The 72089-nt window shown below is 40.1% G+C and overlaps 4 non-coding genes across 4 annotated transcripts; all 4 read left to right on the top strand.

Moving 5' to 3' along the window:
- Positions 1-47046: 47046 nt before the first annotated feature.
- On the top strand, positions 47047-47119 carry trnam-cau (transfer RNA methionine (anticodon CAU)). Its single transcript has one exon. It is a non-coding gene; the product is annotated as a tRNA-Met (tRNA).
- A 1356-nt stretch (positions 47120-48475) lies between these two features.
- Positions 48476-48548, top strand: trnam-cau (transfer RNA methionine (anticodon CAU)). The gene has a single exon. It is a non-coding gene; the product is annotated as a tRNA-Met (tRNA).
- A 1342-nt stretch (positions 48549-49890) lies between these two features.
- trnam-cau (transfer RNA methionine (anticodon CAU)) lies at positions 49891-49963 on the top strand. The gene has a single exon. It is a non-coding gene; the product is annotated as a tRNA-Met (tRNA).
- A 1361-nt stretch (positions 49964-51324) lies between these two features.
- Positions 51325-51398, top strand: trnam-cau (transfer RNA methionine (anticodon CAU)). Its single transcript has one exon. It is a non-coding gene; the product is annotated as a tRNA-Met (tRNA).
- The last annotated feature ends 20691 nt before the right edge of the window (positions 51399-72089 follow it).

Raw genomic sequence — 72089 nt, 5'->3', positions numbered from 1 at the left:
GAATTCTAAGTACATACAACAAAATTAAAAGTGCCACTCTATGGTACAAACGTAAAAACACAGGCATTAAACTAAGAACACAGAGCAGAGAATGTGAAGATCGTAGAAGGATTAAAACTAGAGTAAACTAACTAATATAATTTAGTGAACTAGTAAAACAGTTTACTCATATTGCACATTATTACGTATTTTCTTGCCTTTCAATTGGTAATTTGGTGTTTGGCGTAGCGTCATCATTTGCTCTACGCTAACCTGGCAGTCCTTTCACAAACTTGTTCATACTGTGCTAGCTGTGCAGCAGAACCATGCATTATTTATTTATATTTAGTGTCCCCGTGCAATAACTCCAGGCCCTGCCTAGGGGGCATGCCCCCCAAGTTTGGAAACCACTGGGCTAAGATACCTTACTTTCACTAACCCTAATGCAACTCAACAAAATCTTGTGGGAGACTTCTACTGCCTGATACAATGCCCATCAGGGTTATTTTCTCAGCTGTGACAAAGCTCCTCCAGAACACAGGCTGAGTACTCATGATGAATAAACTGAAACTGATCTCCATTTTCCTTTAAATCACTTAAAATACTAGCACTGGCTAATGAAAGCCGGTATAATGTATTTGTAGTGTTGTTCCTCTGTACTTTAACAAATTAGTCTTGGCAGAAGACGCTTAATCTGATTTAAAAGGGTAGCATTGTGCATCAAATTAAATCATTCTTTTTTTCCATCGCAATTGAATGGTTTGGGTTAAAAGCTATTTTTTTTCTATAGTTTTAAAGCACAATTTCTGAGCTGTAATTTATTAGAACCACTTCCATTTGGTGTAAACACATTAGGTCCAAGTATAATATGCTGTTTGTTTTCTCACTGAATTCACTTAAATAAATGCAGAGTGGCATGCAGGTTAGAAATGGTAATGGGAAAGAAATGTTCTCTTTCTTTCACTGGATTTGCACTTCCAACACTGCCTCTGCTTCAATATATTTAAAACAACCTTTTGCTCCAACAAAGCCTCTCATTTGCAAACAACTGTATAAATATGTCTAGTTAAAGGGGCAAAAAGGATAAATGAATATACTTTTTCTTTTATTCTGTGAACCTGCATTTACTTTTGAGGAAGCAGACAAACCAATACATTTCCAGCAGCACATCCACTTTGTTAAAAACACATTCAGACTTAGGACTACTGTATTTTATTATGTTTAATAATATGTAACATCATAAACCAAAAAGGCTGAATGCTTTATATAGGTCACCATCATATAAGAAATAAATGCTAAAATTATGTGAATGGAAATGGATTGACAATGCTGACATCCAATATTTTTTATTTAAGTTCACATTCTTTATTTATCATATGCACAACAATCACAGAGAAGCAGTCATTGGCAATGAAAATCTTAAGTCTCAGGCTCCCTGCAACAATGCTAATTAAATATGTATAAAAAAAAGAAGAAAGATTACGCAAGTCACAACAAAATGAGTGTAAACATAAAATAGTGCAAGTTAATATAAAAAGAAATTATAACGAATAAAATACAAAATAAAGTAATATAAATCAGACAGTAATGGTGAATACACTGAATGTAAACATGAATGTAGTAAATGTATATGCATAATAACTATATATAATGGTGTAAACAGTTTTTAAACAGTAAGTAAAAGTAAAGGGTAAAGTGACAATATAATGGTAAAGCGATGGGACGGTGGAGCCGCGGTATTGAAGTCATATAGCCGCTCGATCAGTTGCGAGTCAGTCACATCAACCCCTCACAGTACTATCATCAAGGGATAGGTGGTAGACTCTGTAGATAACTACAAGTATCTGGGGATTTTCATTGATGGCAAGCTGAATTTCAATTCTAACACTGAGATGCTGTGTAAGGAGGGTCAGCAACGTTTATTCTGCCTTTGGAAGTTATATTGAGTCTGTTTTAACTTTTTCTTTGATCTGTTGGTACGGGAACCTCAGCATCATGGCCAAAAATGCACTATCCAGAATAGTGAAAGTGAGCAGCAAGATCACAGGGCTTTCACCCAGGAGAGACGGGATCACGTCCTGCATGTGGCGTTTATCAACTGTTTTTAAATTTTTTTATTATAAAGCCTTCTCCAATGTTCTTTTTTTACACGTGTTTGATGTTCTCGCGATAGCGCGGCACATTCGTGGCAATGGTGTGTATGTTTACATCCTCTGTATATAGCATAGACATACACGTGGATAGCTCAAAATGCGTACAGATAACACGCCATTTGGCTTTACGAAAGTGCCGTGTATGTTTACGCAAAGTCATGATGCCATGTTGGTACAGCAGAGTATGCTATCTGATCTGTTTAACAGACAAGTAGGAAGGAAGGGTGAAGCCATTCCGTCCGACAGCGCCCACCCTCTTTACTCTGAATTTCAGATTTTGCATTCTGGCTCTAGGTTCAGATTCCCTGCTGTTAAAAGTAACAGGTACAAGCACACCTTCATCCCCACAGCCATTTCACTAGCCAGGGGAGGAGGTAGTAACTCCGAACTCACTTGGCAAAGTGTGTAGTTTAGCACTATGATGTGGTTGGTGTTGCTGATGATGATGATGAGGGTGGTGGTGGTGATCATGATGATGTCTATGCCGCTGATGTGGACAAATTGTTATAATGGAAGTAGTTTCACATTGCCAGACCTTCCTTCACATCGAGAAGGGTTTGGCGAGTCCACTAAGCATTCCGGGATGGAAAACGTGCTCTGGTTTATTGCCATTTCTTTAAACCAATCACAATTTTCTTGGGCGGCACATAGCAACAGTGCCTCTACAAAATAGCCTCAGGAAGGAACTTGTTTTGGTGGAATGTGTACGTTCAAAAGTTGTTTTAGCCGTGCAACAGAAAACTCAGATTGCACAGATAGTCTAGCTAGCTGTATGGATTTTCGGAAGGTAACGGACATCTGGACGAAATGAAAGACATCCTGCGGAATTTCCGGCAGCACCTGAACAATCCCGGAAGTGGAACGTCGTGGATATAGACTATGATGGAAGAGATGTTGATCATGTATTCAACATGTCTGGTCACTTTGCACTGTATTATGGGTATTTGTAGTTATTTCATCATTCTGCTGGTTTTTAGATGTTATTGATGCTGTGCTTTGTACACTGAGAGATGTCGAAGTCGGTGTGAAAGTCGGTCACTAGTGACTATTATTGGTCTTCTAGCCTACTGGTAATTAGGTCCCATCCATCTTCTTCTGTATTGTATGTCTATGTTGTTTTTCATGTATTTTGTGCCTTGCTCTAAAACCAATTGCCCTCCAGGGACAAAACAAAGTTGAAAGTTGAAGTTGTGTTTGTTCCCTTGTTCCTACTTCCCTCTGTTCGCTGATATTCACTTCTAATCTAAGAGGGACGGTTGATTGTGATGGAGAGAAAATGATTAAAAGAGAAAATGAGAGAGAAGCCAATAACACAGTACTCTGTTCCTTGTGGCAAGAAAAATGTGTTTCTATTGATCCATTACTCCCAAATGTCACTGATCTCTTTACCATATCTTTGAAGGTAAGTACAATTTAATTTTCCAGTGTTCCTTGTTAGTAGCTTGCTCAGGAGGTACTAACTAGATTCCAGGGTGTACTGTTTAATTTTTTGACGTTTTGTGCTGTACCATTTCTGCATAGGGTAAAGATCAATCAATCAATCCATTTTATTTGTGACAAGAAATCGTATGAGGTACAATTCCAGTGCAATGTTATCTCATCAGCTCCTTCAAATTGTGCCTGATTCATGACATCATAAAGCAGAATTTGGCCGCCAGATCGGTTACTTGGTTAAATGGCACCGGCACTCCAGGATTCAGCCAAGTCTCTTTTAAAGGATACCCCAGCTCCCCACATCCCGCTGGAAACACAGCTCACCGTCCGACACCTGCACACTGGATAGCAGGATTCTCAGCAGAGAATTTGCAGTTGGTGTTCAATTCCTCCACTCTGATGTAGAGATTAGATGGACGCAGAGATGATCTTGTTTACCCAAATAGTTGGTATCGTAGCCATAGGTTGTAGCTGATAGCCATCCTCACCTTTTTCTCTGTGTTTACTCTGATGTTTACATTTGAACATTTTGAACGGCCAGCTGGCTAGCTAGCCCAGGCTAGCAGAGCCGGCAGGAGATGGCAAGTTGATTTCCCGATCCTGATGAAGGAATCATAGCCACAAGTAATCACCGTCCAATGTCAACAACATAAAACAAAACTAGTAATGGTGATATTAAGCTTCGTAAAGCATTTTCCTTATTTTCTGAGCCCACTAGATGGCGCATTCTGTTCAACAAAGCACACTGAATTGCCAATCAGTTGAGCCTTTTTCTTAAACCAAGAGCGCCAAATGAACAAATTTAAGGAATATCCTGTATAAATGAGTGTAAATGTGAAGTTAATGTGTAATTGTTAGAGTGCTCTTTCTTTGTCTGTGCCTTTTTGTGTGTGTGTGTGTGTGTGTGTGTGTGTGTGTGTGTGTGTGTAGCTCCTACCATCAGGTCTAGCAGATGTTTAGCTGCTGGTGAAGATCACTATCACCCAGCATGATAATAAGGTCACGTCAAGGAGCATGTGGATGCAGATGTCTACAAGATGGTGTCAACCCGAGCTTTGCCAAGTGTAAAAACTGACATTCATGCAGTCCACCGTGCACACCATGCAGACTGTTTCGAGCACACATAAACAGCACTCTCACTCACTCACACACACACACACACACACACACACACACAAATTCACACAGAGATGTCACAACCAGCCTTCAGGGTTGTAGATCCATATGGTAGCGATGGTAGGAGACAATTGTTGAAGGGATTTTGAAGCCTTGTATTCGAATCCCTGTTTGCTTCTCCGCTGTGTAACATATGCTGTACACACACACTCTATTCAGTTAACTGTGAGACACACACAAAAAAGACTCCACTTGTGTTGGAATTTCTACAAAACAAACAAATTGACACAGACAGATATGAAATAAATGAAATCTTCAAAATTGCATTAGCTATTTAGAAAAGTCTGTTAATGGGACTTAAGAGTTGCCACTAGTGATCATATCATTAGAATGCATATCGAAGTTCTGAAAGGCCTTTAAATGTGAAAATTTAAAAGGACAGATTTTATTATAGTGGTGTTACTATTGTCAACATTTTTCCTTTCCCTTCTGTTTTACAGCTGGCAAGCAGTTTCCAGGAACAACATTCCAACAGTTCCAAGAATTAATCTTCCTTTGAGCGACCTCGCAAAATAGTTAATGTGTTTTTGCACTTGAATTCTATGAATGCATTTCAACTGACAGCAATAAGCATGTAGACAATACTATATATATATATATATATATATATAAATATATATATATATATATATATATATACAATAAACATTCAATAAAATACATATATGTTAACATTTTTAAAACTAAGAATTTGGACTTTGTGGCATTTAGGTATGCGTACACATCAAAGGGGGCTTGAGCACCTGTCTTTTTTCCTTGAAGAAAAGTACCCTTTAAAAAAAAAGAAAATGAATATATACACAAACGTTTGGACACACTTTCTCATTCAGAGACGGAGGGTAGTAGGCCTAAAACAAATACCATCTAAATCTGTATTTTGGAAGTTTTCATTCGATAAGAGTAAAAATACAGGGAAGCAAAATTGATTACTACATTACAAAAGTGTGGAATGTGTGGAAAAAAACCCAGATCTCCCACATCAAAGGTATGTGTCATATCCACAACGCCATCACCACCCATCATCTTTTCAATTGTAGGCATCTCATCTAATAACTATCCATATTAGTTTGTTGTATGCTGATAGATCTTTACATGATACAGACAGCCCTGCCTCAAATGTGAAACTAAGTCCTTGTCATCACTAGTGTGTGCGTGTGTGTGTGTGTGTGTGTGTGTGTGTGTGTGTGTGTGTGTGTGTGTGTGTGTGTTTGAGTGCAGGCACGTTTGTGCTTGTATGCGTACTAAGGGTAATAATAATCTATTGCATGAACAAATTTATGTATTCAGGCAATATTCTGTTGCTTGGCTGTGTGAAGCTGAAGGTGAGCTTGCTTGTGAAATAAAAAAGTATTTAATCAATTCATTTTAATCATGCCAGTATAATGCCAGAAAAAGAAAGGACACAGAAAAGGAAGGAGTGCCAGGAAACAGCAAAGAGTAGCAAATTGCATGGTTAAAACCAGGTACCAACACACAAGAGAGAACACATAGGCTAACTCAGATGTTGAAAGTGTTACACCGGAGTAAAGTAGAGATCTCTCAAGCAACTGAAAGACTTTAAGCCTAAGAGGCAACACCTGACACAGGTGACAAAGATGATCACTGCCAGTGTTGAAGAGGAAGAGGCCACAGGAAGGGAAACAGTGGATAGTGTTGAGTTTGAGGAAGCAATAGAAGAGGAAGAAGTGTGAGTAGTTTAGAAGAGGTAATAGCAAAAATTGCATCCTTAAAGTATCTAGGGCTGTGCAATTAATCAAATTTAAATTGTGAATTTGATATCGGCTCCTAATGATCACAAAAACAAAATAATCGAGAACCAATTATTTTGCATGTTACGTTTTGCAAGTAAACTCTAATTTTGTCTTGTTTTCTGAATGGTAAGCACATTTTCGCCCCTTCCCTACTGTTTGTGGTATCTGGTGTGCGAGCATGGACTGTAGTGTGTGAGAGAAGATGGCAGAGGGAGAGAAGGGATATCAAATTCCATTGTCTGGTAAAAGTTTCGGATTTGAGGAATCTGATGGGGAACAGAAACACATCGGGCCCTATCTTGCACCCGGCGCTGCGCAAAGCCCGACGCAAAGCTCAACGTAAGTGTCTTTGCTATTTTAAGACGGTCCAGCGCCCACATTGTTTAAATAGCAAATGCAATTGCGCCCATTTTTGCGCCCATGGGCGGGCTAATCTTACAGGGAGGTGTGTTCAGGTGAATTCTTGGCGTATTGCTATTATAGTAGGTCGAAAAGGCTACATGTTTTTTTTTTTGTTAATACTTGAACCATTCTAACTCATCTTTACACAGACTTATTGAAGCTATTACGCTTCCACGTCAATAGATGGTGCTATGGCGCTGCTGTGGATCCATTAGGGAGCCCGTAGCTCAGAAATAAACAAGCTTTGCCGTGAGCAACACGCAAACATCCGTTCTCTCTATTGATTCACAGGTACTGCAAAACTCACTGAGTAGTTCTCCTTATGAACTTTGCTTTTACAGTGTGGTTTTTCACAGTAGTTTGTAAGTGTAAGTTACTGACATTAGCATCCTGTAACATAAGAAAACGTGTTCTATATTTTGTTCTTGTATTAGCCAGCCAGCAGTGAGAAATACTGTTTAAGCTAGTTTTACATTCCCAGTCATTCAGTAACATGTCAACGCCATATTGTTAATGTATGAGAGAACATGGTGTGTAAGAATGTTGTATCTGTATGGGTGTGTATTATGCTACGGTAAATTTGTGTTAGCAGGATAGCATTGGTTTTATGTGAAAGACTGTAGGTGTCCGAGTCCAGTGAATGTGAAGTGAAGTTATATTATTTTGGCATCTTTTAGTATTTTAAATTAAGCCAAGTCTTGTATGTGTAATATGAGTTAAATCATTTGAATTTATGTGCATTTATTTTCTGTCAGACTATTTCATATTATTTATCATCAGTTTGGTTACACCGTTTATTTAATTTTTAAACGTTTTATTATCATTCTAACCTGCACTTTTATCAGAGAGCTAATAGAGACAATGTGAATGTATGGGAACTGTATGCGCAGCTCAGAAATAAACAAGCTTTGCTGTGAGCAACACGCTAACGTCCGTGCTCTCTATTGATTCACAGAGTCACAGTTTCCAGTTTTAATAGGCTATGCAGTGCTTCCTAGCCTGTGTAACCATTGCTGCCGGTCCAGATTCCCCCTAGGCCTGGTGCCGGTAACGCTATCTTGAGGCAGTGGGAAGTGATTGCGCCATTGACCAACAAAAACCTGGTCTAAAGCCTAGGCTTATGCACAGCGCGCACCCTATGCTTGTTACACACACACACACACACACACACACACACACACACACACACACACACACACACACACACACACACACACACACAGGGAAGCGCAGCAGCACACAAACATGCAAAAAATTACAAATAAAAATATTACGGTGCAAATCCGCCATCATAATAGCAATGCGCCAAGGTACAAACACGCCTGGCTTTTAAAGGGAATGGGAGAGGACACATTTTTGCATGTTACGCCCAAAACACACCTATGAATTAATGAAGACACTAAATACAACCCTTTTGAACCATGCGCCTGGCGCATGGACCCTTTTTTCCACCATCAAACTAGCAAAAACACACCTGCACCATTCGCTTCATGCCGTGCACTTAGATTTGCTACACGGTGGTGTCTGCACCACTTTGTAACACCATAACTCTGTTTTACCACCTGAACCATATGCACAAAGTCACGTATGACCAACTTACGAGAATGAACAAAAAGAGAAGACAAACCCAACGACAATGTCTGCAACGCAGTCTTTTATTAAAGACGCATTTCATTGTGCAACTCATTATCCGTTGAGTTCGGAGAAGCACAAAAAATAACAGACGCCGTTGCATACTTTTTAGCCAAAGACATATTAGCACAGTTGAGAATGACAGCTTTAGGAGGTTGGTGAATACTTTGGACAAGCGATATATATTGCCATCTCGCCACTATTTTACCAGAGTTGCTCTGCCTGCCTTATATGACAAATGCTGTGCAGAGCTTCAACGGGAAAAGTTTAATTATTTTTTAAGTTAAATACATCTTACAGCAACAGTTTTCCAAAAGTCAATGAATTTTAAATAATTGTGATTTCAATATTGACCAAGATAATCGTGATTATTTTTTCCATAATCGAGCAGCCCTAAAATATATCCAACAGCTCCATTCCACAACCAAGTTTTTGATCTCAAGTGCAATGCCATCTATGTGATAATGTGTGTTTATAGAGGGCCATGCCAACCTGTGCGTAGATTTCCCATTTCAAAATACGTGGTATGAAAATAAGCCATGGTTGCTTTAGCTGTCTGCTTTTTCTTAATAAACCAAAGTACAACAAGAGTACGTGGAGACGTAGGTGGCGAGCAGGTTTTCAGTAGCTTGCCAATAGGTTGACAAACTGACACAAAAGAAATGATGATGACAGAAAAATGCACCTCTTCCGACGATGTCCCACTCCCCTCAATAAAGGGTTTTCAAGACGCGTCATCAGACCAGAAGTCGCAATATTGGAGGTACTCCACATCACAACAAAGCACAGGCACTAAAGTAGGCCCTGAACGCCGTCAAGGAAAATGGTTAATTATTGCCGTGTTTTAGTTTGTACCAATAGGTCAGACCGAGAAAAACATTTGGAATATTATCGACTTCCAAAAGTTATTAAAAACCAGGGAGAGGAATGCCTGAAGTTATCAGAGGAAAGGAGGCGCTTGTGGTTGGTAAAGCTCAACCAGGATCTACGAGGGAAAAATCTATCTTGTTTGGTCTTTGAAATGAAAAACAAAAAAACGATTGAGAGTCACTTGGCTACACCTTGAGTATCGCAATGATATCATACAGTTAAGGTTAGGTTGATTAAAGACATTATTGCATTACTTACTTTGGCCTTCACAACACAACGGTCCAAGTCCTTCCCTATATGCCTTTGCATCTTGGACGCGTTTTGATGAGATTTTCTGTTGTTTAGACATAAAGTATTAAAGTATCCAAAGCGCACAATACTCCATTCAGTTGTTTACACTGAGTGCCTCCAATGTGGCTGCGCATCCAGGTTACCGCCCAGAACGTGATGTCGGTGAAAACCCTCTATACATAAAATAAGACCGGCCTATCAGCTGTCAATAGTCCTGTCAGGTTTGTCAACGTCTGAACCTGACCAATCACAGCAACGTAGCAGCAAACTCAAATCTACATGTCGAGTGAGTTATGTTGTACACTAGGTGAGCTAAAGTGATGAGTTTGAGCATATGTAAGCCCATTTTGTCATATTTAAGATGGACAACAAAGGTGTCCACGTCAAGAAAAAGCAGAAAACATACTATTTCCACGTGGAGTGGTATAACAAGTTTTTTTTTTTACGAATGTGTGTGCCTAATTTGCGGGACCAGCGTGACAGTCGGCAAAAGAAGCAACATCCAGCGCCACCACACATTTAAATCCACGGTAACAAACATGATCCCTACTTATAGTACTGTTGGCCAACAGTACTTATAGATGAAACGACTGATGTATCTCATTATGAGTAGCTCTCTTTTGTTGTGCATTATGTGTATCAAATGGAAGTCAAGGAGCGCTTCCTTCAGGTCTGTGTCAAAAACAACAGGTGAGGAGATGGAGAAAACTGTTCTTGACTTTGACGACCTACAGATCCAAAACATGCGTGGTTAAGGCTACAATGGTGCTGACAATATGAGTGGTCAATACAGAGGAATGCAGTCAAGAATTCTACAAAACAAGTATGTACACTGCTAAGACCACTGCTTAAATTTGGTCCTAGTTAAAGCTGCAAAATGAAGCCTCCACTTACCTTTTTCAACCTGGTACAAAAGCTCTAGCTCTACGAAAAGACACACTGCATTTGTGAAATGCCAATAGGCCTTGCACCCTGGAGAGCGTGTAATCAAACTGCAGAAGCTCTCTGACACATGTTGGGCATGCAGAGAAAAAGCCCTAAAGGCCCTCCTTAAAGTGATGAGTACTGTGGTCAAGATCCTCACTGACATTACACAGCAGGAGCACCCAGATACTGCTGCTGGAGATGCCAGGATGCACCTTAAAGCCATAGAGTTTCCGTTTTTGCTTTGTCTTGCGATAGTCACTCCAGTCTTTAAGGTCAATGCACTTGCCTCAGATGCTCTACAGAACTGCGATATTGATCTGTCCACAGCATATTCTGTTGTTGATGGAGTAAGGGACACCTTGTTCAACCTCAGGCCCAGAGCCGGATTAACCATTAGGGCAACTGGTCACTTGCCCAGGGGCACAGGACATCTAAGGGGCCCTGGGCTCCGTCAAATATTATGTTAGATGACATTATAAACACAGTCCTCAATTACCTAATTATATGTTGAAAATTTCTTTATTAGGAGTAACCCCTCGAGATGCAAATCTCGTTTTCGAGGGGGTCCTTAACAATAATTGAATCTACAGTACAATCATAAGTGGACACAACAGTTAACAAAACAGAAACAGACAAGCAAAAAAAAAAAAAACATAATCAGTCAGTCATAATCAAGTTTGTGACCAAGCAAGAATGAAACTGGATACTACTAATAATATTAGAAGAGGTGTTATGGTGTTGTAGAGGATTAAGGACAGGTACAGTTGGTACTGTAATAGGAAAACAGGGCATCTTTAAAGGATGGGAAAGATAAAATGGACCGAATATTTACAGGTAGATTATTCCAATCTGAGGGGGCTTTAAACCTAAAGGCTTTCTTAGCTGTTGAGAAACGTACAGCAGGAACAGAAAAAAAAAGTTGTGTAGAGTGTCTCAAGTGGTAGGTAGAGGGAAAGGGTACCATAAACTGTTTAAGATAGCTAGGGTAATTGCAATGTATACATTTGTAAATAAACAGCAACCAATGCTGATGTCTTCTTATTGAGGGTGATGGAAGAGCAAGTTTTTCATACATAATACAATGATGAGTAGTAAAAGGACATCCAAGAACAAATCTACAGATTCTATTGTAAGCAACATTGAGAGGGAGCAGATTAGTGCTGGGTGCAACCTGATATACAACATCAGCATAGTCCATAATTGGTAAGATAAGTTGTTGCACAAGTTTCTTTCTAACAGTAAGAGAAAAACATTTTCTGGATCGGTAGAGAACACCAATACCAAAATTAATTATTTTTAAGATATAATCAATGTGATACTTAAATGAGAACTCAGAGTCTAGCCAAAGTCCGAGGTATTTGGTGTGTTCAGCTTTTTGCAGTGAACTACCATCAGAACATGTAATTACACGTGTGACCTTTTAATTTGGATTTGATGGTCTGTGGAGTTCCAAAAATCATAATGTGAGATTTGGTTTTGTTAAGTAATAATTTATTTCTTATGAGCCAATGTTGTAGGCTATCAAAGTCAGACTGCAGAGCTGATTCGATTTGTAATAAATTAGTTTTGGAAGTGTATAATACTGTGCCATCTGCATAAAGCTGAACACAACATTCAGAGCAGATTGATGGAAGGTCATTAACAACAATAGAAAAGAGAAGTGGACCAAGAGTTGAACCTTGAGGGACACCTTGTTGCTGAATTAATATATCGGATTTGCATCCTTGTATCATTACACATTGTTTTCTGTTATGGAGATAAGAATTGAACCAGAGTAGTGCGTTGCGTGACAGACCAGCAGAGAACAATTTATCCAAGAGCAAGTAATGATCAACTAAGTTGAATGCTTTTGTTAAATCAATAAAAATTGCACCAGTTAGTTGACTGCTATTAGATGCAGAGAAAATATCATTTGTAAGCTTTAATAGTGCAGTGGTTGTGGAATGATTTGATCGAAAGCCAGATTGAAACGGCGATAAGATATTGCACTTATCTAGATAATGGGACAGTTGATCATAAATAATTATTTCAAAAACTTTTGCAATAGAACAGATGATTGAAATTGGTCGATAATTATTGGGATCAAGAACATCACCGCCTTTATAAAGTGGAGTGATATGGGGACATTTCCATATGGCAGGTATTTCACATGTGGATAAAGACATATTAAAGAGATCACATAGCGGATACATAATGATATGAGCTGATAATCTGAGAAATCTGGTTTCAATGCCATCCAACCCAGGACCACTGCTCATTTTTAGAGCATTGATTGCATTTTGTACCTCCACAGGCGTTATATGTTTGAAAGAGAAAATATGACTGGACAGGATATTGTTTAAATGGCAATCAATAAAGAGATTGGGAGCTGTAGCTGAAGATACCTGAGAGAAATGTTGATTGAATGCTTGTGCAATTAGTAGTGGGTCTTGTAAAATGATTTTATTGACTGTGAGTTTAGTAGGTAAAGATTTATTGGATGTATTAATTATATCTTTAATTGTATTCCAGAACTGTTTAGGATTTTTAAAGTCATGTACAAGGGATTCCTTATAATAGTTAGATTTAGCATTTCTGGACATAGTTTTACTATGATTTCGCAATTGCCTATACCTTTCCCAGTCAGTCGGATCTTTGGTTTTATGAAAGTTAGCCCAGGCATTATCTCTCTGTCTAAATATACTTATAAGGTCAGATGTTATCCATGGAAGAGGTGCACCCTTAACTTTAGTGGTTTTCATGGGAGCGTGTTTATCTACAACGTTAATAAATGCAGAATATAGAAAGTCCCATGCATTATTTACATCTGGAATAAGATGAAACCTATCCCAATTAATTGAAATCAGGTCATTTATAAAATGGTTTATATTTAATTTCTTGTATTGCCTAATTTTAATTAATCTGGGTGGTAATTTTGCCAATGTAATTTTCCAGATGCAATATACAATGGCATGGTCACTGAAACAGTCGGACATAATCCCTGCTTTAATGAATCTGTTTGGATGAGAAACCAATATCCAGTCAAGAAGAGATTGACTCCGGGGGGTTCGTGGGTGTCCGTGGGTTCTCTGATGAGCTGGGTTAGGTTTAAGTTTCCAAAAAGGTTTCTTTCTTTTGAGGATTTATCAGTCCAGTTCTTGTTAAAGTCTCCCAGTAAGATAATTTCATTTCTGCACTTAATTGAATTAATAGTAGATATGATACAATCAAATGATTCCGCTGGTGCAGAGGGAGGTCTATATATGTTACCAATAGTTATGTATTTATTATCATGCAGGGTTATCTTTACAAAAATACACTCAAAGTGAGATGGATCAACATTAGGGACAATTAACTCAGAGACCAAGTGAGAGGACACATATGTGGCTACACCACCACCCCTGGAAGCTCTATCAGCTCTGTAAATGACGTAGTCTTTGAGATCTATTTCATTACTACCTATTTTATCGGTGAGCCAGGTTTCAGATAATGTAATAACATTTGGTTTGTACTGTTCAACCCATGCTTGAAGTAGGTTGATTTTTGGTAGGAGGCTTCTTATATTGACATGAATTCTTTTTAATCCTTTAACACTATCCAGTATGAAGTATAAAATGTAGAGACTGACCAATGACAAGATATGTCAGAGCTAGGAAAATCCAAATAATCAGATTGTAGATTATGAGATAATAATAATCAGTAACATTTATACACATGGATAGAACACACAAACAAATCATAAAAGACAGACATAAAAACACACAAATAAAAAAAATTAAAAATTAAAATAAAATAAAATAAAAAAGACGAGAGAAAACAAACAAACAAACAAATATGAGGATTTTTGCAACCCGTTCAATCAAAATATTATGTTAAATCACGTCAAAAACTGTCTGTAGCTTCCTGCGCAGCAAGCGAGGACGAGCTGTCACAGACCGTGGTAAAGTTGGTTTTATATTGGAAGGTCAAGCTGTATAATAGATTTTTCGAATGTGTCGAATATCCAACATCCAATATAAAATCAACTTTACAACGGTCTGTCACAGTGAGTCTGATGGCGGTGTGGTGGCCCTGCATCCCGGCAAAGACTGGAGCGGCTGAGCTGTACCCCGAGCCTCTGAAAGTGAAGTCAGTTTCCCCAGGTGAAGATAAACACACGTTTAATTTAAAGTTAAATTTGTAATGAATGTAATGTATGCTAAAGGCGAGTCAGCATCAACAGCGCGTCTATTACGTTACAAAGTCAAATCGCTCCCTCGTGATTTGTAAGAGCATTCTGCCCTTTGATTAGTTTTGATTTTTATTAAAGACAAGAAAAGCATAATACAAACTGGCATGTTTGAATTCATAACGTTTACAGAGGGTCGCCATTTCGGTGGCGTTACGTTTCAACACACTACACAGTGCTTGCTGAGACCGATCATTTGTATTCAAATTCTGAGTAGTACACAGAAGTAAGAGAAGGAGGGAAATGAAGAAGGAGAAGGCAGGAAACTGGAGAGAGAAGGCCATAGAAGGAGATGCAGAAATAAGTGAAAGAGAAAAGGGAAAGGAAGACTTGACTGTGAGGGATGAAGAGGAGGCTGCAGATTCAGAGAGAGGGACAGAGGCAGATAGTGATCAGGTCAGGAGGATGAAGATGACAGGGAGGAAGAGGCCAGTTGTAAGGCCCATTTGTTAAAATAAAATAATAAGAATATATAGTAGTGCATCAACATAAAATGCTGATATAGTTGATTGTGAAACAATAAGCATGATCTTGACTTTGAACTGCGTGCAACAGTATAGCCAATGGTTTACTTTTACTCCATACACACTAATTGCCTGCTTCATGATGATTATGTGATAATTTCAGATTTTAGCATTTTAGAAATAATCTCTGGTTAAGTTATAGCTTCCCTAGCTGTCTGCTTTATTTCACTGTTGATGTCAAAAGATAATTGATTGGCTACATATTGAAACATTTAATAATTACTCTGTAGCCACCAAGTTCTGTAAAAGATTCATTATTCAGATTCAGATTCAGTTAGGTTAAACATTTGTGCATCTGTTCTGTCTCCTGAATGCACTTTATGCTGAGGCTATTGTACATACATACATCTGCACTGAGCCATACAGAAGTCTGACTTGTTAGAATAGAAATATAGGCTATATGCTCTTGATGATAGTGACTTTGTGATTGTTGCTTTGGGGCTGGGGGGGGGCCTTGAGTCTTGTTGCCCAGGGCACATGAAATTGTTAATCCGGCCCTGCTCAGACCAGAAGAGCAGTTTGGAAAACTGTGCAAGCTGCCACTCAAAAGGCAGAAGCCGATGGGATCAGCATTCCCGCAGTTGCCCCAGGACAGCAAAGGCAGAGGAGGGTGCCTGCAAAGTATAGCCAAAATACTAGTGCAGCCACAGAGAGCCACTCCTTCCAATCAGTAGAATACTACTATAGAGGGAAGGTGTACTATTCATACATAGATGTTCTTTCTCATGAACTACATATAAGATTTAGAGGAGAGGGCGAGACATAGTCCAGTAAAATAATGAGTGCACTCTGCAGTTTGACAAAGGCCAACAACTGGATAGGCAAAAATGTAGTCTATATCGACGACGATTAATTTACACGATAGTTCCAGTGCCGCCGGAAGTTCCGCTGGATGTCCCTCACTTTCCGCTTTCTAAAACTCCGGTCTGATCGAGCTATGGGATCGTGCAACATGAACACTGTCACTCTACCTTAGTTACATAAGTTAAGTATTTTACATACGTGACACAAGTTAAGTATCTTACGGGAGTTCAAATGCGTAAACGTTGACTTTTGGTTTCACACGGGACACAAACAGCAGTCTGCAGGGTGAAAGTTTGACCTATTCATTCACCCCGACCTCCTACCTATGCAGACTTTGTCACTCTTTATACTACGTCACCTGACCTCCTTGGCTCCCGTTATAATTATTACGGTCACTAGAGACAGCCCTGCAATGCAGTTTGACGCCTAGGGCCACTGACTAAGCTGCCGTATTTGATGAGTTGGGAGTGACAACGGGTTGGGCAAGTCATAAGTCACAAAAAAGGATATTTCAGGATTGCTTATGCTTTAGTCCCACCCCAGTGCATTGCCATTAAATAGTCAATCTCACCCATCCGGGCCCCTAAAAGTCTGAAATCAAATTGTCCCAGCTCCAGTTTTTGGAGGTAGATTGAGATGTAATGGTCTAAATTAATTCTAACACATAATTTCAAGGAAAATCCAGGAAAACAGACAACACACAAGACTGCAAACCCTTTTCAACTGATTGTCATACACATATGAGAATTAATCTGCTTTTAAAAAAACAACACTTTCATTACAGGGTCATGAAAAGTCACATTAATTGGAAAGTAATGCACTAATGGTTCAACAGTCAGTTGCTATCATTAATATCTCATTAGGCTTCTTATTAGTGTTTGACATTATGTTTTGCAGCATCTTAATAATGAATATATTGATTAATTATTCCAAATATTGGAATATAAATTGGAAGTTTTTATTTTAATGAACCACTTAGCCATTTTAATTTAAAATGACAGATTGTTGTTAATGCTCTTACACCCAACTGTACTTGTGTGTGTGTGTGTGTGTGTGTGTGTGTGTGTGTGTGTGTGTGTGTGTGTATGTGTGTGTGTGTGTGCTCTGTACATTGTCACCACCAATCTCAGTAATATCCCTTTGAATGCTACTGAAGCACTCAAGCCTTGGAGTTCAATAACAAGTCTTAAATTAATATATCACACATATCATACCACACCACACACACACACACACACACACACACACAGGGCTGAACATGAGCATGTACATACACACACTTGAATACCTTTGATTGAATCCATACGAAGATATCAATTAGTTACTAACACCTCTCAGTGGACCGCATGCAGCAATTATCACCGAGCACACTTCAGTGAGCCTCCACATGAAGACATCAATTAACCTTAAACTCTTTGTAGTAATGCTTGTCAATGACAGTTAGTGGGAAAAGTTATCCAAACCACATACCATGATTGTGGAGGCCAAAGTTACTGCATTCACCTGAGATGAAGTTGGCCTTTTTTCAGAAAGTTAAGCATTCCACCCACAAACAATAATGTATTTAATAAAATTTGTGAGTGCCAATGCAAAACCAGATTTCTTGGTGACCCAGTTTCAGCACGTTAGCAGCGATTGGAAGTTTAGCAAAATGTGTTTGGTGTGTGTTTGGAGTGTTTGGAACATGCTGAGTGTATCGAGGTACTGTGGAGAAGTAGATTAAGCAGCTGTAATGGTTTGAAAAGTTTGTACGGACATTTTAACATCTTTTTTTTTAAGGGAAACTGGGTCACTGTTTGAATCCTTTGTAACCATCTTGAATCCAAGCTAACTACAAATTTTTTAGCCCTCTTTGATGCCGATATATGGAACGCCAAAACCGACAAAAGGCAGTGTATCAGGTGAGTCAAAAATATAAGGTATTACATCATTATATAAACTGTTGTGTAGTGTAAAAACAAAAATAATGATGTATACTTTTCCTATAACCTTCTGAGTAGCCAACTTGCTACTTAGCTTGCTGGCTAAAATGCTATATGATGCTTCTCTCTGTTATGCTGTTATTGCGCAACACCCCCAGCACAAAGGCCGCCTGCAGTGCTCCAAAATAACAACCAGATATAAAAAACACAACAATACAACGACTTTATAAACAATTTAACAAGCTCCAGACTAGTATTGCAATATTATAGAAAAATAAAACTTATTGAGATTATTATTTGTTTTGTTTTTGGTATAGTTTAAATACATCTTATTTATTAAAAATAGTGGAACGCTATCCCTACTAATATTAGTGTATTAACTGCGTAAAACTGCCTATATTTGAAATCTACACAGTTGATTTTTTTTCCACCTAAAAAATTCTCAGGAGGGAATTTAGTTATGAATTAAATAACGGAAACTGTTAAAATCGTCCTGTTATTGGTCTGTCTATGTACCTGAAACCCGACCCTCGTTGAATGCCAAAATGAATGTTGGGATACAGATGCTCAGTTCATCAGTTCATACGTTACATTCATAAGTTAAAACCATCCTCGGTAAAATGGGTGCGTCAAAATCCTGATCCTGACTGTTCTTGGCAAATTGCGAGCTTGTGTATTGGGACAGTACTTTGTTCACAGAAGATGATGTACCACAAGAACACAAGTCCGTACAAGAACGCAGATTGAGAAAGGCCCAGAGTCTGTGCAGTAGCTGTCTCGCATTGCCAGACCTATCTACACACCGCTGTGGAGTAAGGTCTGGTTTCTCCACACATACATTACAGGATTGGAGAAAAAAATGCTCTGGGTTGTTTGCATTTTTTTTAAACCAATCACAATCGTCTTCGGCGGCGCTGCCGCAGAGATGGTGGCTCTGCAAACTACCATATTGGTCAGTAAGACAACCCTGATTATAAGAGTTCAAGTTGTGAGAACACCGCTACAAGGCAACAGCAACATTAAAGCCACCGCTAGCGAGCGGATAACGTAATGTTGGTAAATAATTAATTGTGTGCCAAGACGGGAAAAAAAGAAATACTGAGGAGTTTAAAAATAAACTATTTAATTTAATAAACTATTGAAAATATAGTTTGTTGCCAACTGATCGGAGGTTAACGGACAAATATGAAGCCCTATATGTTTTAATGTATTTATTTATGCATTCAGTTATATTTTATGACTTTTCTGATAACCTTTTGCTACCTTTGGTCAGTTTCAAGGCTCCATACATACCAACCCAGTCTCAGGGCAGTTTGTGTACACGGAGACATTTATCCCATTTTTTTGAGTCAGTTTATTGAACTAATGTATTTCAATGGAAGCATCTTTCGTGTTCACAGCATGATTCTTTCTGCCAGTTGGGCTGCAGCAGAGGGGCCGTATGGATTTGTTATTATTGGTATTTTTTTTTTATTATAACATCTAAATAAATGTTGATTAATGTAGCGTTATGGTTTTAAAAATATCAATAAACAACAAAACAGTCCAGATTCCCCGGTAATAAGACCGAAATAATAACATAAAAAAAAAAATGTAAACCATGATAACATCTCGTGAATAAATGTTGATTAAAATAGCGGTTATAGGGCTAAAAATACCAATAATAGCAAAGCCATACAGCTTCTCTGCAGCAGCCAGACTGGCAGAAAGAATCGTGCTGTGAACACGAAAGATGCTTCCAATTGAAATACATTAGTTTAAAAAAACGTGTACACTAATCAACAGATTAAATTACGTGACCATTTCACAAACTGCCATGAATGGGTTGTACATACACAAGGTGAGTGTTTGACATTCAAAACATAGCATCCTTGAAGATTGGATTTAACAACAACACACTTTATTTTATGAGCATTTCTGCAATGACTGTACTTTTTGATGGAAGTTTTATGCACTTGTCTCTCTGCTGGTGTCCACATTTATTCTCTCATTTGAGAGAAACAGTTGCTCAAAGCATTGAATATACAGCATAACGAGTTGTGCGACATGCTGTTTGATGTCATAATCTAACACACTGTGTAAATGGTTCCTCTACATGTAGGATTTCCATTAATGTATCTGTCTAATGACTATACTTAGATTTGTCCATGTGCATTTTCTATAGCTGCTATGATGTGCTCTGCATTTGCATTTTCCATTATTTCCTCTGTCTGATGCTTTTAAAGTGTTACTTACTAGTCCACCATTTAAATTGCTAAAGCGCCCCAGATGGAAGCCCAAAGCAGATCACTGCTAGTGTTGCTAGTCATGTTTTTGACTGCTATAAAATGTAGCCAGACATAGCTGCTGATAGGAAAATGAAAACCATTACAAGTTTTTTCAGTGGATTTCAAGGTACGACTCGCTGTGCCTCTGTGGATGTCTTTGGACTTAATTTTTTAATATTACAAGAGCCGAACCAGTCAGCTGAATTGAAAAGTAATTTTGTATCCCTGCTAAATTTAGTTTCTCGAGTGTTAAGATTGCTACATCAGGGGCGCCCAGATAGCTCAGTTGGTAGAGCAGGCGCCCATATATGGAGGTTTACTCCTCTCCCCTTTCATGTCTTCAGCTGTCCTGTCAAATAAAGACCTAAAAATGCCAAAAAATAATCTTAAAAAAATATATATGTAAAACATCACATTTCATACAAGTAGACATAAGAAAATCCCTACACATTTGACTTTCAAAGTATTAGAATGTTTTGTGTGTGGAGCATAGTATGTTGCGTATGTTCAACATACTCATTTTACATGGAACTTAACTGCTGTGGATTTGACTTGGTGACACTGTTACTAAAAAACAGCTGGCGGTGATCACATGCCAAGAAGTGCAGCAGCAAAGGTAAGGAAGAAGACGCTATCTTTCATGGCTAGGGATTGAAATTAACAAGCATCCAACAGAAAGATGAGGATGATTTAAAGAAAAGTAAAAAGAAGACATTTTAAATTCCAAAAGTGGAAGACACCGACAAGGTTCCTGAGTAGTGGATTTACGACAATGGTACAAAATCAGTCCAAAAACATACCAGTTAGATAGTAAATATACATATTCTTTGTAAATCTTTACAATCATTCACCAAAAGAACCAAGCAGTTCTGCCTTATTGTACAATCCAAATTCTTAAAACTTGCCATTTTCAGTGTGTATCTTACTAGCTCGAAAGTTGTTGTAGTTTCCCGTAGCGTAGGGATTTTGAGAACAGCAACACAGAGAGCAGAAGGTGAGGTGCAATGTTAAACTGTCCTGGAAATGTACTTCTGTTGATCCAGACTAATTTATAGTAAAACACTCAGAAAATCTGTTGTTTAAATGTTTACTAGACATTTAAGAGTTATGCTGCCATATGCAGGCTGTCATGCTATTGCTACTATTAGGCGTGTCAGGAAACAAATGATTTGATGCTTTTTGAGAATGTCGTTTGTCTTTCTGGTTCGGCTAACTCTGAGACAAAAATCCTACGTCTGTCATGCAAGTTTTGAGAATTGCAAAGAAGCTTATTTTGCATTTCCAGGGCCGGTGCAGATATATGGTGTACTTACATGATTTTATTGCCAAATAAATTCTGGACAGCGGGATAACAGAGTCAGTGATTCAGCTCTATGAGAGCAGTGCTTTGAGCTCCTTAACAGCCATATTGACTTGGACGTAAAGTAACCATAAATCCATAGGCATTTAATAATGAGCCTATGTCATCAGCTGACAGAGGCATCTGTCTTCTTCTACGACTCAGAGAAACAAATAGGCCAGGTGATGGTAAATACAATCAAAAGTATTAGGACAGTGAGCTTAAAGGAACACGCGACTTATTGGAACTTTAGCTTATTCACCATATCCCCCAGAGTTAGATAAGTCCATACATACCCTTCTCATCTCCGTGCGTGTTGTAACTCTGTCTGATGCCCCCACTGCTAGCTTGGTTAGCACAGATCCTGAAGGTAACCGGTTCCAACTAGCCTACTGCTCCCAATAAGTGACAAAATAACGCCAGCATTTACCTATTTACATGTTGTGATTTGTATAGTCACAGGGTGTACAAATAACAATGTCACATGAGACACAACCATCTTCTAACCTTATACAAACTGGGAACTATATTCTCAGAAAGACGAAGCAGCTGCTACTTCTGCTACTTGGGCGGAGTGATTTGCTGGGCTTCTCGGGTGCTGCAAGCAAATCACTAGCGGTGGGGGCGTCAGCAAACGGAGATGAGAAGGGTAAGTATGGACTTATCTAACTCTGGGGGATACGGTGAATAAGCTAAAGTCCCAATAAGTCGGCGTGTTCCTTTAAAGGGCTTTTCACACGGGGAGCGATAGTCACGCCTCGTAGCCTAATTCATTTCCAATGAGAGGCGAGCGGGCAGGTAGGGAGGCGTGGGCAGTTTGACAGACAACGCGACAAGCAGGCGCAATCCCATGAAACTGTCGCATTCGGGCTTGTCACACGCACACACACGTCCGCTGCAAGGGTTGAATTGTGTTTAACTTTTACCAATGTGAGTGACGCGCAGTGCAAATCAATGAACGAGAGATGGATTCTTGCTTGTTTGTGCGTTCCCTAAAATATAAAACTGTTTTCAGTTTTGTATTTTGTAGTTTTGTCATTAAAACATAGACAGCAGGGCTTTTGCTTGTCACAGCATTGGCACAAGACTGGATTTATCAGGTAACGTTAATAATTATGACTATGCGAATTTAGCTAACTTTAGCTATCAACAATAACAGTCTGTGGTTAGGAAAGACTAGGATTACCACCATTTGTTATACATCGACCTGCAATTAGGGATACAATATATGATTCCACAGTCAGCTAATCTCATTCAGTTGTACGGCAGGGATACAGTAGTGCACAGAATCCCCATGGTTACCACACATTGATCGCCTGGCGACTACGCAGGCGAAGTGTCGCTCCCCGTGTGAAGTGATTCTGCTGTGATGCTGACAGTGATAAATGGAACTTTAAATCGTAAATGTGAAGCAAAAGACCTGTCAGCATTTAATCAGCTCACAGTCCACAACACACTAAACTTTACTTTGTGTAGAAGATTTAAGAAACTTTTTTTGCAGTTTACAGCCAGCACAGGGTGCACTAATCAAAACATTCCCTTGTTTCAGCTCACTGTGTTCCATTCCATTTTCTGAAATTTATTTTATAAATGTATAAAAGTTCACAAAGCTAATGCACTTATTATATGCCTTGCTCAGAACCCAATCATTTAATGAAAGCGCTAAATTGTAAAAAGAAAATGGCATAGAGCATAGGCAGGCAACACAGCATGGCTTGTTGATTGAAAAGTCAGCAATATGGGAAGTGTCATTGCATTTACAGAGGAGCCAAAAAGAGAAAAATAGTGTTCTTGGTAACTTATTATTCAACACGTTTCCGCTTGTCACAGCTTTTGGAATCACATAGGACAAAACTACACTTAGTCTTCTTCAAGGAAATACATAGAGTCTAGATGTTGTTTGAGTGTATGATGGAGGGATCTGACAAAAGCCACATCCTTATTTTGTTATTCTAATTAATTAACACTGTTTACATGTATTCCAATATCTGCTGATAATGACCATGTCATACAACCACATACCACATGGCCACCATAAGTTACTGAACATGATTTTATATTTCTGGGTTATAATGTCTTTGTCCACAAAAGGACAAAGGAGAAATCCAAAAACTACTACGCACCCAAACACATGAAGGGCAGCCGTATGTCTTGTCCTCTAGTTGAGGGTAGGTTTGTGGTCAGAGTAACAAAGAGAGCTTTCACACCTACCTCGTTTGTCAGACCTGTCCTGGGGAACGGCCAAAAGAGGTAGTCTTGGTCCGGATCAAACCAAACCATGGTCCAGTTCGTTTCAAGCGTGAAAGCATTTTTGTGGATGGTTCGGACTGTCGGCACGTCCACATGATACAAGCCTTCCGTGATCGCGCACAGCCCCCACCCCCTCCTCCACGCAGTTGCTAGTAGCCAAGGAAGACACGGAGGATTAAAATAACATGAACAACTCTTCAGAAGAGATAATTATCTTCACTTGAGTTTATGCATGCGAAAGTCGCTGGACGACCTACTTCTGAACATAGCCATACTGAGAAATACAGAGAGAGTTGTGTGGAGCTGATAGTCTTAATTAGCTTTGTAGCAAGTCATTTGGCAGTGGCTTGAATGTAACGGACGCTCATTATTATAAAAAAGTTCCGCACTAAAGCTTTAAGGAATAGCTCAGTGCTTAGTGTGTACGTAGTGAGAGAGAGTGACGGTGAATGCGCTCAGAGCAGACAGTTGTCGGCTATCGGAGCAGAGAATGAATAGGCAGTTTACTTGTTATGTGGTAGTAAATGTACAGTGTAGCTTTCAGTTTTCTCTGAATAAATAGTGCAGCTCTTCAAAACCCATTTAAAGTTCCTGTGTCTTGCTTCTCAACTACGCAACAAAACAAAACGAGCCGCGGTAGCACAGGAAGAGCGGGTGTCAGTAGAAAAACTCTGACACCAGAGAGAGGATAGGAGAGGACTGGGAAACCCGTCTACAAACAAATCAAAGTTGTGGCTCACATACGTGATGACGGCAGGACGTAGTTATGTCATGTTCATAGTTCTTTAGTGCACTTGCATAACTGCTGTGTGAAACCAAAACTAACTGGATCAAATGTATACAATGTAACAAAAACATTAACCTTTTTTTAGATTGTTACAGCCCAAAATGCCTGATTTTGCAGGAGCTTTTGTAAAAAACATTTGAATAAAAGTTGCAATGTCTTTTGTATTTTTGTTGCAATGAAGTTGCGAGGGACAGTGAAAGTTTTTTGTATAGTTCTTTAAAAATAAAAAGGAAACTTGTTTTGGGGAGAATAAAATTACTCTGGGCGGAGTTTTCCTAGTAACCTTACCAAAAAGGCTCAGGATGCTGCAGATGTTGCTATACTATGAAAATGGCTGGAGGATTTAAGACAAAAAAATAATAATTTATTGAATGAATCAAACTTGAACATATGTGTCAGTGCTTATTGAGCTGTACATTGTTAGTTCATTTCCTGTCCTGGCCTGGACATTTGATAAAGTACTTATTGGACTTTAAAGGATACTTCAACGATTTAGCATTAAGCGTTGTATCAGTAGAAACCTGGTAGTATTTTCGAATGACCGTGCTTCCCTCCCTCATGTCCCCCTGAGACTAGATTTCTCTGTATTGTGGGTCTGGAAAAAAAGCCTCTGATTACGCAAAAATCGCCATTTAGCATCATCAGAGGCATTTTTGCCCAGAGGCTATGGACTACAGCCAGCTACTGTAGTTCCGCATGTTTTCAACCCGCCCATAGGGGGTAGGACTGTCACTATCCGATGCGAGACGAGTGTCAGCCATCTTGAAGCTAAGCTAAACAGGCTCTCTCTTTTCAGCAGCAAACTTTTACAACAATTATGTGCATTCAAACTAACGCACATGTGTACCACCGGGATACATTGGTACAGGTCGGAGAATATGCAGGAAACTTTATTACAGACGGAATACTCGACACACTACGCGAGCTTCACCTGCTACGGAGACCAGCACCTCAGCCTGCGGTGTCGCTCAATGCTGCAAGCCTGGTAAGGGGACATTGAAAGCGGTGTGTGTGAAAGTGGTGTGTGTGAAAGCAGAAACGCGGATCGAGGGCAGGAGTTCAAGCTAGGTGGAAAGATAAGATAAGCTGTCACATTCATCCTGCTTCCAAGTGTCCGCTCATTAGACAACAAACTGGACTACATCCAACTTCAACGAAACTCCCAACGCGAGTTCAGAGACTGCTTTGTTTTTGTTTTGTGGAAGCATGGCTGAACAACAGTGTAACGGACTCTGCTATCCAGCTACCAGGCCTGCTAGCCTTCCGAGCAGATAGATGCTGCTCTGTCGGGTAAGACTCGTGGAGGTGGGCTGTGTTAACACAGACATGGACTGGTGCAGAAATGGGGTGCTTTTATCCAACTACTGCTAACTGCTGGTGGAGTTTGTGACTGTTAAATGCAGACCATTCTACATTACATGCAAATTCACGGCTGTGTTTATACTCTGTATTTACATCACACCAAGCGCTAATGCTACCAATGCGTTAGCTGAACTTTACGGAGCATATAATGTGTGTGCACTAAATGTAGTTTTTATGTAATGTCCTTTTTATATAATGTTTTTATATATTTTAAATGTGTAACACCACTTGAGCCACGGTGTAACGTTTCGTGTATATGGTTGAAATGACAATAAAACACATTTGAGTTGACTTGACTGCCTCACTATCTATGTCTGTAACTGGTAGGCGTGGCTTGGGAGTGGACTCGTAGGGAAGCGAAGCAAGTGCTTTCTGGGAGTTGATGTCTTTCATCCACATGAGCCAAAAATAAATTTTCTAGCTTTTCTCGGTCTAGAAGGCACCAACTTCGAAAATAATTTCACATTTCTACAACATAAATGACCCAATTTAATACATATTCATCTTTCCAGCGGTGAAATATCCCTTTAACTTATCATTTCACTTACAATAAAGAGCGTAGCTGTCCTAAATCTCCGTTTTTTTCTGCATCTGCCGTGTGTGTTTTTGTGTGTGCGCATGACAGTCACGGGGGAACTGAGCAGCAGCCCCGCCCGCTGCAGAGAGCCGACAGGATTGAAACAGCAGTCAGCTTTCAGCGACTTTAGAGTGAAAAATCGTTACAGCGTACATTGATGTTGAAATGTATACAGGTTGGCAGGACGTTCTGAAATGTTTTGTACGGTTTTTCGCTGTACGTTTTGTTGGGAAATGTGAGATCTTTGAGTCACACACGTCTCGTCTTCATAACAGAAACAAGGAAATTAATTTAGCGACGTCACATACTGATACAAAGTCTGGTACGTGGGACTGCTGGGATTGGTTGAAGTCGCGGGAAACTCCGGTTATTGGTCAAATTTGCGGAAAAGTTACGGTGATTGGCCAAAATTGCAAGTCGCACCAAATTCACGGTGATTGGTTGAATTTGCGTGAATTGTTGTGATCGCGACATCGCAAAATCCTGGACGGACTGGCTATGTTTTGGACTTTTGAAAAGGCCTTAAAAGTAGCAAAAACAATTCTTCTAAACAGTTTCCTGGCAGAGTTAAACGTAGAATAAATACATATACTCTTACAACTTCTACCACTACACCTCCACCTGCTTATTCTGTGCTGTTTTCACTGTCAAACTACTGTTGATTATCTCAGTCATGTGAGGACTGCTTCAAACAAAAGGCTGAGTGAATGTGTAGCAGGCCTGCAGAGAAATGCTCGGATGTGCAAGTTTCTCTGAGGGATTTGTGAGAAAGCAAATTATGTATCCGACAGCTGATGTGATTTTACATGCTTTGGAAAAATCAAATCCTTTAATATTAACATGTGAATATCAAATAATGAACAACGTGTGACAACACAGAAATTGTGAAATTAAGGTAAAAGTGTTGAAGATGGCCTTTTTCTTCCTGATTGATGTCAAGATTCAAAGGCGCATCTTTTGTCCATATAACCCACCAACTAACTTAATCATTCGGCCGGGCTTTTTATTTCTTTTGACAATGACGGTTATCCAATGCTTAAAAAAGCAGGCATTTATTTCAGAAGACAGCTGGCTGCCTCGCATGGTACATATAATAATACCTTTAGACTCTGCATTTTTTGGAGCTCAAACATTTGCTGGATCTGCCAAAACATGACATCTCCCTCGTGATTATAAGAGACACGCTACTATTTGATACTCTGCCTTTAATGGAAGTTTAATGGTACACCATTTCTTACTCCTGTTATATTGCAACACAAAATACACATTGGAGCAGGCAGGCTGGTTGTCCAAAGAAGCTAGTGGACAAGTGATGGTCTGGACAGTTTAAGTAGCCAAGTCTTTAGATAGTCGACTACAAACTACAAATTAAAAACTAAGAGGATTTTGTATTTGATCTGTTTCTGTATATGCCACAAACTAATTGCTTTAAATATCAGATCATCAGAGCAGCAGCATAAAGAGAAACAACCATATCAGGCTAAGGGGGAGAGTATTCCTAAGGGAAAGTGAGAGTCGGCTGGTCATAGGTCCAGTGGATTTGACCCTGCCTGACCCAAAAACTATTGCTTGCTTCTGAACACACCTGATGGGATGGCATGTAACTTTTGCCACAAACACCACAAATAAGATGGAAGCGTTGACACAAATAAATTAGAAAATGTTGTCTATTGAACAAGTCAAGCAATGTGGCCCTATATGTCAATATAAAAAGTCAATGCATTTATTATTTTATTTTATGGTGCATGATAAACTGCACAGGAAGTTTCAAGTGTTCCAGAGGAGGAACCTGTTCTTTTCTCAAGTTGTGCAGGAGAGGAGGATAATGTTAAATCAATGTAACAAGTTGAGTAGTACGTCACTATCACACATTACAAATTATGTGGAGTATCTAAATACATGTATTTTAGGTGACAGCACTGTTCTGCTCTCTGAGAAATCCAAGGACACAGGCCGTGGCGAAGTGGGAGAGCAGGCTAGCTGATGGATTGGGCTGGCAGCCTATGCTAGATGAGGTCCCAGCCTACTTCACAGACAGTGTCTGGGACCGCTTCTCTGGCAATGTATTTTCTTAAGCTCTAAACAGATAGAATAGATCGATGGAGTGGATGACCCTGAGCTTATTATTTCTTTTTGATTATTTTTTTTTCATCATGCTGGTCAAGAATGTTGAGTCGCTTTCCCAACTTGTGTATCCTAGGGGACTTTTGGGGCTTCCAAAAAAAATAATCAAGATGGATCTGGACATCAGTTGTGGCCAGCAGGAGATGCAGTCCCTAGCAAGACACTTCCACAGGCTGAAAGAGCAGCTCTTGCTAGTAGAGTGGGAAGCATTTCAGGACCAGCAATAGAGCTCAACAGTGACCGCCTATAGCCAAGGCTTCTGATAGTTGACTAAAAATGACATACTACAGATTAATAACAGAGGATTTTGTAACAAGCTTAATATCATACAGACTTCTGGCTTCTACAGGGGCATAAAACCTTCGTTTCATAATAAAGTTGCTAGTGGTAAGTCTCCCTCAGATAGTTTAGACATTATGGCTAATAATCAAAATCCTTATGGAGAAAATTAATGGGATTCTTACTTCCAGAACCACACTGTTGAGTTATATGCTCCTGGACATCTCTGTTTGTCTGAGCCTTCAAGAGTGTGGGATGTGGTTGAGCTCAGAGGACTTGGTTTTACAATCCCGTATTGTAATGGAAATCATTCTTTGAGTCTGGGTAAGGGGTGGTAACCACCAGCAGCCCAGTGGTTGACATGGAAAGGGAGTGGATATTGGTAACAGATTTTGTGTGTTCTTGTGTTCTTTTTTCAGTCAAGAACTCTGGAGGAGTCTTTGCTGTGGCTGGTAACCCCTCACTTTCAGGAACTCTACCCCCAGCTCACTCAGGCAACAGCTGTTGCCCTCACCGCCCCTGTTCAGACTGTCAACGTTGAAAGGCTGTTCTCAGCCCTCAAGTTGGTGAGGAATTGTATAGGAAAAAATTCAGATGTTTATTTTGAAGTTAATTTCATTTTTACACTAAGACCCTGCTGAGAAAGTGCCTGAAAGATGGTCATATATGGACCTGAAGCCTGACACTTTTGACATCCGAAAATTCGTCCAAAGATTTTACAGGGCAAACATTGTTCAGATGTAGGCTGTGATACATGTACATAATAAAATAATTATTTAACTAGAGCAATTTACCTTTGAAATTAATATGCAATTAATTTTTATGTGCAAATCCCCAATGCATTAACAATTGAAGATGTTGGTTTTGCTATCAGAGAAGCAGAGGATAGCCTGAACATTGCAGGTGCACTCAATTTTCCCATTAGATATCTGGTGTACAGAGACCAACTGGTGGCCCTGACTGTCAGATTGTATTTGGAGTGGAGGAGGGGTGAGTACTTTACATATGCAATGTCATAGGTATTGCTGAAAAAAAGATAAAGAGGCAGACAAACGTACATGTGTGAGGTGTGGTAGGGCGATCCCAAGTAACCTTACCAAACAGACATGTAATAAAAGGACACAAACAAACATACAGTGTGTGACAGTATCCTTGGGTGAAAATTGGGGCTGGTGGCCAACTGCTTCAGCCCACAGAGTCGGAAGATTAGCCTAGTTTTCTCTCAAACAAAAGGACGAGGGAGAGACAAGGGAAAGACTGAAGATGGATGGCTGTAAAGGATGGACGTTTTGAGAGGCAGATTTAGTATTACTTGCTTCATTTACCTAACTTTGGTTCTGAATGGTTCTTATATTGGCTAACATTGTGATTTTGTGACTCACAGTACTTTAGTATAACTAGTTTTCTCTTTGGAAGAAAAAAACGGGGGAGAAGAAGAGCAGGAAGGGGAGAAGTTTGTAGAGAAAATAAAGTGTACTTGTGAGTTACTTTTTTAAATCCTGAGATTACAGTGACAGACACAGAATACATTGTCAATTTCAACATGTCCTCAAGTCAAGTCTTTTTTGGGAACACATAGATGAGTTGGTAATGCAATAATTCCTGAAAAGACAATATGTAATTGGTCATAAACCTTATTGAAAGATGAGTCAAAAGGCTTAACATCCACACCGACATCCTCTCCATATTTACTACAAGGCACTATTAAACTTATTATAGGAAAGCATCAAAGGGAACCTGTGGTTCAGGTTATATTTTCTTTTAAGTTATCCTCCTCCTATTATCAAGATTTGAATTGAGATTCATCAGGAGCAAAAAAAAATAGCTTTTTGACTTTGAACAAGGAATGTTAATAGGCTCTGGCTCAGGCCACCTGGTCTGGTGAACCCCTGGGCCTGTGTCTGGTATACCCTTTTGGGTTCGTCCATGCTTGTAAAGGCCCAGAAACAAAACAACTGTGGAACAACTAGCATGACCATCAGGACAATTTGAAAACTTAGAAATGGACTGAGAGTTGAAAATGTGCAATACTGAAATAAGTTAAAATGGCAGTTAAAAATTGAATGCTTGCACTGAACCAGTTTAAAAGAATTAATGTGCAAACTTTGACTTGCCTGATGAAATCATATTTCTGCTTAAAGCTCAAACTCAACACAAGAGCAGACAAGCTGGTTTGCTAATGTGGCCCCCTCCTCACCCCCATTTATATATTTATTTTCTAGGTTGCAAAGTAAACACATACAAAAATCATTACGTACTGTATAATCGTTTTAAAATAAATGAAAAATCACCACCTAGAAAAGATATTGCACAACCCCAAGTAATTGGCTATAAAATGTTATTGGATGTGGCAATAACAACCTTATCACTCTTCATTATCACCAACTTACACATCCATTTAACAATTTATTGTCGTTCCTGGAACGTAAAGGCCATAAAAATTGCTAAATTATTATACACAAGCCATCTTACAGTATGTTCCTTATATACAGTATATAGAAGAAATGGAAGACGAAGAGCAACATAGGGACACAGATATGGAGCCACAGGGCATGTGGCAGCCCTTGTCAGTTCGTTATTAGGTTCATGTGGTTTAAGATAATTGCTTTTTACATCAGGAGGTATGCAGTCTAATTCACCTGAGGCGAAGAGCTCGGAGGGGCTTTAATGTTCAAACAAATTAAAAAGCAAAAATAAAGCAGAATTACCTGGATATTTCCATGTCATTTACATAGGTGGGAGAGTGCTTATGGATTTGACTTCCAGATGTACTTGGATTCTGTTATGCATGTGAATGTGTTATACTTTAGTTTAAAATCAACATGGCTGATTGACATTAAATGAATAGAATAGTCATTTTAATTATATGACAGCTTTTCACAGGACAGGGTATATGTAGGAATACTGAAGTTAAATGTAATACCGTTTTTAAGACCCTTTCCATACATTTTAAGACCTCATTACCACTTTAAGAATGGCATACCCTCCGTTGTCAGACCAGGTGAGTGTTGATGAAATTCACAACTTTGAGCCAAAACAGCACAAAATATGAGCTGGCAACATTGTTTGAACCCAACGTGTCGAAAAAGAAGCTTACAAGGGGGATGGATTATTCGACAGAACTGGTTTTAGAGCTGCTGAGATTTGCATCCCCTGTTATTGCAGCCAGGAATACTGTCACATATATGAAATTCACACTGTTGGGCCATAACAGCCTAAATATGTGCTGGTAAAACTTTTTGACTACTAGTTATTTTAAAGTTAAAAGGGAATTTCAGTATTTTTCAACATGGACCCTATTTTCCCATGCGTAAGTGGCCAAATTGGTCCAGTATTGACGCTGTGACCAGCAGCTGCAATGTAATCCTATAGGGCAAATGCATGCTGTCAATTTCTGTCCACTAAAACTGCTTGTTTTCAGATTGTTGTTATATATATTATATATAGTGTTCGCACTCACTGGACCAATCAAAGATTTTTGTTTAATTTGGTCACTTAGACAGAAATACGGGAAAACAGGATCCAGGTAGGAAAAATACCAAAATTCCCCTTGAAGGGGTGAATGCAGTATTTGGTAGAGAGTGTTTTTTTTACCTGCCGAGAAATGCATGCCCTCGTTTTAGTCCAGGTGAGTGTAAAAATATCAGCATAAAATTCCCACTGACAAGTAAAAGTTGCCTAAAATATGTGTCGTTGGAATCATTTGCAATTGCAAAGAACTGTGACCGCGCAGTCACGGGCTAACTTATTCTACATCTATGGTCAATGTAGTGCTGAGAGTCATCATGAAGCTTAATTTGGCAAGCACTACCGAAAACTTCCCAAACATTTCCCAATTAGCTACGTAACACCCATGTGTAAAGGAACCTTCACGCAATTTTATGAAGCAGCACAATGCGCCCACACAATGATTACATTCACGACAACTGTAGCATACAACCTCTTAACAAATATACATTTTGAAAACAAGCTACAAGATGTAATACCTTGGAAAATATCATTTAAGACTTTTTAATCATTTTTAAGGGCCTTAGTTTTAGCTAAATTGATTTTTATTTTTTTTAAACCCTGCGGACACCTTGAGACCAAGGTGTCTCAATCACGTATACGACAGCATTTGGCTTGTGATACTGACTGCAATACTGGCACATTAAGATCGAATCAAAAATAAAATCCAGTGTTCTTGTTCAATTGTATTTGTCTTTTTTGTATGTTTAAAAATATAAAACCAATAGAAAATTGATCTTAAAAAAAAATGACATCCAGTCAAATAAAACTGTAATTAATTTTAGCCCTGTGAATGAAGAAATATTTCTCCTCTTCTCTAATAGAATGACCTCGGCTATCCTTGAAGGTGCCTGCGTCAGATCCACTTTGTTAGTTTAATCATTATAAATCTAATCCATTTTGAGGGCCGTGGTACAGTAAGATAAGATGGCAGTCTATACATGCTCTACGTGGTCTACTTTCATAATATCAACCTCCTGCAAAAACAAAACCTATCCCCAGTGTAATCATTTCTGGGATTTGGACCATGTGACAACTGGTCTTGTTCCCTGTGTGTGGAAAATATTTCAGTACTGTAAGATGTACTGTAATGTTATGACATTAGTACTTAACCATAACTGTTCCTGCTATGACTAAATTCAGCGTTTTTCCATTGACTTCTTGGCTTTGTGGATATAGAATATTTCTCCATTCTTCTATGATATTACGAAAATTGCCTTTGAACAATATCACTATATAGTAGGATATTTTGATAATAACAAAATTCAATAAAATACGAGTATTTATTTTGAACTGCTGCAACAAAGAAGCACGTCTGTGGTCAATGCATAGTTGTCTGCAGATAGTGTAGCTGCTATCTTATTATGACATTTATCAAAAACATGTCGAGGAGTGCCAACTTGAGCAAATTTGGGCATTTTATATTGCCCTCCTTTCTTAACGTATTTAACATAAGGCCAGGGATTGCTGCAAACTGAGTTGGTGGCTTTCCATGACCAAAAGAATATAACTGATAGCAGAAACGCTTGACTTTTATAATGACATTGACACAGAAACTACACTGTGTTCCAAATTATTATGCAAATTATATTTTTCACAGATTTTCCTATCAGTATAATTTTCAAGTCACCAACCGAACAAACCACCCAATGAAAACAGTACTTTTTTTTTTTATTATTTAAAAATAAAAAACTCAAAATGCACTGTTCCAAATTATTATGCACAACAGAGTTTCAAAGCATTTTATAGGTTGTAAAGAACTGAAAATGGTCATTTGCTGAATTTGCAGCATTAGGTCATATTTACTGAAATCAAAAGCTATTTCAATCAAACACATCTTAACAGGGCCAGTTCCATGTTAACATAGGACCCCTTCTTTGATATCACCTTCATAACTTGAAAATTATACTGACTGTCATTTGCATCGACTATTTAGGAAATTCAGTGAAAAATATAATTTGCATAATAACACAGTGTGATGTGGATCGCTCCAGCAGATTGGATCAGTACATCACTAGCTGTACACCTAGTCATGATGTATGCAATACCATGATATGACAATTTCAAATTTTTAATCACGTACAAATTATACAGGTATTATCATAAATGATTTGTAGGGGTGTGATGAGACACTCAGCTCACAAGACGAGACACGACATTGGGTTCACAAGATGAAGATGAGATTTTAACACTTTAAAAAAAATCTTCAATGAAGAAATACGAACACTGAAAGGTTTTGCCACAAACTCAAATGACTGGCTTCTCTCCTGTATAACTAACAGTTACACCGTTACTTATTCCATATGTATGGAGGAGAGAGAGTCTCTTCACTCCAAGGTTACAACATAACTAAACGTTTTCTGGCAGTAGTTGAGACCAGTTGTTTTGTACTTGAATTTGTCACTGTACAGTTGACAGAGAGAAATAAAGCTTATTTTACTATTGTTTCACAGTGATTACGTTCTAAAGCACAAATAAATTACCATCAAACACTTAACAGATGATTTTTGTAAAGACAGATGCTCTTTTCTCCTCTGCATTGTATTCATTGCAGCAGTAAACAAGGAAGTTGGCTACTCTAGTATCAATTTATGACCATTATAGGATGAACAGAAAACATTTCTCTTTGTTTAATATCATTAAAAGTTTTGCTGTTACTCATTTTAAAAAGGACAGAGAAATAGAGAGGTCTGTGTGAGACAGCACCACAGTGAACTGCACGCTGCAGACGTGTGTGTCTCGGCCAAGAGAGAGGAAGAGAGAGAGAGAGAGAGAGAGAGAGAGAGAGAGAGAGAGAGAGCGACGGTACTCTCTAACGTTCTAACGCTGGTTTTTACAGGCAGCTTTTTTCTTCTGCTATCGCTCTGCAAAAGTTAACTCAGAGTCAACTTTGGAGAACGGACGGGGGAGATCTTCTATGCTAATATCGAGGTCAAAGTCAGACTCCGTCATGCTGGCTGATGCTCTGCACTTGTGTACTGATATCATGAGACACTATTTAATTCAATTCAATTTTATTTATAGTATCAAACATAACAAGAGTTATCTCGAGACACTTTACAGATAGAGTAGGTCTAGACCACACTCTATAATTTATAAAGTCCCAACAATTCTAGTAATTCCAGTAATTCCCCCAAGAGAAATCTTGTCACGTTTTGATCTCGTGGGACGAGATCTCATCACACCTCTAATGTTTTGTAATCATAACCCACTACTTAATCTCTAAACAGATATCTGCATATGAATGCAGGATCTGTTGGCAACGAGACAAGATGTTGGTATCGGTGTGGAGAGCATTGGTCGAAATGCAATCTTGGAACCCATCAACTATGCTACATATGCAGATACAGTATCTGATGTAGCGACGTTGTCTCTTAACTCCAAATCCATTTTCGTGTCTCAAGCAAGTGGCTGTGACTGCCAGATTGTCTGTATCAGAAAGTTACATAGTTTGTCAAATCGAACAAAGCACTTTGTTTGATGCATACTTAAGACATTTTGTGATGCAAAATATGATTAATCAGAACATGGAGGTGCCCAGTTGGCAAAGGTCTATTGGTTTACCTTTTGCACTAAAATTATAAGAGCTGGCCTTTCATGTCATTTTCTCCAGGATTCAAACCTATTTTATTTCAGCTGACATGAGTTTTTGTCCGTGCTTTCTGTTTAACAATAGAAAAGGACAAGGTCCCAAATTTAATAAGAAAAATAAAAGCCTGAATCTGTGTTAAGGAGTGAATAGAACACAACACTTACCTGCCCTTTTTTATTATTCAAAGAGAAGAGGCTGTTAGGCTTTTGACACTTGACACTTTTTTTTGTCTATTTAATGGTTTAATAGGATGAGACACAGTCACTGCCTGGAGCTCATTCTCTCCGAGCCAGTTCATGAAAGCATTCATAGGGGGATAACTGATGTCTTGCCTAATGGCAAAGAATACGAAAAAATAAGTCGTAACTACATTCAACAAGTTTACCAGGACATCTCTTGTCAAGGTCCTACACCAAAAAGCATTTCATGTTGAATAGCTGCTGATACAATGGCTTGAGCCAACAATGACAAGCCTTTAACCCTTGTGTTGTCATCCCGTCAACCTTGAAAAAAAACACTTTTTTTTCTCGACGTTTTTTACAACTTTTTTTCACAGTTTGTTTTTGCTTTTTCCAACGTTTTAAATTGTAACATTTTTCTTCTACACATTTTCAGCGCTTATTTCTATGTCCCATTTTTTAAAATGTTTCAATTAAAAACGGGCCAATGTGACCCGAAGTCAACACAAGGGTGAAGTCAACACATTTAATTAAATTGGGAGCTATTGTATATGTCCTTCCTGAAAGTAGTTTAGAAAAGGTTTTTTTTAACAGGTTGGAACAAGAAGTGTTCTTAAAATCTATTTTATGAATGCTTGTGCCTGTGCAGTTGCTGTCGCTTCCATTATGGAGACCGAGGTCATGTCTTCTTGTTTCTATGAATTTTAAGGTTTTAAAGACTTGGAAGAGTTTACATTCCACACCTACACAGACAATCCGATAGTGTTTTTCTTTAAAGCTGATGATGATTTTTTTAGACTATTTATATTTGTCTGGTTAGTGGCAAAAAATAAAATAAGGTAATTTAGCATTTTTCGAACAGAAATATATTCTTGGCAGTGTGGAAGTCTTTGAGACAGGATGTTGACCATCATGCAGGGAGGTACACTTAACAGAAAATATGACTGGATGGTTACAGTACTAACAAAATTTGAAGGGCTTACAAAAATGATTTTTAGATTAGATAAATATGACCTCAGTATTCCTAAAATCACAGCTACAGTCCTGTGCATGCAAACTCATCATTAAAGGCAGAGCAATTTCACTTATCAAAACTACTTAATTTTACATAGAATGATTCATTTTACATACAACTACACAATTTACTTGGTTTTTCATTTGTATCTATACCCAGGAGGAATTAATGGTACAAAGTACCCTTTGTTTTTATATTTTGTTTGAATAAGGCCCAGGGCTGTTAACACTGACAGGCTCGAAAATAGCCTATAGCTTGCAATGGCGTGATAGTGGGAAAGCAGCTAATGGGCCTTGTAACTCTCTGCAAAACCACATTGTTGTTTCTACATTTTGTATTATGTATGCATTCAACAAACAAGATATAACGTGGTAATTAGCAGTGATGTCCAAATGAAGCTTCATGAACCATTAGTTGTATTTGTTGACGCAACTAGATGGTGCTCTTGGATTAAATAAAAAGGCTCAAGGAATGTCAATTCAGTGTGCTTTCCACCCTTTGTTGAACAGAGAGCACCATCTGTTGGGCTCAGAAAATAAAGAAAATGCTTCATGAAGCTTAATTTGGACATCACTAGTAATTGTTTAATTAATGTGCTTCAGAGGTGTTTAAGGCAGATTTATTTACCTTTGGCCAAATATTTAGGATTCCTTATTAGGATTTATCCTCTGTGCACCTGTATCTGTATGTCTTGCCAATCCATCCATAGTTGTCAAGACATGTCACTAAATACCACAAATTTCAACCTCATAGTGGTGCTAGTGAAAAACCAAGGGAATCACCAAAGTCATCAGGATTCATCCTATGGGCACCATGTCCATACAACATTCTTAAGCCAGACTAGACTGAAAAACTGCTGCATGGTGTCTTAGTGATACAGAGTTGCAAAATGACATTTATCATGTGAAAATTCTATGTAATATGTAATATAATTATTACTTGAAAGAATGTTCAATGCAAAGAAAGCAACTTGTGCACTCGTTTGCTACTGCATTGGAACATTTTGTCGTTTAACTGGGGTGAGGTACAACTGCTCCCTGCAGCTCGTGTTTGTCTTAGTCGCTTTACGATCACATTCGTTAGAGGGGTAAATTGATTTTTGCAGGGAATGTTTTTTCTGTAGGTAATTATGGAAATGGTGGTGTTTCCTGCACATCTGCTCAACCAGTCTGTTCTCTTTGGGTCCTGACAAATTACTCGACAGGAAATGCTGAAATAACTGCAGGGATGCATGCATGCATCCGGATATGTGAATGCATTGTACATGGGTTTGTGCAGACACACACACACACACGTCAAACACACAAATCTACCAAGTAAATGTCACTTCTCTGAGTTTTCTCATTGTGTACTTAAAGGGGAATTTCTGTATTTTTCAACCTTGACCCTAATCTTTGAAATTTGGAATAGTATTGAGCGAGAATGCTGTGACCGCCAGCCATGAATGCAATGTAATTCTATGGGGCAGATGTGCACCTTCAATTTTCATCCACTAAAAGTGCTTTTTTTTGCCAGTGAAAGGCTCAAATTGTTATTATAATGTCTGATTACATTATGGAAAGATGTCAAAGTCTTGTTCTAAACGTTATCTTTGGATACGGACAAGCTAAAGTTGTGGCTAGTGCTACAGCTACAAATGGATCCTAACACTCCGGTCCATACACTACGCCTTGCACACCATCGGGTCTGCAGTGACCGTTTGGAGTGCGGCATACTACAGCCAGTCAAAGAGAAGAAACCTATACCATAGCACATTTTCCTGAAGAAAAATGCTGTTCCAAGAGTGGAGAGCTCTAGACAGAGCTCAGGTAAATTAATGCTATTAGGGACCGTTCGGTATTTATGGAATGGACCACCGGAGGAAAATAGGGGAGGGTCATGTCTTTTTATTCTTTGTTGAGGGGAGGGTCACCCAACATTTTTTAGTCTGGGGGGTCACCCAACTTTTGTATTGATGAAAACAGCAAAATTTCACTGCCCCCCTGGTGGCTGAAACGGGTAATTGCATTGTTTAAAAAATGAGTGGAATAATTACGTCTGGCATGACCAGATATTTTATAAATATCTTAAATAACACAAAACAACTAAATAGTGGTAGGTAATACATCAGATTTCATATACTGCTTTAGTAAAAAAAATATTACCTGGCTGACGATGGGAGCAGCAGGAGGCAAAAAATGAAAATCTGGACATCTTGCCGTGCCAACCTTGCAATAAAGGTTTCCTAAATGCCATGTATATAATAATATAATAAAATTTGATGTCAACTTACTAATTGATTGCGGGTTTTGTGTAGATCTGGACTTTTATACATTTTGTTTAAACAGAAACAAAAAGGAGGTGGAGAAACAAAAAGGAGGTGGAGAGGCCTCGTTCACCTGTTTGGAGCTGGCTGGTGAATGTGACGCGCGTAGGCCTTGCTGGATACACCGTGACCCTTTTTGTGGATCTACTTATTCACTGTGGATTACTTTTTTTTGTGTCATTGGATTACTGCAAAATACGGATCTTTTTTCTCAACGTGTCTTAACGTTTTATGGTGCGACTGCACTTTGTTTCTGCGTTTGGAGAGGCATCTCAACAAACTGTAGGTCGAACACTGATTGTTCACTGTTACATTTAAGTGTCGGGGCATTCCGCCACCGTCTATCTATTGCGTTCCAAGACAGCCGTGCCGCGATTGGATTTCATAAGGGCGAATTGTTAAATTTAAAATCTGCTTTAAAAATAAACATATATCTTTTTGGAATATAATGTTCAGATTCGGCAGATTTACCTATGTGCTAAAATATACAATGACTGAGGAAGCCTAGTGACAAGTCCATAGCAAACAGTGTTGAATTTGTTATTTCCCAGTGTCCTTTGCTGAATGGTCTCACTGTTTTATTGTTTTATTTCATGTGAATACTAGTTTACTAGAGGAGTAACTTAGTATTTGAAGTAATGCAGTAATGCAGGAAGTGTGCATTTAGTTTCCATGCTTATGGTGTTTCCACAACAATGTTAGTGAGTAAATCTACTGAAAAGGCCACCACACCATAACAGAGGAGTGTGATGTGTAAGCTCAGAAAGCAGAGGTTAACTCAGCTATGTCATGGCTTTAAAAAATCAAAGGGTATCTGTACATCTTTACTAAGCGCAAACTAGCACAGAAGGCATCAATTAATTGCTGGGGAGGGTCATGCCTCTTTTTCAAATCATTTTGGAGGGTCATAGAAAAATTGTTACTGGCAAGGAGAGGGTAAAGTCTTTTTAGCCTGAAGGTCCTGAAACTCCTCCCTGAAATAAATAACAGTCCCTTACCTAAAGTTACTTAGTTGACCTGGCATCCGTAAGTTACACACAAAAGCATGGTAGGCAGGCTGTGGTAGGCAGTTTATTTTTGGTGTTGTTTGGCAAAAAATTCCATAATAATATTTCAGCATATTGTTATTCAAGTAGTCTGAAAGAAAACTAGACTTCTGGAACTCCTACTTGGCTCTGTATTCAGGCTTTAGTAAATCTAGCTGTGACGGGAGACTTTAGCTCAAGGCTGCTGATAATTCAAGTTCATGTTTATGTAGCTAACTAGAGCCTCAATTCACAGTATGTCATCTCGAACGGGATGTTTATTCTCATAGAATTGCCACTATATAACTGTCACACCACCACCTCATGCAAAGGCCGAGTGGTGGGGCACCAGAAACTTTTACACAGGGACTTTAAAGAAGTCGGACAGGAAGCTGGAGAAGTGAAAAAAACGGTGGTGTTTACTAACAAAAAAAACATACTCAAACAAATGGCACAAAATGAAACCCGGGGTATGAAACAAAAACAAAAAACTAAGATAACTAACTAAGATAAACTGAGGCAAAATAACATCAAACAGGGTAAGCTAAACTGAAAAAAGCTACATTAAATCACTCTGGATCTGGAAAATAACTTTACATTTACATTGATAAGTTACTGCTGACATTACTATTTACATATATGGGTACCCGTAAGCACCTCCAATATTATAAAAATGTCAATCACTGCAGAACTATCTTACCTATTCTTCTACACCTTAGGAGTGCCCAGCCCCTCAGTGCTGAAAGGACCTAATCAGGCAAACCTGTATGTTCTCTCCTTGATCGAATTGGTAAGCAGCTGATCTCCCCCCACATCAAAAGACAGAACCATAACTAAAATACTATGAACCCACAACCACCTAAACAGGCCTATGTCATTTTATACACATTAAATGATAATTTATCAAATAATCTAAAACATACTTAAATTAAGGATTAAGCAGACACAAAACACTGTTCATTTTGGGAACAGGGCCTAGTAAAAAGGGAGAAAGGCAGCCTTTTTACAATAACATCATGCCATCTGGATGAAATGAATGATTGGTACTGCTGCATATCTGTGCTCGCCTGATGGGAGGGACTAGAAAGAGAGGGGAGAGGGAGAGCTGCAGAAAGAGGTCTCACTCTACTTCAAATTCTGGCATTATTTAAATTGTTACCTCCTGCAGCTTTAATGGATGTACATTGACCGTCAATATTGCCCCCACAGCATTGCATTGCAGTCTGTTTTACGGCGTTCTTTTCCTATCTCACACACACACACACACACAAATGTATCTGCGCAAATGCACATGCACTCATGCACCACCACTAATCTAAAACCCAGTGTCTCGTATTTTTGAGAATGTAATGAGTTTTAAACTGAAGAGCCCTTTTAATCCCATACAAACCCACACACCGACACAGGACACATTAGCACACCTCCTATGCAGCATTTCTTGGAGCACAAGCCCTGATGCTATTGACAATGCTGCACATTCCTAACAAAATTGTCACTTTTGATAATTATTATTATTATTATTATTATTATTATTATTATTATTATTATTATTATATATTATGGTATTGACCAAATTAAATCAATTTATTGTTAATTAGAATGTTGTAAAAATAGTAAAAAAAGGGCCCAAGGTGACACTTAAAATTGCAACCTTAAGTGTTTTTATTTGAAGAGAATACAATACAAACATCCCCTTCCATTTTCTATTCTTTTACAGTAAACAGTGTGACCCACAACAAACTAATAGAAACAAACAAATGTACATTGTTCACAAATACAGTGTGGCTATTTTGAACATGTGTTTCAAATCATAAAAGGCCAAATGTCCACAGGGAACGTGCAACATAATACTGGCCTGTATTGTCCTGCATAACATTGTTACCAGGCGCAATGTCCCTCTCTGTGATGATGTTTATGTTGCACCTGGACCTGTTGAAGACACAAACCAACATCCCGCGTTCTCTCAGAATGACGGACTGACTGGACGTGCAATACAGAATACAATTGTTCATCACTACCTTCCAGTGGATAAAATGTGATGCAGTGTCATATAGGCTGCCCTATATGCTAGAAAACACTGGTGCTGATGCAGCTGGTGGCCCTTGTTTTGCCCCTGCCCCTCAGAAAGCCTGAGTCCACCACTGACACTAGGCCATCCACTTAGAGGCGTAATGACTAAAGGAGCATTTCTTTCTAGTCTCCAAATTTACACTAATAAAAACTAACAATCAATTTAATAATCACCTTGACATGATTTTTGACTGTCAAAACAGCATTACGAATTGTGATTTCAGTTAGATTTTATTAATGAATTATCCCATTTGTTCATTTAATGTTGAACAACTAAATACATTTCTTTATCTTTTTTGCACTATTTTGCAATAAAGTCAGAAAAATGCAGGGCAGAGGGAAAACTGCAACACTGCTTACATGACTCATCATCAATATGTCCGTTATGAACTGCCAAATCACAGCAAAATCAAAACTTCTAAAAAGCTGATGGAAATCATTCAAAGCCATCAGCCATACTTGGCTGAATTGTCTGCAGACATGAACATATATGGAATATATATACATATGGATGTGTTTGCATAGACACACATTTCACAGCCTACAATGGTATCTGCACACACCCACAGACCAATGATGACTCACAGCTCTTCACTATAGAAAACTGCAGCACAAATCATTTGCTCTTACAATCTGACTTAAGTGCTGATGATGATGTTTTCAGACAAACTGTCAACTACGATATTTGCTCATGGAAAGCACGGCAATGATGTGTGTTGATAAGACCTGAAATAGACCTAATCAGTGAGGAAGCGCCAGACAATCAGGTCAATCTATGGAAATGAAAGCAAATGGTAGCACGCAGCTACAGGCTGATGGGAGTAAAAAACTGTAAAATCACAACATAAATACTGACTAACGGAGATCATTCACACTAAATGAGTCATTTCCACTCTAACATTCAGTGACTTAGCTAGATGCCCTCCTATATATTCATGCAAATTTGTTGATTGAAGTGGGTCTATGCAGCGTGTTATTCAAAATCATAATCGTGGCTTAAACCTGCGCTAATAATCCCTGACAATTTCATAGAAATAAATGTCACTCCATCATAGACTGATAGAACAACAGTGATTAAACATTTGGCCACTTCATGACTGCTGTGGTGTCTGGTAAGCCTTTCCTAGGATAACCTAAATATGAGTCAAGTAGGAGGCTGGCATATTTAGCCTGTTAAAGGGATAGTTTGGACATTTTACTTATCAGTATTACCTACAGTAAGCGAATCCAGAGCTACTATCAACAGCATCCGCACAGACCGAGGTATCTCAACAAATCCTAAGGATATCAGCGCCACTTTTCAATCCTTTTACTCAAAGTTGTATGAGTCCTCCTGCAACCCAGATCAGACACAGTGCCAGAAGTTCCTAAAAGAACTAAACCTGCCTCTTCTTAACCCAGAACAGGCAGAAGAACTGGGTCAACCGATAACCTTAGAAGAACTTAAATCAGCATTAAAAACAGTTAAAAAAGGGAAATGGAATGGAATTCCATCAGAACTTTTTCAGAACTTTTTATTAGGACCTACGATTTTACAAGCTTTAACTTCAGTTCAGTTTGGTTTTGGGGCCAAATTCATTGACATGGTGCGTACTTTATATGCAAATCCCACGACCATAGTCTCAACCAATGGATTGCACTCTCAGCCGTTTCCCATTAAGCGGGGCTTGCGACAGGGATGCCCGCTTTCCCCCATGCTATTTGCAATCTCTCTTGAACTGTTAGCCCAAGCCATAAGGCAAAATAAAATCCGTAATATCCAGATTAAATCCAGTAGCAGCTCAATATCATTATTTGCAGACAATATTTTGTTGTACATTGCTGATCTTGAGGACTCTATCCCAAAAATTCTTAATTGGAATAAATCTAACCTTCTTTTATTGAACAACAGGCATGTGGCATCAACAATTAGTGTTACAATATCAACCCAAAGCAAAATTACATATTTGGGCATCACCATACACGCATCCCTACAGCGAGTTGTCCAGGACAACTATGAAACTATATTAAGTAGTGTTCAAAGGGATCTGGCCAATTGGTCTGCGCTGCCAGCATCACTACGCTCCAGGATTGCTGTTGTTAAAATGAACATAGTTCCTTGTGTGAATTTCTTAAGTACAATGATCCCCTTAACCCCACCGATAAATTTCTGGAAGAAACTTGATACCTTAATTCGGCAATATATTTGGAATAATAAACAACAACAAACTAGGCTAAAATACTCTACCCTGCAACGTAACTCAAACACGGGAGGCTTGGCCCGCCCTAACCTTAAAGTGTATCACAGAGCCTTTCAGCTACGGGCCCTCAGAGTGTGGATAGACCCCTCATCTACAGTCCCATAGAGAGAAACAGAGCAAAACCTCACTGGAAGTCTAAGACTGCAAGACCTGGCCTTTGCAGGTGTGTGTCCAAATAAGTGTATGCTAGCCTATGGCCCTATTATCACCTTTTTATCACCACTTTGACTAACTTTAAACAGGTGGAGGAGCAACTATGCTACACCAACAAACGGCATCTGGACACCCCAATTTGGCACAATATGCACTTAATGTCTGGTACCAAACCCTTTGCTTGTAAGCAGTGGAGTGACAGAGGCATTTATACTGTAAACCAGCTATTAAATGAGAAAGGTATGTTGAGTTTTGAAGACCTAAGCGCTAGTTTTGAGGTCCCCAGGACATCCTTCTTCTTATATCTGCGCTTAAGAGTGGTCCTTAAATGTTACGGAGCGCCATGGGAAAACAGTCTTGAGACGCACCCAGTTATTAAATAGTTTGTTGATTTTCCTGTGAGAGGATTAGCGTCCAAGATCTATGCTAAACTGATGCAAGTATCCATAGGAGAACTCCCAATAGCAAGGAAATGGGAGCAAGAGCTGAGCACTGAGGGGAACGCAATTAATTGGGAGACAGTTTGGGACAACATTTTCCATTGTTCCAAGAACCCAAATCATTAGCAGATCCATTTCAACATATGTCATAGGACATACTGGACTCTTCAGAAGAGATACATCTTTAAAGTCATTCCCACTCCCTATTGCACGTTCTGTCAACCTGAACAAACTGGAACTTTCCTGCACATGGTCTGGGAGTGTGAACAGGGAACACAGTCTCACTCCCTACTCGTCAAATGTATGACGCATGGTCAAGGACCCCTGGCGTTCATTTTCATGCCAGGGAGGTACCCGTTGCGTTATTATTTGGTATTTTTAGCCCAATAACCGCTGTTTTAATCAACATTTTTCAAGAGATATTATCATGGTTTATATGTATTTCTTTTAATGTTATTATTTTGGTCTATTTCGGCCAGAGAAGCTGGGTCGAAAAATAACGCAACGGGTACCTTGACCATGCGTCATACATTTGACGAGTAGGGAGTGAGACTCTGTTGGAACAGGTGCATGAGTTCTGGAATAAAACAACATTAATAATATCTGATGTGATAGGATGTTGAATTCCTACTGACCCGATTGTCTTGTTACTTAATGACGACTCTAAATTACACCTGCTTGGGAGACAGAAGAAAGTTTGGCTAGCCGGCTCAACCGTAACTAAGAAAATGATAGCTCAACGCTGGCTCTCCCCCCCCCCCCACTCGCTTTGTATAAAACAGTGGTTGGCGTACTTTCTGGACATAGTTATGCTTGAGCTCTCTACAGCAAGAATTAACAAAGCCAAATCATCACTCATCCATGCATACACATTCACCACTGACTAAACTGACTACCACCGTCACTAAATTATCATTTCTTGTGTTGTAGTCATATTCTTAGTCTTGCATTTCCTTCAGCCTTTGCTTCCCATCTTCTGTCATGGCTTTTGCGTGGGGACATGACAAAGCATCTACGGTTGATTTTAGTCTTTGAGTGAGTATTTGGGTTAATGCCGACCACCATCTACAGTAGGTAATTCACTGGCTATGGAGGAGTACCTCATACCTTTTACCAGGTTTAGGTGGTTAATAGTGATGGCCAAATTAAGCTTTTTGAACCATTTTCTTTATTTTCTGAGCAAATTCACTAAGTAGTGTTTCATTATTGGTTGTGCATCTGTTATTGCCATGGAGGTGCTCTCAGTCCAGCACCTCTCCCGCTCATCTTTGTTTGTTTTACGCTGTCCAGTGTAAATCTCTGACACCATACCTCACACTCATCCATGCATACACAGTCACCATTGACTAAACAAAACTTTGTGTGAGTATTTGGGTTTGCAGATACATTGTTTTTATTGAGTTTAAAGACCGCATTGTTAGTCTTTCCGTAATTTTTTCTCGATAATTGGGAGAGCGTCCATGGCCTCGTTGGCGCAGTAGGCAGCGCGTCAGTCTCATAATCTGAAGGTCGTGAGTTCAAGCCTCACACGGGGCATGAGTTTTAAAATCAACGGGGAATACGGGTATACACACTCTTAAAAAGTAGACTTCCTGAAGATTTGCATAACGAAAAAAGCACAAATGATGCTTAAAAATAAAGCAGGTGGTCGAAAGCTCTGGAACGAGCATATGAGTGGACGTTGTGATAAGATTGTGCTGTCAATCGTTGTTTCCGAGACCAACGGTGCCTTGCGAAATTGAGTAGTTATTTCTTACCCTGTTATATTTGAGAAGAGCTCTCGTTGGCACTGTAGGCAGACATTTTAGAAAATGAAGTTACTTCACGCTTTCAACTGTGACATCTCCTCCGAATCACCATGTGCACATTTTCAAGCCTCGTTGGCATGCCGACCTAGCCTGACGTCGTCATACTCCGATTCTAGTCAGAATATTCATCTGATACTGCTCCATTGGGCTGTGATTATGGGGCGTGTTTCAACCGAACCAGGAAAGAAAATGCCTGTGCACTCAACTGGATAGACTTACAACCAATCAGAGCAACGGAGACAGACGTCAAAGAAGCTGCAAGTCAAAGGCAGGCTTCGACAGAGCAAAGGCAGAGGCGGCAGTTTCCGTGTCGTGCGGACGGGTGTGGCAATGTGTATACATACGTGATTGCGGTTCGATGTTCCTCTTTTAAAATGAATGCGCTGTCGATATCTTCTATAACAGACGCAACGGCGGAATCTACACTTCTCAGTTCTCCAGCGGCAGCCGTCTTTGTTGTAAACAAATTCAACCCAAGCGCTCTTTGGTGACGTGGTTGATTACGTCACTGTTGATCATCTGTCCATCATCGTATAAAGATTGCCCTGACAATTTGATTGGTCCGAACAGCTCTGGTTCGAGCATAGTTGCTCCACAACGGATCAAATCCAGACCGAACTTCCCAACCTCAAATGCTATGGGCTGGGCTAAGTTTGGCTGGCATCCAGGCTAATGCCGACCACCATCTACAGAAGGGAAATTCACTGGCTATGGAGGAGTACCTCATACCTTTTACCAGGTTTAGGTGGTTAATAGTGATGGCCAAATTAAGCTTTTTGAACCATTTTCTTTATTTTCTGAGCAAATTCACTAAGTAGTGTTTCATTATTGGTTGTGCATCTGTTATTGCCATGGAGGTGCTCTCAGTCCAGCACCTCTCCCGCTCATCTTTGTTTGTTTTACGCTGTCCAGTGTAAATCTCTGACACCATACCTCACACTCATCCATGCATACACAGTCACCATTGACTAAACAAAACTTTGTGTGAGTATTTGGGTTTGCAGATACATTGTTTTTATTGAGTTAAAAGACCACATTGTTAGTCTTTCCGTAATTTTTCTCGATAATTGGGAGAGCGTCCATGGCCTCGTTGGCGCAGTAGGCAGCGCGTCAGTCTCATAATCTGAAGGTCGTGAGTTCAAGCCTCACACGGGGCATGAGTTTTAAAATCAACTGGGAATACGGGTATACACACTCTTAAAAAGTAGACTTCCTGAAGATTTGCATAACGAAAAAAGCACAAATGATGCTTAAAAATGAAGCAGGTGGTCGAAAGCTCTGGAACGAGCATATGAGTGGACGTTGTGATAAGATTGTGTTGTCAATCGTTGTTTCCGAGACCAACGGTGCCTTGCGAAATTGAGTAGTTATTTCTTACCCTGTTATATTTGAGAAGAGCTCTCGTTGGCACTGTAGGCAGACATTTTAGAAAATGAAGTTACTTCACGCTTTCAACTGTGACATCTCCTCCGAATCACCATGTGCACATTTTCAAGCCTCGTTGGCATGCCGACCTAGCCTGACGTCGTCATACTCCGATTCTAGTCAGAATATTCGTCTGATACTGCTCCATTGGGCTGTGATTATGGGGCGTGTTTCAACCGAACCAGGAAAGAAAATGCCTGTGCACTCAACTGGATAGACTTACAACCAATCAGAGCAACGGAGACAGACGTCAAAGAAGCTGCAAGTCAAAGGCAGGCTTCGACAGAGCAAAGGCAGAGGCAGCAGTTTCCGTGTCGTGTGGCAATGTGTATACATACGTGATTGCGGTTCTATGTTCCTCTTTTAAAATGAATGCGCTGTCGATATCTTCTATAACAGACGCAACGGCGGAATCTACACTTCTCAGTTCTCCAGCGGCAGCCGTCTTTGTTGTAAACAAATTCAACCCAAGCGCTCTTTGGTGACGTGGTTGATTACGTCACTGTTGATCATCTGTCCATCATCGTATAAAGATTGCCCTGACAATTTGATTGGTCCGAACAGCTCTGGTTCGAGCATAGTTGCTCCACAACGGATCAAATCCAGACCAAACTTCCCGATCTCAAATTCTATGGGCTGGGCTAAGTTTGGCTGGCATCCAGGCTAATGCCGACCACCATCTACAGTAGGTAAATCACTGGCTATGGAGGAGTACCTCATACCTTTTACCAGGTTTAGGTGGTTAATAGTGATGCCCAAATTAAGCTTTTTGAACCATTTTCTTTATTTTCTGCAAATTCACTAAGTAGTGTTTCATTATTGGTTGTGCATCTGTTATTGCCATGGAGGTGCTCTCAGTCCAGCACCTCTCCCGCTCATCTTTGTTTGTTTTACGCTGTCCAGTGTAAATCTCTGACACCATACCTCACACTCATCCATGCATACACAGTCACCATTGACTAAACAAAACTTTGTGTGAGTATTTGGGTTTGCAGATACATTGTTTTTATTGAGTTTAAAGACCGCATTGTTAGTCTTTCCGTAATTTTTCTCGATAATTGGAGAGTGTACATGGCCTCGTTGGCGCAGTAGGCAGCGCGTCAGTCTCATAATCTGAAGGTCGAGAGTTCAAGCCTCACAGGGGGCGTGAGTTTTAAAATCAACGGGGAATACGGGTATACACACTCTTAAAAAGTAGACTTCCTGAAGATTTGCATAACGAAAAAAGCACAAATGATGCTTAAAAATAAAGCAGGTGGTCGAAAGCTCTGGAACGAGCATATGAGTGGACGTTGTGATAAGATTGTGCTGTCAATCGTTGTTTCCGAGACCAACGGTGACTTGCGAAGTTGAGTAGTTATTTCTTACCCTGTTATATTTGAGAAGAGCTCTCGTTGGCACTGTAGGCAGACATTTTAGAAAATGAAGTTACTTCACGCTTTCAACTGTGACATCTCCGACGAATCACCATGTGCACATTTTCAAGCCTCGTTGGCATGCCGACCTAGCCTGACGTCGTCATACTCCGATTCTAGTCAGAATATTCGTCTGATACTGCTCCATTGGGCTGTGATTATGGGGCGTGTTTCAACCGAACCAGGAAAGAAAATGCCTGTGCACTCAACTGGATAGACTTACAACCAATCAGAGCAACGGAGACAGACGTCAAAGAAGCTGCAAGTCAAAGGCAGGCTTCGACAGAGCAAAGGCAGAGGCGGCAGTTTCAGTGTCGTGTCGGACGGACGGGTGTGGCAATGTGTATACATACGTGATTGCGGTTCTATGTTCCTCTTTTAAAATGAATGCGCTGTCGATATCTTCTATAACAGGCGCTTAATGGCGGAATCTACACTTCTCAGTTCTCCAGCGGCAGCCGTCTTTGTTGTAAACAAATTCAACCCAAGCGCTCTTTGGTGACGTGGTTGATTACGTCACTGTTGATCATCTGTCCATCATCGTATAAAGATTGCCCTGACAATTTGATTGGTCGAACAGCTCTGGTTCGAGCATAGTTGCTCCACAACGGATCAAATCCAGACCGAACTTCCCGACCTCAAATGCTATGGGCTGGGCTAAGTTTGGCTGGCATCCAGGCTAATGCCGACCACCATCTACAGTAGGTAATTCACTTGCTATGGAGGAGTACCTCATACCTTTTACCAGGTTTAGGTGGTTAATAGTGATGGCCAAATTAAGCTTTTTGAACCATTTTCTTTATTTTCTGAGCAAATTCACTAAGTAGTGTTTCATTATTGGTTGTGCATCTGTTATTGCCATGGAGGTGCTCTCAGTCCAGCACCTCTCCCGCTCATCTTTGTTTGTTTTACGCTGTCCAGTGTAAATCTCTGACACCATACCTCACACTCATCCATGCATACACAGTCACCATTGACTAAACAAAACTTTGTGTGAGTATTTGGGTTTGCAGATACATTGTTTTTATTGAGTTAAAAGACCGCATTGTTAGTCTTTCCGTAATTTTTCTCGATAATTGGGAGTGCGTCCATGGCCTTGTTGGCGCAGTAGGCAGCGCGTCAGTCTCATAATCTGAAGGTCGTGAGTTCAAGCCTCACCGCGGGGCATGAGTTTTAAAATCAGCGGGAATACGGGTATACACACTCTTAAAAAAGTAGACTTCCTGAAGATTTGCATAACGAAAAAAGCACAAATGATGCTTAAAAATAAAGCAGGTGGTCGAAAGCTCTGGAACGAGCATATGAGTGGACGTTGTGATAAGATTGTGTTGTCAATAGTTGTTTCCGAGACCAACGGTGACTTGCGAAGTGGAGTAGTTATTTCTTACACTGTTATATTTGAGAAGAGCTCTCGTTGGCACTGTAGGCAGACATTTTAGAAAATGAAGTTACTTCACGCTTTCAACTGTGACATCTCCTCCGAATCACCATGTGCACATTTTCAAGCCTCGTTGGCATGCCGACCTAGCCTGACGTCGTCATACTCCGATTCTAGTCAGAATATTCGTCTGATACTGCTCCATTGGGCTGTGATTATGGGGCGTGTTTCAACCGAACCAGGAAAGAAAATGCCTGTGCACTCAACTGGATAGACTTACACCCAATCAGAGCAACGAAGACAGACGTCAAAGAAGCTGCAAGTCAAAGGCAGGCTTCGACAGAGCAAAGGCAGAGGCGGCAGTTTCCGTGTCGTGCGAACGGGTGTGGTATACGTGATTGCCGTTCTATGTTCCTCTTTTAAAATGAACGCGCTGTCGATATCTTCTATAACAGACGCAATGGCGGAATCTACACTTCTCAGTTCTCCAGCGGCAGCCGTCTTTGTTGTAAACAAATTCAACCCAAGCGCTCTTTGGTGACGTGGTTGATTACGTCACTGTTGATCATCTGTCCATCATCGTATAAAGATTGCCCTGACAATTTGATTGGTCCGAACAGCTCTGGTTCGAGCATAGTTGCTCCACAACGGATCAAATCCAGACCGAACTTCCCGACCTCAAATGCTATGGGCTGGGCTAAGTTTGGCTGGCATCCAGACTAATGCCGACCACCATCTACAGTAGGTAATTCACTGGCTATGGATGAGTACCCCACAGGCTGTCATGCCACAGCCAGCATCCCAGAATCCGCTTTTTCTACATCCTCCTGCTCTACAGCCTGTCACCGCTGCCCACAGGCTGTCATGTAGTTTCAAGCCTACTAGGAGTTCAAGCCTCACACAGGGCATGTTTTCAATGGGGAACACAGGAATACGTACTTTTAAAAAGTACACTTCCAGAAGATTTGCATGACAAAAAAAGCACAACTGATGCTTAACAATAAAGTAGGAGCTCTTGGTTTAAAGGGGTGATAGAATGATTATACAGGGTATTTCACACTGTTCCTTAAGGTCTCCGAATAGTGTATGTATCATTGGTTGGGCTGAAAATGGCCCGGGTGCTGTTCTATGCGCCCTAATGCAACCCTGTGAAATAGCCCTGAATGAAATCAGAGGTTTTCCCCTTATATGGTACGCTCATGAATATTTAGATGAGTTGCGTGCTGGTTGGTTTACAACGAGCCAAGCTGCACACACACACACACACACACACACACACACACACACACACACAGACACATCGCTGCTGACACACCGCTGCCCCTGGCACACACACACACACACACATACACACACACACACACACACACACCGCTGCACACGCAGACACACACACACACACACACACACACACACACACACACACACACATACAGACACACCGCTGCCCGCGCTGCACAGACACACACAGACACACCCTGCTGCCTGCGAGGCACAGACACACACACACACACACGTTTTTGTCGGTGTTCCAGTTTGTTCTGTGTTTCCTGGACTTTTGTAACCTCAGTGTTTTTTTGGAAACATATTTTGCATGTTGCTTCAGGCCACTTATTGTTGTACCTTTTGATTAAATTAAATAAAACGCTACTCTTCTCTCACCTTCACTGCATTTGTGTCCAAGGGCCATTTGGGTCCAAAGGCCATCACCTGCAGTGAATATCTTCAGGAACACTAAATATAGGGAAAAGGATGTCACAGTACTCTTTAAAAAATAGTGTGTGAAAATACCACAACAATGAATAATTTAAGAAAATGTTGGCAAAAATAAAATTAAAGAGGATTTGACATTCTAGTGCCTCTGATTTAATGAGCCAGGGGCTCTGGTGGTAAATAAAACTGTGGGTACACCATGACCTTCACTCTGTGACCATCAGAAAGCAAACTGAGATATAAGAAAACATTTTCTGAATGACAATTTCTGCCTTTTACACCCTAATTTTACTGGTGCTGATTTATTATTCTGTATACTTTATTCATAAAGATTTATTCCAGCCTGGTGGGTGCTCTCTTCTCTGTATTCTGTAAAATAAAAGGTAAACCACCCACCTGTTTACCCCACTTGAATCTCCAAACCCCTTGTGAATTCCACTCAACGTAAGTAACAGCCTTTGCATGTTGGTGGTGATGCAAATCATTCCCAAGAACAAAAGAATAGATGAGTCACTGCTAATTATGCTAGTTATTAAATACAATCAACCCATCCTGTGTTAGTTAATGCTAAAGCTTAGGCACTTTAAGTAAAGACAACTGGCTTTCAGTTTGTACGTCCACACACCTCACAGAGAGACACACATACACTCAGGGTAATATAGCCTAGTCATTAACTTTTCGAATAAGCACTGCCTATTTATTTCTCTCTCTGTTGTGTGTGCGTGTGTCACATCATATCACAGGGCTCTTGAGAGTCGTGCCATATCCATGTTGTTCTTTCATTACCGTGGGCTTATGCAGATTTACATGGATATTGAGGTTGGTTGGGGCCTTAAACCATAAGGGCTTAGGCAATCAGGCAGTTGACTGCGGTGTGTGTGTGTGTGTGTATGTGTGCTTGTGGGGGAGGGGGGGATCGTTCACTTGATGAAAAAAGCATATGACATGAAAGCCTGTCAGCTCAAATAAGCTATCTCACTCTCTTCATCTCCCTCAGTCTCAAGTGACACACTACATTTGCATTGCCAACTTAACTTTATTTCACCCATGTGACACAGAGACAGCTGATCATGTGTTTGGCACTCTATGTGAACCATAAATCCTAAATGTATCAATGACAATTTAAAAGTGATGAAAAGACAGCTTAAATCATGGGTTGTGCAAGCACAGAACAAAAGAAACATGATTTGGGAAATCCAGCTTTCAAAAAGCTTCACTTGTGAGGCTGTATAAAGGTTGGATTTTTTCATTCCTGATCACATTCTTCCTCTGGATTCTTAATCAGTGTAACTGCTGTAATAATCTTAAGGCAGTGCAGGTCTGTGTTCTACATTGTGGATTACTTTGCTAAAGTGTTTGCTGTCTTTTCTAGTTTTCCAGGTTTACCATTTTGCCAGTACCAAGACGTATACCTAAACCTGTGCTCACAAACGTTTTGTGGCTGTTGTTTGTCAAGAAATAGTTATAGCACGTAAATTTCCCTAAAAACATGAATTTCCTAGCCTGCTGCCACAATTACCTGGATAAGCATCAGAAAACGGATAAATAATAATAATAACGTGTACAGTACACTATACACATTTCAAGAGAATTTCACCAACATGGACTTTGGTTCTAAAATGAATTCTGTGACTGACACTGACACAATAGCAGCTTAACTTTTGTATTTTGATGATGGAAACCTGATCAGCCCTCGCTTGTCTCTTAAAGGACAATTCCAGCGCAAAACGAACCTAGGGGTTATTAACAGATGTGTACCTACTCTGTCGCTCTCTGGGACATGTTTTCATGCTAATCGAATGAGTTTGGAGCTTGAAAGACGCTAGCGCGGACCACTGATTAGCTTACAACGCTAGTATTCGGGGCACAGGGAACGTAAAAACAAATCGCTATGTTGTATCACTAAAAATGCATCAAAATATCACATACACTTCAACTGCAGCATAATGAGGGTCCCTAAATGTTAACTGAAGCATTGAGAACTTTGTAAGTGTGCAGACAGCTTTATTAAGATAGATTGATAAAACATCTGTGCGTTTATGTTTCAAATGCCGCCGCCGTCTTGAAACCAGTCATGACTTACAGCTGACGATGCAAACTAAAATCAAACGCAATTTGCTCAATATATCTGAAATAATCGCACTCTGCATAACTTGTCTAGTGTACTTACTCAGTGGATAACTGTCCATCTGGTCCCTCCGGTCTGGTTCGCCGAAAAAGTTTCAAGTTTATCAGAGAGGGGAAATCTTCAGACTGTACAGAACACTGTCTCTTGGGCATCGCGACGCAACAGGTCCCACTCCTTGCAACACAGACGCTCCTGTTCGGTGGCCATAACTTCACAATGTCCGCAGGTACACCACCAGTTTCCCGAAGTACGAGGCTGTGTTGCGGCATTGACTACCGGCCAGTAGCTCTCTCTCTCTCGTAGCCCTTTCACGGAGCTCCCGCAGCTCTTCGTTCAATAAACTGTCTGTACACTTACAACGTTCTCAATGCTTCGGTTAACATGTTGGGACCCTCATTATGTTACCGTTGAAGTTTGGTGATATTTTGAGCCTTTTTAGTGGTATAAATAGCGATTTGTTTTTACGTTCCCTGTGCTAATACTAGCATTTTAAGCTAATCAGCGGTCTTGGGCTTGCGGCTAGCGTCTTTCAAGCTCCAAACTCATTCGATTAGCATGAAAACATGTCCCAGAGAGCGACAGAGTGGGTACACATCTGTTAATAACCCCTAGGTTCATTTTGCGTCCTTTAAGCCTGATCATCTATTGTCCTTTGTGCCATACAGGGACAATACATGCGACTGCAGCTGTGGATACATTAAAGTACACACTTTAAAATGCAACATTGCAACGATTACCATTTGGATCTTATGGGATAAAGGAATAATGTGAATGGTATTATGGAGCTGTGCCATATGTTGCTGTGATGTTGATGCATAATGTTGATTGCGTTATCTTACGGAATTTCCGCCCCTGCATTGCTGGTAATTTACAATGATATGGCCATTATATATATACAGATACATTGCTTTCAGCAAGTGGGGTTTTGAAGCTGCTATAACGGCATTACAGAATGCCTTCATTGGTGTTATATCAATATACAGCTCATACACAACAATTATCAAAGCATATGTGCTATGTTAAAGGTTTTCACCAAAACTGTTTCCTGCTTTAGTTTAGTGTACAACAGCGAGGAGCATTGAAGCTACAGTTGTAACTTTCATAAAAAATAACTTTTTGTCACATTTGCTCAAACTGTCCATGGAAATCCAGAGTTCTCGCAAGAGCACAATTTGAATTTGCTCAGTGAGTCACTCTGGCATTGAGTAATGATGCTCATACAGTGTAAGATTTCCTAGAAACATAAGGTTAATCTAAATAATTAGTTGTATATAATGTTATTGTATATAATCCACTTTCCACTCTGTTCTGTGCCTCTTGTGTTGCCTATTTACTACTAACAGCATGTTCCACGTTTTTTCAACTGATCACTTCAGGTTCATGAAGCTTCATTAAGCTTCATGAAGCTTCAGTTGGCCATCACTACAAAGCACTGGTACCCTGCAGTTTATGTTCAATTGTATTTCCACTGCTGCCACTGCTTTAGTCGTCTTTTAGGTGTGTTACCATTTCATTCAGACTTTGGAGGTCAAATTCAGGCTGCTTTTAGGCATTTTTTAACATACTATGTGATGTTTCCAGGTGGAACATTACCATTATACATCATATCAGGAGTCACTTGTTTTTTTGACGCACACTGTTGCAAACAACAGGGAGTCACTCATTTCAGCTTATGACTGGTTCCTTAGTGTGTGTGGCTTAGGGCTCCTAAAGGACACTTTATGTGTGTTGCGTGGGAGCATATTCTGTGAATACGTGTCTGAAAAGACATTCAGTGACTCCTTGTTATAGACGTATTTACCAGACAGGTTGTAATCAAGCCAACAATTTAGCCAGATAATTGGAAACACTTTATTTGGAGGTAAAAACTGAAAGCAATGTTGGAAATGATCTCATGAAGTCAAAATTGGAAGAGACTTTGAGTCTGTAAACTGTGATGGATGTTTACAATAGATATATAGGTTTGTACAGTCTACCGTTTACCTTTGTTTTCTCTTGCAAGTAAGTTTAGCTATCCTGATCTGACTGCTCTGGCTTCTTGTGCAAAAATAGAGGCCAGCGTTGTTAAAACTCATTTGTAAGTACGTAACATTTCCAGCACCACTTAAACCTTAATGTTCTCAGTATTTCACATTTTCTCTAAAGTGCTTATTTCACTGCTTCAATAAAATTCTTTATTTCTTATTTTGTATTGCTGCATCATTACATTGAATATAAATGACAACTGTTTTTTTAAATAAGTCATGAGACTAATGATTGACCTGTCAAAAGGTCTATGGGTTGAGATCACCTGAATATTGAACGAACAATGGTGATAATAAACACAGGACAAATACTACTATATTGTCCAAAGTGAAATCCAGAGAGATGATGACTAAAGGTATGTGTCCGCTGGCAGACAGCCCCAAGTGAAGCATTTATGCAATCAGGTGCAGCCATCGCAGTTGTGAAGAGTGTAGCCTGTTTTCTTTGCTTGTCAATGGTGATTGAAGATAATTTGATAACTGCTGGTATCAAGCCAACTAGCGTGCAATGCTGGGAAGTGGGCAATCCCTGTCATCAAAAAAACACTAAAGTGGACACGTAACCATAAGAAAGCTGACCCAAGGAAAAATGATTTATTCATAAAAGCAAGAATACAACTGGCAAATATAGAACTTGAACTACAGTACCAGCTGCTGGCTGTGTTCTTGCTTTTATGAATTCATTTTTATGACCAACATTTGTTAAAATGTATGTGGTACTTGGTATTCTAACCATAAACACAGCAGATTTGCATATACGCATGATAAAGATAGCATGCTGTCTTTATGATAATCAGCTGGTCTTTTAGGAAACACTAATGCACATCTATAATTTCTCAGCTCAGTCTATTCTGGTGATGTGAAAGCCAAATGATTAACCTTGAAAGTAATAATCTATAGTTCACAAACAGAGTGTAACCTGTGCTGATGCAAGCCATTACTGTGTTTACTTCTAGCGTTGTGGCACTTTGCATAGTGTTTCTACTAATGGAATTATATAAGCCTCACCACATGGTGATGAGTCTTTTCTGTAGGTTCTGCTGTTTAGTGATCACTGCCCAATGTTTTGTAGATGTTACCTGACTATATGCTGTCTGTGACAAGTCCAATCCAATAGCATTTTTTATTCATATTTGTTATCTTTTACTATGGATGGACAAATGAAGCTTCATGAAGCTTTGTGAACCATTTTCTTTATTTTCTGTGCCCAGTAGATGGCGCTCTTGGTTTAAAGAAAAAGCTCAAGGAATGGTAAATCAGTGTGCTTTTAAAATGGTTCACGAAGCTTCATTAAGCTTCATTTGGCATCGTCATCCAGTAAGCCACTGGGTGAAATACCCGCAAGTTTAACTTGAGTGGCATAGTTCTAATGTTTACTTTCGGTCGTCGAAATGTTAGGTAGCCTTACCTGCAGTTTGTGTTCAACTGTATTGCCACTGCTGCCACTGCTTTAGTCGTCTTTTAGGTGTGTTACCATTTCATTCAGACTGTGGAGGTCAAATTCAGGCTGCTTTTAGGCATTTTTTAACATACTATGTGATGTTTCCAGAGCGGAACATTACCATTATACATCATATCAGGAGTCACTTGTTTTTTTGACGCACACTGTTGCAAACAACAGGGAGTCACTCATTTCAGCTTATGACTGGTTCCTTAGTGTGTGTGGCTTAGGGCTCCTAAAGGACACTTTATGAGTGTTGCGTGGGAGCATATTCTGTTAATACGTGTCTGAAAAGACATTCAGTGACTCCTTGTTATAGGGACGTATTTGCCAAATCTTAAAATATTACTTAATGAAATAAAGTGCAAGGGACAAAACAAATGTGCTTTTGTCTTATGAAAGTCTTAAAGCCTGCCTTTGCTAGTCAACCCACTATGTTTTTACAACTAATGACCTTGTGCTTTTTTTCCCAGTGTAGCAAGATAGAAAGCATGGGTGCCTGTTAGATGTTAAACGAGGAGAATTAGCTGAAAACATGATTTCTTATGACTGCCCAGATACAGTTCTAATACAATTCTAATGTGTCAAGCAAATGACAAACCTATGTTGGATATATTGTTAACCAAGTAAACCCTAAACTGCATTTTGACTTTTCTTCTGAATCTCATGCCTATGGAAGTATTACTTGCACTGAAGCAAGCATAGCACTGCACAGAATAATTTTCTATAATTTTGTTCTTGCAGTAATGTGTATGCAACATGTTATCTCTTTGATGGACTCGCTCCATAGCCCTGATCCTGACAGTAGCACTAATAGAATTCACACCTCTTCTGTAGGTCTTTTATTTCCATACTAATGTGTTGCCATGTCTCATACTGTTTCATGGGTGATACTGACATTACCAAACAGCCCTGACTCACAAAGGGAAAAAAAACAGTCTTGAAATTCTAAATAGTTTTTAAAAATGGAGTCACATGACAACATCTTCATGTTTTTGTGAAACCTTTAAAGGAATTTTATACTGACATTTCTCACTGTTTGGGCTATTGTGAAGCATAAGCTGGTCCCATGATGAACATCTTGTAGATATGAGTGTAGCTCAGCAGGTTAATACAATACTAAAAGATGTAAAAAGAAGCAGAGGGAGTGATAGAACGATTCAGAGGGAGAAACAGAGGAGGAACACATAGAGAGGGGGGAAAAGGAGTTTGGGGAGGTGAAAATGACATGTCTTAATCCATCCAGATTTAAGAGATCTTTTTTTCTTAATCCATCTTTCCAGGTTGATATAGTATTGTGGCCCTTTCACATTTTAATGAATTCTACAAGCCACCAACAGACAGTTTTAACAGGGCTAGATGGCCATTCTCGGTTATCAAAACGTGGCTTTTGTTTTTGTAGCTTTGGCCATTTTTTATATCAGTTATGAGAATATTGTACTCACCAATTTTGTTGCTGGGATCTTAATTTACGGGTCAAGAAACACAAGGAGCCAAACCACCAGACAGGTTGTAATCAAGCCAACAATTTAGCCAGATAATTGGAAACACTTTATTTGGAGGTAAAAACTGAAAGCAATGTTGGAAATGATCTCATGAAGTCAAAATTGGAAGAGACTTTGAGTCTGTAAACTGTGATGGATGTTTACAATAGATATATAGGTTTGTACAGTCTACCGTTTACCTTTGTTTTCTCTTGCAAGTAAGTTTAGCTATCCTGATCTGACTGCTCTGGCTTCTTGTGCAAAAATAGAGGCCAGCATTGTTAAAACTCATTTGTAAGTATGTAACATTTCCAGCACCACTTAAACCTTAATGTTCTCAGTATTTCACATTTTCTCTAAAGTGCTTATTTCACTGCTTCAATAAAATTCTTTATTTCTTATTTTGTATTGCTGCATCATTACATTGAATATAAATGACAACTGTTTTTTTAAATAAGTCATGAGACTAATGATTGACCTGTCAAAAGGTCTATGGGTTGAGATCACCTGAATATTGAACGAACAATGGTGATAATAAACACAGGACAAATACTACTATATTGTCCAAAGTGAAATCCAGAGAGATGATGACTAAAGGTATGTGTCTGCTGGCAGACAGCCCCAAGTGAAGCATTTATGCAATCAGGTGCAACCATCGCAGTTGTGAAGAGTGTAGCCTGTTTTCTTTGCTTGTCAATGGTGATTGAAGATAATTTGATAACTGCTGGTATCAAGCCAACTAGCGTGCAATGCTGGGAAGTGGGCAATCCCTGTCATCAAAAAAACACTAAAGTGGACACGTAACCATAAGAAAGCTGACCCAAGGAAAAATGATTTATTCATAAAAGCAAGAATACAACTGGCAAATACAGAACTTGAACTACAGTACCAGCTGCTGGCTGTGTTCTTGCTTTTATGAATTCATTTTTATGACCAACATTTGTTAAAATGTATGTGGTACTTGGTATTCTAACCATAAACACAGCAGATTTGCATATACGCATGATAAAGATAGCATGCTGTCTTTATGATAATCAGCTGGTCTTTTAGGAAACACTAATGCACATCTATAATTTCTCAGCTCAGTCTATTCTGGTGATGTGAAAGCCAAATGATTAACCTTGAAAGTAATAATCTATAGTTCACAAACAGAGTGTAACCTGTGCTGATGCAAGCCATTACTGTGTTTACTTCTAGCTTTGTGGCACTTTGCATAGTGTTTCTACTAATGGAATTATACAAGCCTCACCACATGGTGATGAGTCTTTTCTGTAGGTTCTGCTGTTTAGTGATCACTGCCCAATGTTTTGTAGATGTTACCTGACTATATGCTGTCTGTGACAAGTTGTTTTTTAAAATAATAAACCAAGTCCAATCCAATAGCATTTTCTATTCACATTTGTTATCTTTTACTATGGATGGACAAATGAAGCTTCATGAAGCTTTGTGAACCATTTTCTTTATTTTCTGTGCCCAGTAGATGGCTTCTTGGTTTAAAGAAAAAGCTCAAGGAATGGTAAATCAGTGTGCTTTTAAAATGGTTCACGAAGCTTCATTAAGCTTCATTTGGCATCGTCATCCAGTAAGCCACTGGGTGAAATACCCACAAGTTTAACTTGAGTGGCATAGTTCTAATGTTTACTTTCGGTCGTCGAGAGAAGATTAAATGTCTGTTGCCTTGGTAACATTACAGAGTTGAAAATTCATGTCTCATAGTATCACAAACTGCTCTTTTGCAGTGTTTTGGCATCTAATAAGCTGGCAAACTAATATATAAATATATACAACTCAAATTGTTTTCCGGATTGTTTGGCATTGTCATTCTGGTACCTGGGCTAACACCAACACCCCACTATTCAAAAAAGACAATGGTAAACAAAAAGGCCAATACTGACGTTTTTCCTGGGATTGTCAGATTTTCTTAAAGTTAAAAAGAAATTCCATTATTAATAATTTGAATTGTCACTTACAAAAACATACACACAGTGGCTTTGACTTAAACATCGATCACATCTTCTCAGTATGTTACCGTTCCTACATTGCATCCAGTACAGATGCTACAATCCAGGCCATTACATTAACTCTGTCCACATAGCAGTATGTAGGGGTGTGTTATGATAAGAGAGAGCATGTCTATACTTGTGTGTCTATCAGTACGAGTGTAATAGCAACAATATATGTATGTATACCATGTTTCCACTGAATAATAGAAACTAATCTTCTACATCTTTTCACTGATCAATATTTGACAAAGCCTGCTTGCTTTCTGTATTCATCACAGCAACTCCCACATCACAAATCATCATTTTTTATCACATGCATTAAAAAAACACTCAATGATTTACCATCACATGCTATATTTAACACAATATTGATACTTATGTAACATTTAAGACATTTACGTCCCCATGCGTGCCTGTAATCATGCATGAGCAAACGTCTAATTGGATTGTGTTTGTATTTCTTGTGAGTTTCATATTTTGAGGGTATACAAGTGGTCTATGATGTAGCACCGCACAAGGTCTAATGGTGGTTTTCTTGTACAAGACATAATACTATATAGATCCAACAGACTGGAGAGTAATCCTTATCAGTTATTAATTAAAGCACATTGACTGTGAAGAACAGATTTTGTCTGTATGTGTGGAAAAAATCATAATAGTGATTACATAGATGATGCCACTGCCACGAATCAACATAATGGTGTGTTTTATTTGACTACTTTAAAAACAGGGTTGGTAATGTTGAAAAGCTAGCAAGATTTGAAAGTAGCATCCCCTCATTCTCTCTTTCACCGGTAAGCAAACACCTAATATTATCATACCGAATGTTTAAAACAAACGTGACTTGTTGTGGTCAAATAAAATGAAACAAAATAAAATAAAATGTTGTTAATCATAACACGAGAGGGGTAGAGGTACGTGCAGCGGGGCAAGGAGGCATTTTATTGGTTCTTTCCAAGCGGACCGTGAGGCAGTGATTGGTGGGCGTTTTTACAGGATTACAGCAGCCACAGATGACATAATTTTTTCGCTCCTTTTTCAGAGCCCATAAGTTATTTATTGCTGTCGGGTGTAAAGACCATTTCAAACAATATTATATATAATATTAAAGCTGCAAGCAGCAATGGACGGGCGTCCCCTGAGCTAAAACAGCAATGCCCTGCTAGCTGATAGCCGTTAGCCCTTAGCTGCTTGCTGCCATCCGGTGAGTGTATTCAGACAGGCTTCTGTGATAATCATCCCAATAACTATGTTGTTGACACGTAAGGGCCCTGTTCATGTGGCACAGACATATTAATTAAGTCTGTTAAGAGGCACAAAGGCACTCTAAAACTTGCCCCGATCATTGCCGTTTTAGCTCAGGGGACACTTGTAGTACGTAGCTGCAGCTTCTCCGTGTTACCTGCACTGATTCGGGTCGGGGGTTTTTCTATCGAAAGTACTCGCATAGCTATAGTGATCAAGATTAACGTAAAAATTGGCCAGAATTCTCCTTTAAATGGGTCACCAGTTATGAAAGGGGGCGTGGCTTAAGCATAGGGGGGCAGAACAAACCATCACCAATGAATAAGGAACTATCTGCTGAGTTCAATGATACCTCACACAAGGGTCTACCTTAAACGGTTAAAATGTTATGAAAGGGGGCGTGGCTTAAGCGTTTACGAAAGGGCGTTCGTTAAAGTACGATGTGGAAATGGCCAAAATCGCACTAATTTCGAACTTTCAATTAAAAATGGCGGACTTCCTGTTGGGTTTAGGGTATGGCTACAATGACGTTTTCTGTGCGGCTTGACATGATACATATGTCTACCAAGTTTCGTGAGTCTACGTTAAACGTACTGCAGAGGCTCAATTTTTTTAATATTGTAGGGGGTGCTAGCAAGCCATTTTTGCGTGCCTATTCCCGAAACCCTTAAAATACGCACATTTTCACCAGACTTGATGTGACCGCCAAATTTGGTGAGTTTTTGAATATGTTAAGCCCCTCAAAAAGGCAATTCATTTGCCGGGAAAAAGAATAATAATTCCTTCAGTTCCAATAGGGCCTTCGCCGCTGTCGGCGCTCAGGCCCTAATATATTCCATATATTAGAAAATAGTTAACAACCCTGCCTTTAAGTGACAGGAATGCAGAGATATGGGAGAGACATTATGTGTGGCCAGGTTTATAATGTAGCACACTGTTGGTGTAGTGTAGTGTGGAGAACCACACTAGGTTGACTGATGACAGCAGTGCTCACATAGACTGTAAAAAAATTGGACGAAGCTTCCAGGCCTGAAAAGTGAAGCCAATCCGTAAGTGCCTTAAACCTGCATTCTATCTCATTTCCAGCAGTCAGCGACTCACTGGTAGCAAAATGAAGTCCATTTCTTTAGAAGTCTATTCTCCCTCCCCCCCTTCAGTTTTTCAAGCAAGTAAATCAGTAATCAGGTAATATTGTGATTGTGCCTGTAAGTTCCCCTTCATTTTCCATTTGACAGTAAGAAAAATACCTTAGTAAGAGGACATTCCAACAAACCGAAGTCAAAACAGACAATGTTAACAAGTCTTTGGTCTACCAGATCAAATTAGAATCACATCTATGGAGTTTTTCCATTCTGTCTGGTCCCAACCCGCACTGCATGACTCGCATGCATGACTGCATGAAAACGTTATTTGGAATAATAACAACCTTCATCACCCTTCCCTGTACCAACAGTCAATCATCAGGAAGAGCCCCTCAGGCATCATGGTGGCCCATTGGTCTAAGACACGTGCACATAAATGCAGCATTTACTGGTTTGAATCTGTCTGATGACCTTTGTCACATGTCATCCTTTCTCACTCCCCACATTTTCTGCCTGCTTTTCATTATTGTATAGTATCAAGTAAAGACAAAAATGTCCCAAAAATTCATAGTTTATTGTACTTTAACAAGGACATTTGTTGCCAAAATAATATTCTTTAGAAAATGCCTTTGTGAGTGCAGCAAGCTGACTCACTAGCCTATGACCTCTTGTACTCAACACAAAACGTCAGTAAATAAAAGTTTTGAATCCAAGGTTCTTTGTTTGTACTTATGAATTTCAAAACATAAAATATAAAAACTTAGGATCTTTACTTTTTTTTACAAATTAACTGTGGTTCCGTGTAGGTCAAAAGACTGGAGCCAAAGTCCAGTGGCTTCTGGCTGTTTCGCAGGGTTAAATTTATTTCATACTAAATCTAACAGCCAATCAAATTACATTATTCTTGATCACTGGTCAAATGTTTACATTCCAATTTCTACGTTCCATTGTTCCAACACAAGTTTTCTCAGGTCTTACAAAATAAACTCAAAATATTATTACTTCCATAGAAATGACTTCAACAGCCTTCATGAAGTCCCAATACTGGCACAAATGGTGTTCATCCTGATTTATCAGCAAACACATAGTAAAAGCACTGTTAGTGGGACCCCTTCCGCCAAATATCATCACACTCACCTGCTCCTGACTAACTACTGCACGCCCCAGCATCCCACCCACCTTAAAGGGGTGATAGAGTACTTGTATAGGGTATTTCACACTGTTCCTTAAGGTCTCCTAATAGGGTATGTAACATTGGTTGGGCTGAAAATGGCCCGAGTGCTATTTTATGGGTCCTAATGAAGCCCTGTGAATTGGCCTTAGAATGAACAACATGTTTTCTGCCTCATATGGTATGCTCATGAATATTTAGATGAGCTGCACGCTGATTGGTTGCACACACACACACACACACACACACACACACACACACACACACACACACACAGGCACACATAGACAGCGCTGCGCATGCACACACACACACACACACAGAGGCACACATAGACAGCGCTGGGCTTAGCGGATAGAGGTGGTACTGCACCCCATGGCCCAGAAAGACTTTTCACATAGACTTTGCATGGCGAAAGAAACGTCTATATTTCAGCGGATCATTTGTTTCGGGGTATATCAACTTACCAGCCCGAACAATTAAAGGGTCCTTGTTTAAAACGTCACGTTTTTAACATTTTTAACATTCACTATGTTCACAGCGAATCCAGAATTATTAAATTAGGCATGATGAACGCTCATAATGGACGCGATGCAGAGCCGTGGGACTGCGCCCGCCCGCTCACATGACTGTTCTCCCGAGGTCATGTAGCTAGCTGTAATAATGTAGCTAATATAGCTAATTGTTGTAATTCACTATGTGTTCTATTAATACGTCCATGGTATTATCTTATGAAGTTATGATACATCCGAGGGATGTATGTATGCTGTAAAGCCTTTTAGCTACGTGGATGTTAAGTCATTAGCATTTCCCAAACTGGCGGGCTATCGGCTAGCTAGCTAGTTGCTAACATCAGGGGTAGCTAGCATGGCTGTATTAAGATATATAGCTACATAGCTAGCTATATGCCTACATAACGTTACTACAGACATAGTGTTTACATCGCCTTGGTTCTCTCTTATGATACATCCGAGGGCTGTATGCTGTAAAGCTTGTAACGTGGATGAGAGCTGAAGCCATGGATGAGCTTTGTTCACAAAACTGCAGGCTAACTGCAGTTTTGTGAACAAAGCTCGTTAGTAGCTCGTTAGTAGCGCAGTTAGCAGCTAGTTAGCTAGCTAGTAGCACGACATAATTATTAAATCTCCTTGGTTGTCTAGCTAAATACATCTATCGTTTATTTAGCTAAGCATGTAAACGATCGGAAACAACGAAAACACAATGTTTAACGTTAGTGAATATTTTAGACAATGAAAACGGCGAGTTCATGAGTTCGCTACTTGTAAGAAACACGAGAGATAAGCTGATGAACGAGCATGTTGCTACCGGTTGCTAAGGTAACACAAACAAATTGTTGCTAGTGCACATGTCCATCGTGACGTCATGGGCCAACAATGCGGAAGATCCGAGCTCCATGTTTGCTTTATGCGCTTTTGAGCACTCTCATTGGAATGTACGGGGCTTCCCGCCAAACACTGTATCCAGTTCTCTTAATACATCCATGCGCTGCACACACACACACACACACACAATCCCTGTTTTTCTACGCAGCAGCTGAGCTTTTGCACTGTAACGTTCCAAACTACACACACAACCAGACACGCCCAGCTGCCGCTGGCTTCAAACTTCATTTCGGCCTGAGACATAAACTCATCAACTAATGTTACTGTACAAAGCACTAGATACAGAGTTGCGCTAGTTTATTCATCCTCCAGTGTGTCGCGCACACACACACACACACACCCATGCTTTTGACACTGTGTTCCCCGAGGATCCATGTTGGGAAAAAAAAGTTAACGTACTGTGAACCGCTAGGCAGCTCCTGCGCACCACCCACTGCGTCCACTGCGCCGCTGCATTAAATCCACGTTGTCCAATGTCTACTCCTAAACACTTTTTTTCTGGGCCAGTATTCCGTATCTTCTGAGAGCGCTCCAGCCAGCTCGCAGCAGGGTCTGAAGGTGTACAGTCCGGGAAGCAAGCCAGCGATCCGTGCAGGCACTGGCCTCTCCCACGTCATACTGTGGAGCTTCTGACGTCCGAAACAGTCGTACTAAATTTGCAATTAGCCATCAATTTTTGTAAAATGGCCCATATTTGAGCTCTATATAGTTGATTTCTCGCATAAAAAACGTCTCAGAAGTGAATTTAGTAATGAAATATCAGACGAACAATGTATAACATTTCTGAGATCTGCGCGAGATAGATTCACAAGACAATTTGATCCCAGATCAGTGGGCTATGTATATGTTAGATTCTATGTATGTCCTATTTACCCACCGAACTGTCGTTATTCAACTATGACAAGGTAAACTCGGTTTTGCATTCTATCACCCCTTTAATGGCCCCGGAGTCGCACGTGGTCGCTCAGGCGCGCGCACGGTACTATAAACAAAACAATAGTTGGAGAGTCGTCACCCAGCGGAGCATGGCGAGTTTGAGCTCAAAGCGAAGAGTGAGAAAATAAGGCTGAAAAGGCCAGATAGTAACACAAGCCATCTTTATGGTGGCTATTGTTAACTGTTATCGCAGCATGATGCTCACTTAAACGCCGTAGAGACCACCCACCCGTCTGGGGAGTGTTTCCACTGTCATTTCCACGCTTCCTATTCATTTCTATAGGAGCAGCCATGCAATGCATTCTGGTAGCCTTGCGGGGACTTTGGAGAAGCAGGGCTTCTACCTCTTAAAAAGGTAGAAGCCATCATGGTCTGTTTTGAAATCCTGGAATAGACAGCCAAGTTTTCTTTGCTTGTCAGTGGCTACAGAACCAGCGGTCGGAGCAGAGGAGAGTAGCGAAGATATCAAGTGAATACACAGCACATGTATAAGAACAGTACAGCAGAGTTTGCAGTTTACAGTTTTGTGCACTGTAAGCTGTAGCAGGAAAAGTTAACAACACCCGTTTTCTGCCCATTCTTGACTTCGAATGTGACGCACCAAAAGAAAAAATCTAAACGCATACTCGTCTACTTGCAATGGGAAAGGAGTATATCTATCTTTAGCAGGTTTTCCAGTTCAAAAACTCGCATATATGGACTAATTTGTGGTAGGAAAAGGGTATAAGAAACAAGAATGACTTGTGATTCTTATTGAAAGGTCTACTACACGACACACCATTGTATAGCCGGTTACACTGCCACCTTGTGGAGATCCCAATACACTACAAACAGGCAAACTGGCCAATACACAGCTATATCAGTGGCTATAACTAAACAAAACAACACAAAACTTATTGGCATAGGCCCTGAATCGGCAGATATTGCTCATGATCGAAAATCAGTATCGTAGGCTAAAAACGTGATCAGGACATTTCTAATGAGTGCACATGTCTGTCCAAAAACTAGCCAGGAGTTCCTAAAGTAACCCAAATCTAACAAATAAAGCACCAATTTACCACCTCAATTTCTAAATATCATGAAGAAATGCTTAACTTATTCTGTAGTGGCCTATTCCTAAAAAGATATATTAAACTCCTTGAGTACAGGTACTGTAAAAAAAAATGTGTGAGTATAGACTGTATAAAGATTGACGACATTACAGCTCCCCAAAAGTAGTGATGGCCAAATGGAGCTTCATGAAGCTTTGTTTGTTCATTTTCTGAGCTCACTAGATGGTGCTCTTGGTTAAAAGAAAAAGGCTCAAGGAATTGCAATTCAGTGTGCTTTCTACCCTTTGTTAAACAGAGCGTGCCATCTAGTGGGCTCAGAAAGTAAAGAAAATTGTTCATGAAGCTTCATGAAGCTTTATTTGGCCATCGCTACCCAATTTTTCTGATATTTTTTTGTTTTAATTAGTTATTTGATGCAATAAAAAGGAGCTGTAACATCATGATTGACAGCTGTGATTGTGCTTGCAATTGAGTCTGACTCGTGCATGGGTGGGACCTTGATACTCCACACTGCAATCACTACTGCGCAGACTCTGGCTCCAAATGATGTCACCAGCACAAGATTGCAGCATCCATATTAACAATTTCTTGGCTTTTTTATAGTGGGAGAAAGTGGAGACACGCCACCATCTTTATTTACCGTCTGTGGTGCAGATCCAGAACAACTACAGTTGTAAAACTGATGAAAATACAATGCTTCTTTGAAGTTGTTAGTATTAGACAAACATAAAGCATATTGCAAAATGCTCTTCATTTACTCTTTCACAGAATACTGAACATACAATTTGCAACATCAGTCTTTGTATTCTTCTCCGGGAACCATCACCTTATCGTGGTGGAGAGGTTTGTGTGTCCCTATGAACCTGAGGGCTGTGTTGTCTGGAGCTTTGTGCTCCTGGTAGGGTCTCCCAAGGCAAAGTGGTCTCAGGTGAGGGGCCAGACAAAGAATGGTTCAAAAATCCTATGAAACATCGAGGAAGGGATGAAGTGACCCTGCCCGGAGGAAGCCTGGGGCCCCCGTCTGGAGCCAGGCCCAGATGGAGGGCTCGTCAGCGAGCGTCTGGTGGCCGGGTTTGCCACGGAGCCCGGCCGGGCACAGCCCGAAAAAGCTACGTGGCGGACATCTCTCCATCCCATGGGCCCACCACCTGTGGGAGGAACCGCTGGGGTCGGGTGCGCTGCCACATGGGTGGCAGTGAAGGTCAGGGGCCTCGAACATAGGGATGCTCATAAGTGTACTTGGTACCAGAGGACCCTAGGCCAAAGGTCAATGATCGATTTTATAATCGTTTCATCTGATCTGAGGCCGTATGTTTTGGACACTCGGGTGAAGAGAGGGGCAGAGCTGTCAACCGATCACCATCTGGTGGTGAGTTGGGTCAGGGGGTGGGGGAAGACTCTGGACAGATCTGGTAAGCCCAAACGGGTAGTGCGGGTAAATTGGGAACGTCTGGAGGAGGCCCCTGTCCGACAGACTTTCAACTCACACCTCCGGCAGAGCTTTTCGTGCATCCCTGTGGAGGCTGGGGGCATTGAACCCGAGTGGACAATGTTCAAAGTTTCCATTGCTGAAGCTGCGGTGAGGAGCTGTGGTCTTAGGGTCTTAGGTGCCTCAAGGGGCGGTAACCCACGAACACCGTGGTGGACACCGGTGGTCAGGGAAGCCGTCCGACTGAAGAAGGAGTCTTTCCGGGATATGTTATCCCAGACGACTCCGGAGGCAGTTGCAAGGTACCGAAGGGCCCGAAGGGCTGCAGCCTCTGCCGTGAAAGAGGCAAAGCAGCGCGTGTGGGAGAAGTTTGGAGAAGACATGGAGAAGGACTTTCGGTCGGCACCAAGGTACTTCTGGAAAACCGTTCACCACCTCAGGAGGGGGAAGCGGTGAACCATCCAAGCTGTGTACAGTAAGGATGGGACGCTGTTGACCTCAACCAAGGAGGTAATAGGGCGGTGGAAGGAGCACTTTGAGGAACTCCTAAATGGTAGAGGCAGAGCTGGAGGATGAGGGGGGATTGGCATCAATTTCCCTGGTGGAGGTTGCTGAGGTAGTTAAACAACTCCACAGTGGCAAAGCCCCAGGAATTGATGAGATCCGTCCAGAAATGCTTAAAGCTCTGGGTGTGGAGGGGTTGTCTTGGTTGACACGCCTCTTCAACATTGCGTGGAAGTCTGGGACGGTGCCTAAGGAGTGGCAGACCGGGGTGGTGGTTCCCCTTTTTTAAAAAAGGGGGGACCAGAGGGTGTGTGCCAATTACAGGGGGTATCACACTTCTCAGCCTCCCGGTAAAGTCTACTCAAGGTGCTGGAAAGGAGGGTTCGGTCGATAGTCGAATCTCAGGTTGAAGAGGAACAATGCGGATTCCGTCCTGGTCGTGGAACAACGGACCAGATCTTTACTCTGCAAGGATCCTGGAGGGGAGCCTGGGAGTATGCCCAACCAGTCTACATGTGTTTTGTGGATCTGGAGAAGGCGTATGACCGGGTGCCCCGGGAGATATTGTGGGAGGTGCTGCGGGAGTACGGGGTGAGGGGGTCCCTTCTCAGGGCCATCCAATCTCTGTACGACCAAAGCGAGAGCTGTGTCCGGGTTCTCGGCAGTAAGTCGGACTTGTTTCAGGTGAGAGTTGGCCTCCGCCAGGGCTGCGCTTTGTCACCAATCCTGTTTGTAGTATTTATGGACAGGATATCGAGGCGTAGTCGGGGTGGAGAGGGGTTGCAGTTCGGTGGGCTGGGGATCTCATCGCTGCTTTTTGCAGATGATGTGGTCCTGATGGCATCATCGGCCTGTGACCTTCAGC

This window comes from Sander vitreus, chromosome 10, assembly GCF_031162955.1.
Source record: "Sander vitreus isolate 19-12246 chromosome 10, sanVit1, whole genome shotgun sequence".
Lineage (NCBI taxonomy): Eukaryota > Metazoa > Chordata > Actinopteri > Perciformes > Percidae > Sander > Sander vitreus.
Note: the sequence above shows the minus strand (reverse complement) of the source record. Positions and strands in the feature narration are given on the sequence as shown.